The sequence below is a fragment of the Amblyomma americanum genome, chromosome 1 (genome assembly GCF_052857255.1).
Source record: "Amblyomma americanum isolate KBUSLIRL-KWMA chromosome 1, ASM5285725v1, whole genome shotgun sequence".
Lineage (NCBI taxonomy): Eukaryota > Metazoa > Arthropoda > Arachnida > Ixodida > Ixodidae > Amblyomma > Amblyomma americanum.
Window position 1 is genome coordinate 430,716,019 of NC_135497.1, and position 72,089 is coordinate 430,788,107.

Genomic DNA, 72,089 nt, shown 5'->3' on the forward strand with positions numbered 1-72,089 from the left:
TTTTCTTCACAATGCATACACAATTTTCACCGGAGTCGTCACCAGGACGGAACAAGGAAATATCCCTGAGAAAGTTCAGCGTAGCGCCGGCCCTCGAACCCCAGGACTACTCTCAATCACAGAATGACTCAATTATAGAAAAGCAGAGTCTTTGAGGTAAATGCAATCACAGGTAGTCAAGGCAATGTCCTTTGATTGTTGGCAGATTGTAGTTTTGAAAGCATTGTTTTTTAACATCCGATTCTCTTGAGATATTCTGTGGATACGAAGAGACCTCCTCCCTCTACGACTCCACCGTGCTGCGTGTGCTGCTACTTGTATAAATCGATGCCGACCGGGTAGTCGCAAGACGGATGTCCGGAGGGGGGGGGGGGGGGTGTACTCGTATGGTGTGCCTCCCCTCCGCGCATAACGAAGGGCGGGTCAAGACCCCTTGCCCCTTCCTCATTTCCGCCACTGGTGGCGCGTCCAGCAGAGCAAGCAGCGAGGTGCGCTGCCCTAGCTGCATAGCGCAAAGGAACTCACGTTTACCACTGTCCTATAGGTTATGGGTTAGCACGATAGTCCTCCGTAAAGTGAGCAATAAAATCATAATACGGAAGTGTGTCGCGCACGGAGAGACGATCTCGCCATTACCATTCACAGCCTTTTTAAAGGAGGTTTTCCGACGCCTGAAATGGGGACAGTTGGGGATAAGAGTTAATACAGAATACCTTAGTAATCTGCACTTCGCTTATGATATTGCCGGGCTCTGTCACCCATGAGGTTGACTGCAAAGCATAATCGAGTTAGACAGGCAGAGCAGAACCTTCGTTTAAAAATTAACAAACAGAACACCAATGTAACGTTCAGCGGTGTCGGAAGGGAAGAGAACTTCATAATTCGTAGCGAGGCGCTAGAAGTGGTAAGGGAATACGTGTACTGGGGCAGGTAGTGACCATTGATCCGGATCATAAGAGCGAAATAACTAGAAGCATAAGAATGGGGTGGAGCGCATTTTGGCAGGTTCTCTGATATCATAAATGACACTTTAATAATATTCCTCGAGCGAAAAGTATACAACAGCTGAACCTTACCAGTGCTCTGCCACGGGGAAAAATGTGCAGCTGAAGAAAAGGGTGCAACTTAAACTGAAGCGACGCAGCGAGCTAGAGAAAGGAAAGGAAGAGGTATAAAATAAAAAGAGAAATAGCGCAGAGTTGGGCAGGAAACGAACGCGGAATAATGACACCCTAGTTGAAATCAATAGGAAGAAATGGGCTTGGGCAGGGCACGTATATCGAAGGCAGGATAACGGATGGTCCTTAAGGGAAACGGACGGGATTTTAAAAGAATGCAAGCGTGGCAAGGGGCTGCAGAAAGCTAATTGGTCGGACGAAATTAAGAGGTATGCGTTGATAGTGGCCGCAGGTGGCACAGGACAGGGTTAATAGAAGTGATAAGGGAGAGACATTTGTGCTGCAGTGGACGTGTCAGATTTATGACGATTGCCTGTGGCGTCGCCTGTGGCCTGTGGCGATCGCCTGTTTGTCAGCTGAGTCTAGAGGTGTGTGAGATGTGGACTAAGTTAATACAGTACTTCTTCATTGATTACGTAACTGATGACGTCATTTGCACGGTACTACACTGCTGCCGGGGAACTTCGCTACGACTACGACAGGGGACATTGTAAAACAAAAATATTGTGTTAACTGGATGGCGCAGTGCATTATGTGACGTATGGAAGAACACAGGTGGGAAATAATTAGGTCTAGTTGAGGACCTGCTGAAGTTGATGCTTATTGATATATTAAAGCATTACAACGGCAAAAGGCTATTTTACTAAAATTGAGTTTTTATAAGCCAGAAAAGGTTGAAAACAATGTCTCACCACAATCCGTGAGCGTCAAAATATTTTGTTTTTATATTTGAACAGTACGAATTCCTGGGGGTACGTTACAGCGCCATTTACTTTCAAACTATGATCACGGAGCGTTCGTCAATTTTGAGCCCACGAGTCTGAAGGAGGGGTGGGAAAAAATAAGTGTTGCATTATCAAGAAAGATTTTCTTCAGCAATGAATTCGTCTCGTGGGGTGGAACTAACATCAAGTGTGACAAAAAGCCAATGCCAGATATTTCTGGGAAATAAATGGAAGTGAAAAGAAATGAAAATATTCTATTTATAGAAATAATACAGCTTGGATGCACTTGGCCTCGGCGTTCCTTCAACCGGTGCGAATGGCCAACCCTGTTCACACATCGATTCACATCATCGACGCTTAATATTGCTCTGAAATAGTTTTTAAGGCGGAAGCCTTTATTGACTCATCGTTGTCCGCCCTTGCGTCCTTACGTCCATCCGCGAAATATATTACACTATAGCTGTTAATCAAATGCGGTTCGAGTGCCCATCGAGTGGGGCAGGGGTCATTTCTTTTCCTTAAAACAAAATTTCATTTCATTTCTCTTTCTTTACGGCTCGGTACGGGTGCGGACCGAGATATGTGAGACAGGGGTTATTTCCTTTCCGTAAAACAAAATTTCGTTTCAGCATCCCTCGATCACCCGGGTTCGAACCCGACCGCGGCGGCTGCGTTTTTATGGAGGAAAAACGCTAAGGCGCCCGTGTGCTGTGCGATGGCAGTGCACGTTAAAGATCCCCAGGTGGTCGAAATTATTCCGGAGCCCTCCACTACGGCACCTCTTTCTTCCTTTCTGCTTTATTTCCTCCTTTATCCCTTCCCTTACGGCGCGGTTCAGGTGTCCAACGATATATGAGACAGATACTGCGCCATTTCCTTTCCCCAAAAAACCAATTATTATTATTATCACAGACAAGAGTTGTACCACTAGGATCAATTCTCTCACCTGTTCTTTTTAACATTTTTCTAAGCTCAATTCCATGCATTCAAAATGTAAAACCTTATGTGCACGCCGACGATAGTGCATTTTTTGCATCAGCAGGTGACATTCACACTATTTATCGAACGCTGCAAAATTTCCTCAATGTTCTTGACAACTGGCTAGGAAGAATTCATCTTTTCCTCATTGTGAAGAATCGCGCATTGTTAGTATTTCCGGTTTTTGTTCCTGAAAATATCTGCCTGGTCTATAGAAATAACACAATACCTCAAGCTCAGGCGATGAAGTATCTCGGAGTAATATACGACTGTGATGACCCCCATAATGCGCAGGTCCACACGGGACGGAGAGGCAAAGAGACACCGTATGGCTCAGTTTAAACAAACAGGTTTATTCAATAATTACACATGATTAAGATTATACATCAGAGGCTGGGGCGTCCGAGCTTACGTGCCGACGACTTCATGGGGGCGATGGAGTGGCTCCGGAGTTGGGCTCGAGCGGTTGCTGGCAGAAGCTGCACGCCGTCGGGCTTCGGCGCTGAAGGCCCTCTTCGCGAACGATGTCGTCCTGAGCGTCCGTGCAGTAGAATTTCAATAGTCGTCCGTTTCTTCGAGGATGGTTCACAAACCCTTCCTCTAGTGTCGTTCGGCTTGGAAGATGAACAGGAGGCGAGCTTGTAGATGATGACAGCAGAGCATAATTTTACAACATACATATACAGAGAGTTAAACTGGAAAAAGCAGAACTGAATTTACAAAAGAACAAACTTTGCACTACTTTACTCATCGACCGGGCAGGTTAGTGCCTAAGTAGCATCACATTACATGCTAAGCATGGAGCCCCAGCTCAGACTGGACTGCATCCGTTTACATGTGCTTTTAAGCACTTGATTAACAAAGGACTAAGGGCGGTCATTTCCAGTGGCCCGCCCAAAGCATCAATTCTCCAATCCAAAATAACATGCGAGATGGGGACAACCCCTTGGGTTGGGCTTAGCCTCGAACCCAGAGTCTGTTAACAATACAAACTAAATAAACAACAAAAACGCCACCACTCTCTCTCAAGTGAGAGTATACACAGGCTCTCTCTTCGGAGCTAATTCACTAGCGCCTGTCTTTCCACATTCTTGGCGAGTACTGCCTGTCCGCCATGACAGGTGTCCGTCACGGCCCTTCTGGGAATGCGCTTTTGTTCACGAGGCACGGCGGGAAGCTGTGGGTGCCTTCCCGGCGATAGCCCACGTCGAAAGGGGAAGGAGGGAAAGAATGTTGTCTTCGCGGTAGCGCATAGCGTCGGCTGTGGTACGGCGCGCTCTGGCCCGCTGACAGCTCCCTTGTCTTGGAATGTGCCCGGGAGGGCCGCACCTGGAACGGCCACGCAAATTGGGGAGGATAAAGCCTGTTTCCCCGGGGCGGCGGCGGGTCCGGTTGTTCTGGTCGTCACTCAAAGAGCATGGCTGGGTAATTGATGATGCCGCTGTCACGGGTCTCCGTCTACGCCGCGCCGTGGAACGCGGAACCTCGCAGCACACACAAGGAATGCCACACTCGCTAACCCTCCAGAAGAATGTTCTCCGAACATTTGAGTCCCTGCAGCTCCCCTTGTCTTTCTGAATCGCCTCGCACAGTGCGTCCGACAAAACACTATTTTTCGCTGCACTCAACACCACTGCACAACACCAATGCCTCCGCTGTCATAACTGGCGTCTCCAGGGGCAGCACTGATCTTCTTTTACAGATAAACATGAAACTCAGCACCCAAGCCTCTCCTTTCTAGTCCAAACTGGACGAAATAAATTTACCACAGTTACAAAGGAGCTCCCACTTCTAGCACGATCACGGCACAGACAAAAATATAGATAACGAAAGGAAGTAGGGCAGGTTCTGCATGCGCTCCGCATGCTCTCCTGTGAAGGTGTTACTTAATGACAGAAAGGTTTAACTATTAACTCCGATAACTTAACACATACGCATATAGCAATGTTATGAGCTGCGGCATTACACAATTCTAACCAGTTCACAACTCCGCTCTGTTTACGCCATTAGTCCGACTTAGCTTTCCGATTTCGCAGCGGATATCGGCCTTCATGAGTCATACTAAGTAAGTCTGTGCCCCTTTGTCTGCTTTGGGACTCGCGAGGGCTCGTGGCAGGAGCCTCTCCTGGCGTTATCTGCGCGGCAACCTCGCGCGCTTCTTCTTCTAGCAATGCATGAAGTAAATCCGGTGGCATTCCGGCCGTCACCTCGGGCGCCTGCCGAACAAATGCAGGAGAGGGCGTTTCTTGCGAACTATCTGCGCGCTCCGCTTCACTTCTGTCCCCATCAAAATCCGCGCTTTCCCTTTCCTTATTTCGTGAATACTGAACCGGTGCCGACTTGAGGCGATTTGCGTGTATCCTTATCAAACGCCGGTTCACGTCTCGGACTCTGAAGTTTACCGGAGAAAGCTTCTCGACAACCTCGCACGGTCCTCTCCACTTCGTCTGGAACTTACGAGCTAGCCCAATCTGCCTTTGGCAGTTTTCAATGTACACGCTGTCCCCCACATCAAACGGCGCGTCTCTAGCACTGCGATCGTGCACCTCCTTCCTGCGCTTCGCCGCTTTCTTTAAGGACTCCTTTGCGATGTCCCTCGCCACTTGCAAGCGCGATTCTAGCTCAACCTTATAGTCGTCCAGTGAAGCGTATGGGACACGACGGGGGCCCTCTGGCACTTCACTAGGCTGGTCCGAGTCTCGGCCGTAGAGAAGAAAGAATGGCGATTCGCCCGTGCTCTCGTGTGCTGCGGAATTGTAGGCAAACATTGCATACGGGAGCCACAAGTCCCAGTCCCGCTGGTCGCGCGAAACAAAATGCGACAGGAACCCGGCCACGGTTTGGTTCAGTCGCTCCACCGCGCCGTTGCAAGCCGGATGGTACGGTGTTGTCTGCTTCTTAGCGATCTTAAGCAGCTCGCAAACTCTCCTCATTAGCTGCGACACGAAGTTCGTTCCCCGATCTGTCAAGAGTTGCCTCTGGGGTCCATGTCGGAGCACGATTTGTTCGACAAATGCTCTTGCAACCGTGTCTGCCTTCTGATCTGGGAGTGCTACCGCTTCCGCGTATTTTGAAAGGTGGTCGACAAATACTAAAATGTACTTGTTTCCGGAAGTGGTCGTGGGCAATGGGCCCATTATGTCCATACCTGTCCGCTCGAAGGGAGCCGAAACCTCAGGGAACGGCTGAATTGGAGCTGGTCTTCGTCCCTTGGGTGTTTTTCTTTCGAGACAGGAATGACACTTCGCACAGTAGTCTCTAACATCCTGTCGCATGCCACTCCAAAAGTACAAACGCTCCACACGCCTGCGTGTCTTCGCTACGCCAAAATGACCGGCGCATGGCGCATCGTGAAACGCGCGAAGAACCCTTTCTGTCCACGACCGAGGTATGACGACTCTCTCCCAAGCGGTTTTCTCTGGTCTCCCTTTCCTGGTTGGCCTCGTGCGCCGACACAGGGTGCCGTCTTTGTCAATGAAATAACCTAGCTGTTCGGGGTGAGACGGTGCGCCCTCTAAGCTTTCGATTATTCGCTTCAGGTCAGGATCTTTGCACTGCTCTGTGCGTAATTCGGCGGGGTCGACTACGGGGACAAACTCTTCTATAGCTGCCACGGCAGCTGTGCGGCTGAGTGCATCAGCATTCAGATGTGTCTTTCCTGACTTGTGCTCAACTTCAAAGCAGTATTCCTGCAGGTGTAGATTCCATCTAGCGAGTCGCGAGCTAGGGTCCCTGACACTCATCACCCATTTCAGAGGATGGCAGTCTGTGACTAGCTTGAATTTGCGGCCGTAAAGGTAGCATCTGAAGTGCTTTACTGCCCAGACAACGGCGAGGCACTCCCTTTCCGTAGCTCCGTACTTTTGCTCTGTGGGGCTCAGCTGTCGGCTAGCAAAAGCAACGGGATGTTCTTTGCCCTCGATAATCTGAGATAGCACGGCACCAACTGCGAACTTTGACGCATCTGTGGCCATAACGAAGGGCAAATTAAAATCCGGGTGGCGCAACAGCGGTGCACTCATTAGCTTCCCTTTCAGGGCCCCAAAAGCATTCTCCGCGTTTTCGTCCCAGCGAAAGGCGACATTTTTGGCTGTTAAGGCGGTGAGCGGCTTAGCGAGCTTGGCGAACTCCTCTATGTGCCTTCGGTAGTAACCGATCAGGCCGAGAAACTGCCGGACCTGGCGGACGCTAGTCGGGGATGGAAAATCCGAGACACACCTTAGTTTCTCAGGGTCCGGTCGCACGCCGTCAGCTGAAACAACGTGCCCGAGGTATTTCACCTCGTTTTTGAGGAATTGGCACTTAGAGGGCTTCAGCTTGAGACCCGCTGCTCTTAGTCGCTCCAAAACCTGCTCAATATCGCGCAAATCGTTCTCAAAACTGTCACTGTATATGATAATGTCATCCATATACACGAAGCACAGCCTCCCCAGAAGACCTGCCAGGATAACATCAGCGGTTCTCTGCCAGACAGCAGGGCTGTTGGCCAGACCGATCGGCATTCTTTTCTATTCATAGTGCCCTGAGGGCGTGTTGAATGCCGTTTTCTCGGCATCTGCCGGATCCATTGCTATCTGCCAGAATCCCGCCGCCATGTCCACTACCGTGAAGTACCTGGCAGAGCCCAGCTGAGAAAGCGTCTCCTGTATATTGGGGATGGGGTATGGATCGATGCGAGTTACGGCATTTAGTTTGCGGTAGTCCACTACCAATCGATACGAGCCATCTGGCTTTTCTACCAATAGTGCTGGTGCTCCCCAGGGTGACTTTGAGTGTTCGACAATGCCGCGATCAATCAGGTCCTGCACCTGCCGCTCCATCTCCTCACGTTGGCAGTAAGGAATCCTGTACGCACGCTGGTAAACGGGCGATGAAGTGCCGGTTTCTATCCTGTGCTTTATAACGCCACAGCAGCCCAAATCCAGGTTGGACGCGGCGAATACCTCCGAGTAGTCGTTCAGCAAACCAGCCAGAGCCTCCCTCTCCCTGGATTTTACGTGAGAAAGTTCGAACGACACCTTTGGAGCAGCCGAAGGACTAGCATGCTCTACAGTTGCGAGTACCGTATCGGTGGGCTCACGTTGCTCTATCGCAGAGGTGAAGAAAGCCAATGTTTTGTTCTTGGGAAGGCTCAGTGGCTGCTGGCTACAGTTAACCACCCGTAGGGGCACTCTGTGGGCGTCATTAACTGTCACGAGGCACGCGGCTGCCTTCAGGCCATTGCTGAGAGAGTCGACCGGCTCAAGCACTCTCACGGCGCCGCTCTCTACATCTGAAGGCACAAACGCGTACAAAATGTGCTCCGACCAAGGAAGGACGACCGCCTCCTCGACCAGCCGGACGGCAACCCGCGAATATACCTTCTCCAATGATCCCACTGTTTGACGGGTGTCAATATCGGTAATGCGAATCTCAGCCCCTCTCCTGTTTAAAAACGGAACTTTTGAGCCGCCCGCATTAACCTCTTCCTCAGAGAATGAGACTACTACCTTCCCTTTTCTCAAAAAATCCTGCCCTAATATACCTGACACTCCGTTTGGCAGAGACACCGTGTCCGGGCATACGTAGCAGGGGTGCTCCAATGCAATTCCGCCGAGAGAGAAGTGTAACCGGTAGAGTCCACTTATGCCAAGAGGATCCCCCGTTATGCCTACAAATTTGGTTGCCATACCACCAGACGCTTCCAACACCTCGCGGTCCCCCTTCCTTCGAAGCGTGTTAAAACTGCTCTCCTTAAGCAATGTCACCTTTGACCCCGTATCTATCAACAATTCCATACAACAACCATTTAACTTAACGCACAACAGGGCATGCCTCGTCGGCCACACAAACTACCACCACCTCATCATCTACTGCTCCCTCCCCACGCTCCTCAGGCTGGGGAGGACTATCTAGTTTTTTGTCTCGGTATCTGGAGCCCCGCTGTAGGCTTGCTTAGGGCGTGTCTCGCCTGCTTCTCTTTGTGGCTCCCCACGGCGCACGTTTTGGCAGAACCTGGCGATGTGTCCGCGACCCTGGCAAGCGAAGCATACGATTTCTTCAAAATCTCGCATACCGCGCCTGTAGCTTTGTGGCGGTCTCCGGTTTCCAGCGAATGGGCGCTGTTGAGCGCGCGCTTCAACCTGGCGTTCCACCTGCTGAGATAGCAGCTTTTCTAAGCGATCTAACCGCTCTGTCAAGAGAGCAACCTCAGGGTTGAGCACCGCTCTCTCTATGACGCGTACTCTCGCTGCGGCTGTCGTTAATGCCTCATTTCGTTCCTCATCCAATGCGGCCTCCACGGCTTGGTCGAAATTGCTCGGCTTGCGCGAGAGCACGAACCGGCGCACGGGGTCTTGCAGACCAGCCACGAACAAAGCGGTCATTTCCTCTTTAAGTATATCCTCCGCGTATTTCTTCTTTAGCTGGTCTCCTTCCTCCTCCCTGCTTAACGTATCGCGCGCTAAGCGCTGAAGCCGCGACGCAAACGTTCGCACGTCCTCCCCTACCATCTGTCCGGCGTCACGGAACCTCTGTACCCGCACGTGACGTGGTTCAGTGTCGAAATGCTCAAACGCGAGCTTCTTAAATTCCGCAAATGATTTTGTGGATTTTACTTTTTCGTCTCGCCATGCAAAATCATGAGCAGCTCCTGCCATCTTACACCGCGCCATTCCCAGCATTTGAGCATCGGACCATCCCCCCATTTTCCCAATCTCTTCTAGCATGGAAAAGAAATCGCAGATTGGAACCCCTGTCTTATCTCCCGTAAACGTCGGAATGACGCTTCCTAATGCCAGCATGCTTGCTCCGAGCGACGGCTGTGGAGTGGGAGCTCCCTCAGATAAAGACATTTTTTTTTCAAGCCCTCCGGTGCCTCAAGCCTCTCAAATGGGGGTAAAAGTCCCACAATCAGTCCCGTGATTCCCTTTTGATTACAATTTTGAAGTCATGAATGTCGCAGCATTCAGAGGACATTTGCTTTTGAGACCCCACTTCTGACACCAGTGTGATGACCCCCATAATGCGCAGGTCCACACGGGACGGAGAGGCAAAGAGACACCGTATGGCTCAGTTTAAGCAAACAGGTATATTCAATAATTGCACATGATTAAGATTATACATCAGAGGCTGGGGCGTCCGAGCTTACGTGCCGACGACTTCATGGGGGCGATGGAGTGGCTCCGGAGTTGGGCTCGAGCGGTTGCTGGCAGAAGCTGCACGCCGTCGGGCTTCGGCGCTGAAGGCCCTCTTCGCGAACGATGTCGTCCTGAGCGTCCGTGCAGTAGAATTTCAATAGTCGTCCGTTTCTTCGAGGATGGTTCACAAACCCTTCCTCTAGTGTCGTTCGGCTTGGAAGATGAACAGGAGGCGAGCTTGTAGATGATGACAGCAGAGCATAATTTTACAACATACATATACAGAGAGTTAAACTGGAAAAAGCAGAACTGAATTTACAAAAGAACAAACTTTGCACTACTTTACTCATCGACCGGGCAGGTTAGTGCCTAAGTAGCATCACATTACATGCTAAGCATGGAGCCCCAGCTCAGACTGGACTGCATCCGTTTACATGTGCTTTTAAGCACTTGATTAACAAAGGACTAAGGGCGGTCATTTCCAGTGGCCCGCCCAAAGCATCAATTCTCCAATCCAAAATAACATGCGAGATGGGGACAACCCCTTGGGTTGGGCTTAGCCTCGAACCCAGAGTCTGTTAACAATACAAACTAAATAAACAACAAAAACGCCACCACTCTCTCTCAAGTGAGAGTATACACAGGCTCTCTCTTCGGAGCTAATTCACTAGCGCCTCTTTCCACATTCTTGGCGAGTACTGCCTGTCGCCATGACAGGTGTCCGTCACGGCCCTTCTGGGAATGCGCTTTTGTTCACGAGGCACGGCGGGAAGCTGTGGGTGCCTTCCCGGCGATAGCCCACGTCGAAAGGGGAAGGAGGGAAAGAATGTTGTCTTCGCGGTAGCGCATAGCGTCGGCAGTGGTACGGCGCGCTCTGGCCCGCTGACAGCTCCCTTGTCCTGGAATGTGCCCGGGAGGGCCGCACCTGGAACGGCCACGCAAATTGGGGAGGATAAAGCCTGTTTCCCCGGGGCGGCGGCGGGTCCGGTTGTTCTGGTCGTCACTCAACGAGCATGGCTGGGTAATTGATGATGCCGCTGTCACGGGTCTCCGTCTACGCCGCGCCGTGGAACGCGGAACCTCGCAGCACACACAAGGAATGCCACACGACTCTACTCTCTCCTGGCGGCCCCACATTGAGCAAGTTTCAGGCATGAGAAGGCATAGACTTCTGATGACTTATAAATGTATGTCTGCCAAATTTTAGAGTTCGAATGTGTTTTATTCTCAGGGCTCCTGCCTATAAACTTCGCCCTCTTGTGCTGTTGAAGCGTGAGGCGTTGCGCCTTTGTCTGGGGATTCCAAAATATGTCCTAATGCTTTTGTGCACCTTGAGGCATGAATCTCATCGTTATCAGCTAGGTTTCGCCTTTTAACAGTTCAAACATTTTTAAAATTGTGCGACTCACCTCTTCACGCTTCCAGTATAATATTTCTTAGTCAACCTTTTGCCTTTTCTAGTGCCGCCTGGTCTCGTTTTCATACTCCGCAGATATGTTACGTGCAGTCCCTCCTTGATCCCATAAATATTCATTTCACAGATGTACGCCAATTGTATTGCAACTCATCATCTGTCCAGATTGAATTCGATGACCTTTTTCCATCGAATGCAAAGCTGAAGGCCTTCCCGCTTCTTCAGGGTCTGTTGCAGGACCACGTAAGGTGCTTTCCCTCTCATGTTATTATTGCTACCGATGCCTCGCAGGATCGCGAAAAGGCAGCTGTGCGAATTTTTTCGCCTTCACTGGATTGGTCTTTTTCTCTCCGTCTTCCTGACTTCGCTCCCATTTTTCTGGCTGAATTATTAGCATTAATCTTAGCCTTACGAAAATTAGAAACTACCGTTTCCCAGGTCGTAGTTATGACAGACTCTCTGTCCATTTGCTCTTCATTATCCTCACCCACTGAGTCTCGGTCATTACGCCTATTTAAGTTCCTGATTCCGCTCCATCTAAATTCGGTAAGATTGCTTTGGGTACCAGGTCACATGAGCTTTCACTTAAATCAGGTTACAGATTCCTTAGCAAGAGCCTCTCTCTGCGGCCAAGTTGTTGCTGTCCTGCCAACGTGTTCATAGACAGCTGCGGTGAGGTTTCGCAGCTACACAATATTTTAGGAATTTGCTGCCTCGGCTCTTACATCATCTCCCGAATGTCAGCATCTTCTGCATCCTTGGAGTAGCAAAGACTGGCGCTCGCGCAGAGTAGAAGTCTCTTTCACGCGTTTGCGTTCCCGAGTTCCCCTTCTATATTTCTACCTTCACAGACCTGGCCTGGCGGCTTCCCCATTGTGCCCTTTTTGTGCCGAACCTGAGACAATAGATCACTTCCTGCTGTTCTGCCTCCGCTTCTCTCATTTGAGGAAGCGTCTTTTGAAATTCCGTTTGACCAACTGGGCTTGCCTGTGTCCTCCGCGGTTGTTCGCTCCATTGGCGTTTCTTTGCTTGGACAAAGCGACAGGAGTGTGTGCTCTGCTGTGCAAAATTTCTTCAAAACACGTAGCGACTCCCATTCTAATTTCGTTTTCCCGCACTCAGTCAGTACGACCTATTATGTACATTAAGCCATTGTCCCGTCCTCGATCTCCAAGTTAGCAGGACACCTGTCCTTCCGTCTTCCAATCTATCAGACTACATACTATTACCACTCCTTTTCCCGTGAAAACTTTCCTGTATCCAGCCATTAACCGGCTGTTTCTTGGCCATTCCCCCGTAGTGGGTATGTGCCAGCAACGCCTGAGGCCTTCCGTCCTTCCTTCCACAGATTAACCGTGTACATGTGCCGTTTACAGTGACATTTCCAGGCTTCTGTGAGTGCAACCAAACAAATTTTGGTGCGGTTTTACGTTATTTCCTACAATATCTTTCATTCAAACGCATCAACATTTTTAATAAGTGTTCTGCAGTCCCAAAACTATATTATTTATTATAAATTTCAAAAACTATGTATACGCACCATCATTATCAAGATCAGTCTAAGTACGCCCACTGCAGAAGAAAGCCCTCTTTCACGTCTCTTCAATAATTCTTTCCTGTACCAGCTGAAGCCACCTCATCACCTTATTAGTCACCCTTCGCGACCATCGGTTACCTTTCATTCGCATCAGATGCTCTATCCATGCCCATTTCTTTCACATGTGTTCGATTAGGATATCATTAACACTTGCTTGTTCCCTGACTCACTCTCTCATATTTCTGCCTGTCAACGTTACGCATTATTTTCCTTTCCAGAGCTCGATGCGTCGTCCTTGAAATGAACCCATCTCGTTCGCCTTCGCGTTTCTGCCACATCTGGGAGTACCGTTAAGATGCCGTTCTTATACAGTTTACTCATGAGAAATATTGTAAACTGCATTTGTTATCGGAGAGCGGTGCAAATGCGCTTCGCCCCTTTCCCCGTTTTTTAGTTTTTTTCGCTTTCTTGATTAGGGTCTACGGTCCCTAACAAAAATAGTCTTTACACAGTGTATAGACTTTTGATAGACACTGTTACCTTCCTAAAGATATTCATTTTTGTCTACACATAATCTATAGCCTGTCTATAGACAAACGTCTACTAAAAGCTTATTGCCATACATCTATAGACTGTCTATAGGCTTTCTAATTCTTATTGACCGCTGTAAAAGTAGTGAATTCATTGGTTTTAAAGACTAGTCTACACACAGTCTATAGACTGACTAAAACAGTTTTTAAGGGGTGCCTGCCTGCCCTAAGTTGACGTATTTCCTCCCCACCTCCAGCACCTCGCTAGCTATTTTAACCTGCCGCTCCATTAACAGACTGGAAAAGGTTAGTTGGTTTTCTGCATAGTTGTTTTTAGACCCACCGTTTTGCTGTGCCTGTTTAACGCATTGATTACGCTTTGCAGTACATCTCAAGAGGGGCTTAGCGAGGCAATGTCATCGGCGAAGCCCTCATTTTTATAGATGAATACATCTTAAAGCACAGCGGCTTTTCCCCGTTAAAGGACCCACTTGCAGATAATGGCGACAGTCGAGTCTTATCAATCCTGCTAGCGTTACAATGCTGGCAGTCAAAAATGAAAGGGGATAATCCATTCCCTCTATGGTCTAACATAGACCCATCTCTGCATTGCGACGCCACTCCCCGCATTGTTACGATAGCACGGTCATTAGAATCGGCCGACGTCTTGGAGGGAAGGGGGGCCTTTGATGGAAAAAGGCGCCGCTTTCTTAAGTTGCATCCGACTACAAGTCATTTTCTTTTGTCTTTTATTGCCAACTGTCCCAATACTAGGCCTATTTGTTTATATGAATTTTATTACTCACTTTCTGGAGAAACATGGTAGTAACGCACTGGTGACAGATCTCTTCTAGTATATCCTTCCGTGCTAGAATTTTATGGCTGCTTATATTTATGTATTTATTTGTTCCTCTAAGATCCACAACAGATTTTAAATTAGCAGTCGGCTGAGTAGGCAATCAGCTTGAATACAGATTACCTTCGATGGCGGTTTTGAGTTAGCTGAAGTCAATGAAGGTTCTTGTAAACCAGCGCAACGGCTCGAAGCCAAACAGAAAGGGACAAAACACCTCCTTTCTGCTTGGCTTCGAGCCGTTGCGCTGGTTTACAAGAACTATGTCCGACCAACTCGCCCACCAGTTCATGTTGCACAATGAAGGTTGCCACTTCGGATGGAAGGTCATTCCACTCTCAGGCTGTTGTCAGGAAAAAAGATTGGTGATATGTTTCGGTGCAGGCTTTCACATTGTAGACGGCGTTAGGGTATAATTACGGGAAATACGATTAGCGGAGCGATAGGAATAACTTCGTGATTAAATATATGGAAATATTTACGATAAGGAAAGACAGGCGATCTTGCGACGACTGACCAATGTGGGGAGGTTAAGCTGAAACTTTAGTGTGGAAACGCTAATGTGCACGGTATTAAAAAATTAGAACAAGTGAATCTTGCAGCGCTATTCTGGACGAATTCAAGCGTGTCAATGAGGTTAGCAAAGTTAGGAATATAGGATATAGGTGGTGCATACAAACAACAATTTCGACCGCTCAAATGTTAAGTAAGCAAGCAATTCTATGGAAGGCTGTGCTAAGGCAAGGTTAGGGCACAGGTATCCTAAAACTTGATTGGCTGTATTAGTTACATAGCAAACATGTTGCGACCAGGTTAGATTTTTGCTTAAATGCATACGAAGGTATTCATAGGAATCTACTGATTAATGGGACGGTTGATAATTGTATAAATTGCATCCTAGTGGTTGCGCCGGCGCTGGAATGAAAGAAAGGAACTTTTAAACAGACCATTGCGCAGTTTGACAGAGCAAACCAGGGAGACACGACACAGACGAGCGCTGACTTGCAACTGAAGTTTATTGCTTGGAACGAGGCATATATACGATTCCAACAAAAAGAAGAAAACAAAACAACCATTCTTAGATTCACAGTCATACACACATGCCGCACTGAGCAAAGGAGATAACTAAGATCACCATTTCTGCCCCGTTTTAAATGCCAGTTCATTGGAAGAAATTGGGCTGCAGACGAAAGCGTCCTTTGACCAGGGGATGTGCGCAGCTTCAATTATTTCACGTGATAGTTGCTTACTGCGCTTGCTTAAAACTTGTGTGCGAGTGAAGTCAGGGTGGCAAGTTTTGCTGTCACAGTAACTACATTGGATGCCGAGATGCCCTTTTACAGTATTATGCACATTGTTATTGTGCTCCTTCAAGCGTTCATTGAGGCATCGGCCCGTATGAGCCACATAAAGTTTGCCACATGACATGGGAATGGCGTAAACTACACCCTCTTCACAGGAGACGAATTGATTTTCATGTTCGAAGTCGCACTCACTATAAACCAAATCGGTATGAACTATGTTGCACATCTTCCCAAGCTTATCCGGAGCCGAAAAAATGACTTTTACACGTGCTCTATTTGCTACCTTTTTTAGTCTGTGGGAGAAATGATGAATGTGAGGCACAACATTGGTTTTTTCCTTTTCTTTCGCGTCAACGAATATGCCCGTTCCTGTTTTCTGTTTTTTCTCAAACTACTGAGAATAGATTCTGACACTGACACTAGTAGCTGCTTGTGATAACTAGCCTTGACGTGAAAGGAAAAGGAAAAAGACACTGTTCTGCCTTATATTCATCATTTATCCCAAGGACAAAAAAATATTAAACAGAGCACGTGCCAAAGCCAATTTTTCGGCTCCCGATAAGCTTGGAAAGATGTGCAAAATGGTTAATACCGATTTCTTTAAAGAGAGTGCGACATCGAATATATTATTATTATTATTAATATTATTATTATTATTATTATTATTATTATTTCCTCTGAAGAAGGTGTAAATTACGCCATTTCCTTGTCATGTGGCAAACTTTATGTGAGTCAGATGGGCCGATGCCTCATTGAACGCTTGAAGGAGCACGATAACAATGTGCATAATATTGTAAAAGGGCATCTCGGCATCATCCAATGTAGTGACTGTGACAGCAAAACTTGCCACCCTGACTTCACTCGCACGCAAGTCTTACGCAGGCACAGTAACCAACTAACACGTGAAATAATTGAAGCAGCGCGCATCGCCTGGTCAAAAGACGCCTGCGTCTGCAGCCCCTATTTAATGATCTGTTACAAAGAACTGGCATTTTTAGCGGGGGCAAAAGGTGATCATTGTTATCTCCTTTGTTCAGTGCGGCATGTAAGAATGACTGTGAATCTAAGAATGGTTGTTTTGTTGTTTTCTTTTTGTTGTAACTGTATATATACCACGTTCCAAGCAATATACATCAGTTGTAAGTCAGCGCTCGTCTGTGTCGTGTCTCCCTCGTTTGCTCAACGGCCCCCCTCTCTCCTCCCTCCCCTCCTCCCCTCGGTTGCTGCTCGGTTTGAAATGACTTACCAACTCGCCCAAGCATCCGTTTTAAAGGAAGGATGTTTTAGCAGAATTTAGTGATATTAGCCAGGTTTTACACCGCTCTTGGACGCGTAGCAGGTCTTCTTGGCGAATAATATTGTCGGACTGGTTGGCCGATAGAATGCATGGCCGTGTTCACGGTCGTTATAGTTATATTCAAGAGCCTTTATATAGGGCTCTCATATATCCTGACGGCGGTATTATTCCGTAATATGCGCAACTAAAAGAAAACACTATAAAGCGTCTCAGCCAGGATGACCGTAAAGCCACTTTGCGCAACTGAAACTGCAAGGGGAGCGCTCTGTAAAAGTAAAATGTTGTTCGCTCTCATATTCATCACCTTCACGTACAATAATTATTTTGCAATTGCGTGGGCACAATTACGTCTGCTAACAGAATCATTTTTTTTTCAGATTCAAAAGCTGTATTTCAAACTGATCCCCTAACATTCAAGGCACATAAACTTAAAGTCATGATGATGATTATGCCAGACAGCTGCACCGTTCGCAGCAGCTGGTCATCGTTACTCGGATGTAGGCGATAGATTATCAAGACGCAATAAAAAACACAAAACAAAGTCAAACGTGTCACGCACCACCATGCACATATTGCCACACATGCAGCCACTGCTCCACGCTGCCGTTGATCCAAGAAACCGGTTAGCCGAAACGTCAAACAACCCTCTATGTGAATATGCTGAACGGCTTTTTAGTTAAAACCGACAAACACTGCCTAGTCATTGGGATTAGACCCATGAGTCACCCTACCGCCTTGCCGAAGATGCGGCGGATAGTAGGGAAAGGCTCCAACCCCTTTGTGGAGGGCGGGTGCAGTCCTCATCGTGTGTCGTCAGGCCGACGGGATGCTCTCAGGAACCGTTTTAATGCGCGAGAATTGCTCGGTTTCTTGAGCGAAAACCTCGCCTACGCCAGAAAGCCGTAGCAGCCACGCGTGGCAGAAATGCGGCACGCAAATGACGTCATCACCCCTCCAGGCAAAAGAGAGAAATACTTCTCCCGGAACTCCGGAATGCGACTCTCCCTCTACGCGAAATGCAAGACACCTTACTCTACGAATGGAAAAAAAAATTTGGTGGCGCCCCTCCTCATATCTGGAGTGGCTATACAACGCCATCTCACTAGTACAGCAAAGGAGACCAAGCCGAGGGATTTTAGTATCAAGGTAAGAGGAGCTGGCCCACTCCTGATACACCCGCTCCCCTCCGGGTCAGGCACTGGGTGAGATGCCACTGTCCAGCCTTAATTGACATGCCATCACGTGGAAGGGGTAGATCGAGAAAGGCAAAAAGTAGGTTTCGATCAGGACACACGTTCAAAGCCAACGTTTATTGGCCGAACACTTGCTGATCTCAGGTTAGTACTCGCCTATCCAATCAATTCAGTGGCCACCTCGCGAGGCACCTGAATCGACTTGACGTTCAATATAAGGTTCCACTCACAGCGCACGAAGTAAGGTACGCATCGACCTACTGCACCGATCACAAATTCGTGCTACTGCTGATCAACTTGGACCCGCCGACATCGCCGCCGGAGCGCGTGGATGATGCCTGGGAATAGATAAGATCCGACGTGGTTCAGGCACCTGTCGGACAACGACTACGACATCCCCCCAGAGTATGACGTGGAATACCCCTGCGGACAATATGAAGGAATCTCGCATCTATGCCACGGGTTCGCTCGAAAAAGTGCTGCCATCCCTCAGCGAAGTGGCGTCACTGTGCTGAAAAGTGGTGTTATCATCGGAGAATAAGGTGGAATAGGCATACCGCGGTTTACTCTCTTTGTATGAGCATTATAACCGTCAGCGAAAAACCAAGGTAGTAAATCAGCACCGATTGTATGTCAAAGGTAATACCGCTTTTTTGATATTTCGGTGTCCGCTTCAAGCAAAGGCTGGGGATTTAAACCGCCGACCAGGGGAATCGCTTCGTCCCTCTCATCGGCAGGTCCTTTTCTAGTGACAGCTACATTACTGTAGCATTTCGGGCCTTCAGCTTGGCGGCAGCGCCACGCTATCACGTGATGCGGAGCAGCTGCAGGCGGCGCAACGCCGTGGTTGATCCCGTGACCAAGTTCCACTGGGCCAGCTGCAGATGTCGCGTCACACGAGGTTTAATCAGATCTAAACCACAGCCGATTTTTTCTATCTTGCTCAACTTCCCGATAGCACGAATGCAAAGTGTGCCTCTATATGATTTTGTTTCCTACGAACCTTACGCTCATTCAAATTTGGATATAAAAGTAGTTTGAATATCCCTCGGTGAAACTTACGCTCATGACACTGTGCTGCGCTAGTTTCAGTGCCCAAGAAATTGAGAGATCTTCGGATTATTGACGGGCATGGATAAATAAGAGTCTTTGTCTCTCTAACCTGGGTCGCTCGGTGTTCCTTTCCACAGATACAAATAATCACGAGTCTTTTTGCGTCTACCGTCATCATATGACATGCCTGTGCTAATAATTTTTATAGGAATTCTGCTCCTCAAAACACGGACCGCCGATGACCTTAGGGGTACTTATTTGATACTAGCCGTGTGTGTTCTACGTGACACCAAATTTCGATCGCTGATGCGCCTGCAATTTCTTCGTTTCTTATACCGCATGTAAGGATGCCTGCTTTCGGGAATACTTGCTGACAGCTGCAGCAAAGAACCTTAATAACAACATCCAGCGACTGCCTTCATTTTCTTTTACTTTATGTTAGTCTGTAACTATGCTGGAAATATTGATAATAGTTGGCCCGGTGTAAGTAAAAATGGTGCGCCAATATAAAGTATATGCAACTTCTGTTATAATATGTGTGATAGGTTTCATTGCTGAGCGCATTCCATTCATCTGCTTACAGCCTGCAACAGATTAGGGCTGGATGCTTCAATAAAAAAAGTAAATAAAAAATATTCATTATGGCTGCGACACTAAGCTCACCTTTCTTATTTAGAGATATTCTGAGTCTTAGCGTGGTACTGGCTAGATCACAGGCTCGAACACAAAACAATCTTCACTACCGTAAAATACCGACCAAGTGCCCCCCGCTACTCGAGAGATAACTGAACAAAAATAGGAGGGGGGGGGGACTTCCTCGGTTCCGCACCTATATTCAAGATGGCGGCCACTAATATAATGACTCTGGTCTGCGCTCTTTTAGCAAAAGTTATTGACGAATGCAGTTTTTTTTATACCGGTATCTTTTTATTCACTTTCAAACCCATCGAGTGAGTCCTCGGAATCTGACCCGAAAACGAGGTACGCACACTCTTCCCTCAGCTCATCGCGTTCTTTAGAGATGTCTGCAAGCCGACCGTGCAGTTCGCCGCCCTCGCACCCGTCAAGCGCGTTCGTGATGCCACAGACCTAGAACTAGCGTGGTACGTTTTCTTCTGGGACGGCAGCCCACACCTCACATACAAAATCCAGCACGTCATGCCGTGATGGTTTCCGCTGGTTTCCATTTGGCGCTCTCTCCCACTTCCGCATAAAGGCCTTTCAGGCCCTCCGAAGACTGTCCTTGAACGGCTTGTTACACAAAACGTTAGCAGGTTGAAGAAGACTGGTGCAAACGGCTGGCACGTACACAATGTCAGTGTAACAATAATGAATTGCGGCTTGGGTCTTGTGTATAGGCGCCTAATCCAACACTCGGAGCTGCCGTACGACGTCAGTATTTGGGCCCCATATCTTCATCAGCCACTCTTTAAACTTCTCTAACGTCATCCAACCATTATTTTGAAACGGTCCCAAGGCAATTCGCTAAAGATGAAACAAAACACACTGCATTTAGCAAAAGCTGGTAATCGATCACATTATCCGATGGAAAAGTAGCAAGCCAGATCTAGTTCTCACCTGGTACACGAAGGCTCATGAAGGCTGTCGCTGGAATTTTTCCGCTTGGCTCCATCAAGATGACGAACGCTGGAAGCTTGTGCCCACAGCCACAGGCTGCTAAGGAAACTGTATATGTCCACCGGGCGCAGCCAATGCTGGCAATCCGGATAGTGCTTTCCCCCCAGAGGTTGTTCGTAGGATTCGCTGGAGTGTCCATTCGAACCATGGTTTGGTCCATATTCGCAATGTGGTAGAGAGTCAAGTCGTGGCATCGTCGTAGAGAGCCTATAGCAGCACGGAATGCTCTCGTCTCCTCCAAGCAGTCCTCGAGTTTCTTCTGGCTGTCATTCGTTGCTTGCCGCATAGAAACACCAAACCGTGCCTTCCGCCTCTTCAAATACATGCTGGAGGCCACAAAGTTACCAAGCTGCCGGTTATTCGCTAAACTCAAACCTTCTTCAGAAAGCAGTCTGTTGCTGACGGCGCGTCCGGCACTTCTTCCGCGCTCCAGAAATTCAAAAAGCGCGCCGTCTACTGCTTCGCTTAAAAACAGGGGCTCCTTTTGCTAACCTGCGCCGTACCTTAGACTTTCCGATGTTCTGTTGTAGAAGAACTTCGCCGTTCTTGTCCCATTCCCGTACGCTCTTGCGGTGCAGCTTGAACACTCGAGATGTTCGATGCACATTATTTCCATTAAACCTGTGCCACTCGATGACCTCGATTGTCTTTTGCACTGTGCAGAAATGCACAGCACAGGCAGAAACACGACTGACCTCATGCCGACAAACAACAAAATGGCGACGGAGGCAGCTCACGTGGTTCTTGTTTACTATTGGATTGGATTGACTTAGATTAACTTGGATCGATAAACATCTCTCGCTACAAATAAAACCTTTCAGAAAGATGCTCCTTTCGGAACCGAGGGAGGGCGCTTGATTGGTAGTTAAAAGCTGAAATTTGCGGATACAGTGGATGGGGAACTTACTCGACTGGGGGCGCTTGCTCGGTATTGTACGGCAAGTGTTCATGGCTACAAATAATAAGCAGCATTAAAATAAGGCCCGATAACGCAAAGGTATGCGGCATGCATCGCAATAAATTTTCATGACAAAGTATACCTATTAGCAATATTTGCGCTGCCATTTTGATAACACCGTAAGAATCTAACTTCAACAACAGATTTTATATTGATATCAGAGACAAGAAGCAGTACTGAATGTGATTGTGCACGACAACGTCCCTAAACAGCTCAGCACTTTTGCTGACACTTAAGATAGGGAACTAAAGAATTATCAAACACAACACCGGGGATCATTTAGACCAAAAACTGGAGCGTCTGCGATAGCAGCCACTAGAACGCGATCAATTACGCCTGCAGAAATATTCCATTTACGCGCGAATGCAACGACAACAAACATCAGTCCCCTAAAAAGGCAGTAAGACAACATACAATGTCAGAGAGTATTAAAGCGCAAATATACCGCAGAGCACACACTTCCAAACAGAGTAATACTATTACGAAACCAAACATGGGCTAGTGAAGTTACGAAAATCGAAAACGCCATCCAGCAATAAATTGTGAACACCAAAAAGGCAATAATACAGAAACCATAACGGCATGAATTCAAAGCAAACAGAACTGCATCAAAAGTCGGTCTTCTCTGAACTACGGGAGCCTTGCGCGCTCTAGGGTCTAGTGCACAGACGCCATCTACTATTTCCGAGTAACAATGCTACTCAGCGAAGGATACATTATACAATTTGTCGTGCGGAGCTGTTGTCTCCAGTGAAAATCGAGGCCTGTACCTGTCCTGTCCTTGAGCATTGTCTGCAACATTGCACAAAGCGTGAACACTTTACGCCATACTTCCATTTCTTGGATTAGACGCGCAGAACGACAAGGATGCGAGGTGCTGAAGGTTTCCAATTCAGGCATACTACTGCGTTAGCTTGCTCGTGAAAAGCGTTTCTTCGTTGCTCAATTCTGGAAATAGCCGCACGTGGCTGAAATGCGGGCAAGAACTGGCCACGTATTGAGGAGAGTGCACTGTGCGTTTCTCTCTAAAACATGCACGCTCCATCAGAATGTGCTGTCCAGCATTCTGACACCGTTCCCCTGGTCTGCGCACCTTTTCTCACGGCTGAACATGCGTCAGATATAAAGGCGGACAGTCCTCAAACGGCACAGGGCTTCGACATTCTTTCTACTCTGCGAGAATAATATCTATGCCGGCGAAGAAAATTCCACGCAGTTGTTTGTTGTGTTTTTATTTATTTCATTCATGACGGCTTTGATACCAAAGCACTGCTGCACTGCATTTTTTTTCGGGACCTCAGACGGCTCCATCTTCGTTCTTTGTCGTTGCGTTGGGATTCGTATTTTTCAATGGAAGCGCGGAGGAAGCGCGCGTACATGGCGTCACTGATTTTGGACGGTATATAAGCCCTTATGAAAGTGCGTACTGTGCAAGTGCTAGAGGCGGCTTCACGTTCTACTTTCGTATTTCTCCATTTGGCTGTGTTTCGGTAACCTGTTCCGGAGCTCCGTGCAATGTGGTGCGGGGTCTGTCCTACTGCTGCGTCTTTAGTTGTGTGTTGAGGTTTTCCTTTATGGAAAACCTCTTTCTGCAACGACGACACACAAATGACGAAGACCTTCGAAAAGTAGAGAGTTTCTTATTGCAGTGGCGCTTGAGGCAACAATCTCGTAAAATTTCACAAGTCATGGTTAGGTGGCTTGAACCACCACCCGATTTAAAGGGTTCAGCCGTATCCGTCCGTCCGTCCGTCCATCCATCCGTCCATCCATCCATCCATCCATCCATCCATCCATCCATCCATCCATCCATCCATCCATCCATCCATCCATCCATCCATCCATCCATCCATCCATACATACATACATACATACATACATACATACATACATACATACATACATACATACATACATACATACATACATACATACATACATACATACATACATACATACATAGATACATACATAGATACATACATAGATACATACATAGATACATACATAGATACATACATAGATACATACATAGATACATACATAGATACATACATAGATACATACATAGATACATAGATACATACATACATACATACATACATCCATACATACCTAGATACATACATACATACATCCATACATACATACATACGGGCATGTTCAGATAACGGTAATCGAGGTCCCATGACCATTTTTTGTTTTCAAATAAATTTTTATATGTGATGGGTAAATGTGTCCACACAAAGGAATGAACCTTAGTTTTGCAAGGAACTTCATGGTTTTCTCGGAAAAAAATTGTATGTCACAAGAGGTGGAGTATGTCGTTTTTCCCACTTCGCAAAGTTGCAAGTTTGGAGCATAACTGCATGCACAATAAGTTGTTTTTGCGCATAAGTATTTTTTCAGCACTTTATTACAACTTGCACTATACGAATAATATAAAAAACGTTTTCTTGCTGTGTCAGTCTTCTGAGTAAAAAATCGCAAACTTCGCTTCCGGAGCTGTGCGGTGCCAAAAAGGCACTTTTCAGGGCAGCCTTAGGGCAAGATGCGTAAAGATCTCCCGACTGAATCTTTTTCTCTGTATTTTTCAGCTACTTTTAATCACTTCAGGCAAGTTTTGTAGCTCTACACTTGACCTATGTTTTTCAATATGGCCTCAAAATTGGCAGAAGTTCAAAAACTTCAAAAAAGTGACAACTTTGACTTGAATTTAAAAAAAAACATCACCATTGAATTTTATTAAAAAATGCCCTAATAATACTCAATACTCGATAATTTTAAAACACCCAAAAAGTGTTGCATTATTTTGTTTTAAAGTATAAAAATAAATGCAAAACTGAGTTCATGTTTTTGTTACCTAGAATTACTTATTACTGCTTCTTAGAAATAGTAACTGTCAGAAATTTGATTTAGCACTCACTGAACGTGGTTACATTTCAATTACCACAATATGCGAACCATCGTGAATGTTTGTACAGCTTCTACTCGCTTGTTAGCGGCGTTCTTAATGCGTCAAAATGGGAATAAATTCGTTATTTCACCTGATGAACTGACTGCTGGCGGTCAAACGTTTTTTTTTGTATTCTCTAATTTATCATCGTAAGGTACATTGGTATGTAATCGATTTTTTAAAAATATTAGATAATTTGTGGGTTCCTAGAAAAAATTTTATATATAAAAATTTATATTAATGTATTTCTGAAGCCGACGTTTCCGTACCTGCATCTGTTTACCTCTGTGTTCAAAGGTTCTACAGGGCAATGTCAGGAGACAGAACGTCGTCTTCTGAGACGAACAATTTATCTGCGAGATTTTTAATCAGGAGGAGTTTTAATAGGAACGCAATTTACAAATGGGATGCCGCTTTATATGCAGATTGCAATTCAGAAAATCGTAACAAGAAATTAACGGCAGCAGTTGAAGTCGGTATGCGCACAGTATATTGTCCAGCACGAAGCACAAACCAGATCACTGTCTCTTCCATTCCGAAGCAGCGGTGGAGGCCACGTAGGATGCACTGCCTTCATTTGTTTGAACGTACTTCCACATATGGAGCGTCTGAACTCCAGGCACTTTCTTTGCCATTTTCCATTCTTCCTTCTTCGTTTCGCGAAAGTCTGCAAGCTCCCTCTGTGGGAGCTCCAGAATGGTGATGTTCTTTAGCGTTCCTTTAATTGCGTCTACGAAGCCGCTGGCTGTTTGTATGGACTCACTTGCAGGCTTCCGCAAGTTGTGGTGTGATGCTCGACGTTTGACAAGCCCACCAACGCCGTCGCAAGCATTTTTGCCGTGTCCAGTGGCCGAAAACATCCATTTCGTCTCTCGACATTCACTGCGTTGTAGCTCATGAAACTGATATTTATTCTTGAAGTGAGCGGGAGCCCCGTCGCTCACATATGTTATCTTGGTGTAGATTGGCGCGTTGTCTTCGAGGTGTGCTTTGATTTTTGACAGAGCCAAGCATGCATGAGCTGAATCATGAGACATATCGTCGGAAATTACGGCATAGTTCCGAGTCGATTTTCTTGACGTGACAACGCAGGTAAACACGGTCACCTGCTTTTTCTGCCAATTGTAAGCTTGTACTGCGTCTGGAAGCACAACTGTCCAGTTTTCGGCGAAATCAAAATGCAAAACAATTGCACCTCTCTTGCAGCTGTTTTTCTTCATGTATTGCTCTTGCTTGCTCAGATGTAATATAGTTGTGGGGAATCCATTTCATGGTCATTCTTAGACATTCTCTCATAAATGATGAAGCGGTCAGAGTCTTTTTAACGAGCTCACCGTATTCCCATGAAGCAATCAACACCTCGTCCTCGCTGCTCATTTCAAAATTTTCCAAAGTGAAAATGCCATCTTGTGGACAGTGCTCACAATTCCTAAGGAAACACGACGCAGTAGGTTCCTGGCATACGCAGAGGCTCTGCATATCTTCGGGAGAAAGCGACCTTCCGGACGCGTTCTGCAGTCCCACGAGGCACAACTGAAAGTTTGCACAGCACACACAAACACACACTTGCCACTGTGGCGAGCATTTCACCCACTTAGGACGCAAGGATATGAATTTGGTGAGGCCAACCTGGGAGGCAGGGTGAGCTTGCTTGTAGAGGCGGAATGCTTCTCGCAAGGACCGCGTCATGAAGCGTTTAGGTATCCATTCTTTCTCTCCTCCCTTCTCGATTCTCACAACATCCTTTTTGTTCGGAGTCTGTCTAGAGCAATCGAGTTCATCCATGGTGTAATATTCTAAAACGGTGGTAATGTCTTCCTGTTGTAGTTTACATCTTGTATATTTCTCCTGTGTTGACCATACGCCTTCCTCATCCACCATCTTCTTCGATTTTTGGATAACGTACCTCGTTGCCTCTGGAATAACTTCCTGCACATATTTCACGGTTAGGTTGCGTGGTAGCAGTGTCAGCAGCTGGCAACGCTCTTGAAAGGACGTGCACCTATTGTAGGCAGCATGTAGGTTGTCCTCCCATCTGCTGCATTGCGCACACTTTTCTTCTGACGCACGCGAAGTCTCTGGGACATTATATGCTGCCTGTATCCCCGATCGTATTTTCGTCACCATAGCTCTTGCCACCTCTTCCTGCTTTCGCTTTGCATAGGAAAGTCTGAGGCGTTTTTTTAGAGCGCTCGGTGGCTTTAGGGGCGAGATTTCGGAGGTAAGGCTGACACTTGAATTTAAATTTTCTACGATTTCTTCCCGAGGGCGGAATTCTTCTAATGTTTCGGTTGACTCTGCCTGCATATTATCTATGTCTTCCTTGAACCGACGGTAACAATTCTGACAGATGAAGTCACTTCCTCGTACTCGGAGAGCTTCTTCGGGAAGTAGGACTTTTTTGAGAGCAGCGACATTGAGTGTATTTACACTGCGAAAATTACGTCCTTTTTCAATTCTGTTTGTGCCTTTTTGAGTAGTCGGCACAAAACGTTCGCCGCGGAAATCTCTTCATGAATGCAAAAGCTCACCGATTCCGGAGATTATCGCGAGACAGAAGAGCAGGTGACGGATGCAGGGCCCAGAGCTGCTTTTCCAAAAAGAGGAGATGGACAGATGAATGGATTTTTAACACAGGCTGCCCACCGTCGACACTGATGTTCTTTCGGTCTGGCGTACGAGCTGAGACTGATATACCAAGTATGCTTGTCGAGGGAGCGCTCCAGCGCAGAGAAAACACGTGAGTACAGAAAACGACCCCACCGGGTCTACCAGGCCTGGAAAACGACACACAAAATTCGAGATCCGAACAACATCCGCTCACAAGGGTTATCTCGGTCGAAGGTCGAAGGCTGAGGCATAACTGCTAGGCGTTCGGTGCGTTGCGATGAAAAGATGATAGCGGCGGCTAAAGCCTCGGTGCGGCGGCGGCACACATGATGCTGTGAATTTCAGGGTCGCGCTGGGCGTTATATAGCTATAGGAGCGGCTGCAAAGCGCGGTTCATCCCTGGAGCGGCGGTAGCAGTTAAAGTCACCTTGAAAGTGTGACGGGTGCATTAATTGTTTGCATAAACTACTCCTACACACACGTCACTCCAAAATAACGTGTTGGAATATGCTTACAGTAATTTAGGTCCCACCGTTAGAACAGTACGAAAGCGAATAGGAGCTTTAGACCTTTGATTGTAATAGAAAAAAATGCTTACAAATTACACTTATGAACTCAGCAACTGTAGCGTTTAAAATTTACTTACAAAATACCAATACTAAAACCAGCTTCTGACGATTGCGCATTCTAAGAGGGAACACTGAGCAGTCGTAGGGATTGAAATCATAAAGTCCGTTTTGTATTTATTTCCATACTTTAAAACAACATAATGCAATACTTTTTTAAAGCCTTAGAATTATGAAATGTTGAGTATTATTAGGGCAAATTTTAATAAAATTCGATGATGATGTTTTTTTTTAAACTCAAGTCAAAGTTGTCACTTTTTTGACGTTTTTGAACTTCTGCCAATTTTGAGGCCATATTGAAAAACATAGGTCAAGTGTAGAGCTACAAAACTTGCCTGAAGTGATTAAATGTAGCTGAAAAATACAGAGAAAAAGATTCAGCCGGGAGATCTTTACGCATCTTGCCCTAAGGCTGCCCTGAAAAGTGCCTTTTTGGCACCGCACAGCTCCGGAAGCGAAATTTGCGATTTTTTACTCAGAAGATTGACAAAGAAAGAAAACGTTTTTTTATTTCTTCGTATAGTACAAGTTGTTATAAAGTACTGAAAAAATAATTATGCGCGAAAACCACTTATTGTGCATGCAGTGATGCTCCAAACTTGCAACTTTGAGAAGTGGCAAAAACGACATTCTCCACCTCTTGTGACATACGATTTTTTTCCGAGAAAACTACAAAGTTCCTTGCAAAACTAAGGTTCATTCCTTTGTGTGGACACATTTACCCATCACATATAAAAATATAATTGAAAACAAAAAAATGGTCATCGGACCTCGATTACCGTTCTTATCTGAACATGCCCATACATACATACGTACATACGTACGTACGTACGTACATACATACGTACATACATACGTACGTACATACATACGTACGTACATACATACATACATACATATGTACGTACGTACATACATACATACATATGTACGTACGTACATACATACATACGTACGTACATACATACATACATACATACATACATACATACATACATACATACATACATATGTGATGACCCCCATAATGCGCAGGTCCACACGGGACGGAGAGGCAAAGAGACACCGTATGGCTCAGTTTAAACAAACAGGTATATTCAATAATTACACATGATGAAGATTATACATCAGAGGCTGGGGCGTCCGAGCTTACGTGCCGACGACTTCATGGGGGCGATGGAGTGGCTCCGGAGTTGGGCTCGAGCGGTTGCTGGCAGAAGCTGCACGCCGACGGGCTTCGGCGCTGAAGGCCCTCTTCGCGAACGATGTCGTCCTGAGCGTGCTTGCAGTAGAATTTCAATAGTCGTCCGTTTCTTCGAGGATGGTTCACAAACCCTTCCTCCAGTGTCGCCCGGCCCGGAAGATGAACAGGAGGCGAGCTTGTAGATGATGACAGCAGAGCACAATTTTACAACATACATATACAGAGAGCCAAACTGGAAAAAAAGCAGAACTGAATCTACAAAAGAACAAACTTTGCACCACTTCACTCATCGACCGGGCAGCCCAGTGCCTAAGCAGCATCACATCACATGCCAAGCATGGAGCCCCAGCTCAGACTGAACTGCATCCGTTTACATGCGCTTTTAAGCACTTGATTAACAAAGGACTAAGGGCGGTCATTTCCAGTGGCCCGCCCAAAGCATCAATTCTCCAATCCAAAATAACATGCGAGATGGGGACCACCCCTTGGGCTGGGCTTAGCCTCGACCCCAGAGTCTGTGAACAATACAAACTAAATAAACAACAAAAACGCCACCACTCTCTCTCAAGTGAGAGTATACACAGGCTCTCTCTTCGGAGCTAATTCACTAGCGCCTGTCTTTCCACATTCTTGGCGAGTACTGCCTGTCCGCCATGACAGGTGTCCGTCGCGGCCCTTCTGGGAAGCTGTGGGTGCCTTCCCGGCGATATCCCACGACAAAGGGGGGGGGGGGAGGGAAAGAATGTCGTCTTCGCGGTTTCGCATAGCGTCGGCTGTGGTACGGCGCGCTCTGGCCCGCTGACAGCTCCCCTGTCCTGGAATGCAACCGGAAATTGGGGAGGACAAAGCCTGTTTCCCCGGGGCGGCGGCGGGACCGGTTTTTCCGGTCGTCACTCAAAGAGCATGGCTGGGCAATTGATGATGCCGCTGTCACGGTTCCCCGTCTACGCCGCGCCGTCGAACGTGGATCCTCGTATCACACACGGAATGTCACACTCGCTCACCCTCCAGAAGAATGTTCTCTGAACATTTGAGTCCACGCAGCTCCCCTTGTCTTTCTGAATCGCCTCGCACAGTGCGTCCGACAAAACACTTTTCGCTGCACTCAACACCACTGCACAACACCATATGCCTCCGCTGTCAATACTGGCGTCTCCAGGGGCAGCACTGATCTTCTTTTACAGATAAACATGAAACTCAGCACCCAAGCCTCTCCTTTCTAGTCCAAACTGGACGAAATAAATTTACCACAGTTACAAAGGAGCTCCCACTTCTAGCACGATCACGGCACAGACAAAAATATAGATAACGAAAGGAAGTAGGGCAGGTTCTGCATGCGCTCCGCATGCTCTCCTGTGAAGGTGTTACTTAATGACAGAAAGGTTTAACTACCAACTCCGATAACTTAACACATACGCATATAGCAATGTTATGAGCTGCGGCATTACACAATTCTAACCAGTTCACAACTCCGCTCTGTTTACACCATTAGTCCGACTTAGCTTTCCGATTTCGCAGCGGATATCGGCCTTCATGAGTCATACTAAGTAAGTCTGTGCCCCTTTGTCTGCTTTGGGACTCGCGAGGGCTCGTGGCAGGAGCCTCTCCTGGCGTTATCTGCGCGGCAACCTCGCGCGCTTCTTCTTCTAGCAATGCATGAAGTAAATCCGGTGGCATTCCGGCCGTCACCTCGGGCGCCTGCCGAACAAATGCAGGAGAGGGCGTTTCTTGCGAACTCTCTGCGCGCTCCGCTTCACTTCTGTCCCCATCAAAATCCGCGCTTTCCCTTTCCTCATTTCGTGAATACTGAACCGGTGCCGACTTGAGGCGATTTGCGTGTATCCTTATCAAACGCCGGTTCACGTCTCGGACTCTGAAGTTTACCGGAGAAAGCTTCTCGACAACCTCGCACGGTCCTCTCCACTTCGTCTGGAACTTACGAGCTAGCCCAATCTGCCTTTGGCAGTTTTCAATGTACACGCTGTCCCCCACATCAAACGGCGCGTCTCTAGCACTGCGATCGTGCACCTCCTTCCTGCGCTTCGCCGCTTTCTTTAAGGACTCCTTTGCGATGTCCCTCGCCACTTGCAAGCGCGATTCTAGCTCAACCTTATAGTCGTCCAGTGAAGAGTATGGGACACGACGGGGGCCCTCTGGCACTTCACTAGGCTGGTCCGGGTCTCGGCCGTAGAGAAGAAAGAATGGCGATTCGCCCGTGCTCTCGTGTGCTGCGGAATTGTAGGCAAACATTGTATACGGGAGCCACAAGTCCCAGTCCCGCTGGTCGCGCGAAACAAAATGCGACAGGAACCCGGCCACGGTTTGGTTCAGTCGCTCCACCGCGCCGTTGCAAGCCGGATGGTACGGTGTTGTCTGCTTCTTAGCGATCTTAAGCAGCTCGCAAACTCTCCTCATTAGCTGCGACACGAAGTTCGTTCCCCGATCTGTCAAGAGTTGCCTCGGGGGTCCATGTCGGAGCACGATCTGTTCGACAAATGCTCTTGCAACCGTGTCTGCCTTCTGATCTGGGAGTGCTACCGTTTCCGCGTATTTTGAAAGGTGGTCGACAAATACTAAAATGTACTTGTTTCCGGAAGTGGTCGTGGGCAATGGGCCCATTATGTCCATACCTGTCCGCTCGAAGGGAGCCGAAACCTCAGGGAACGGCTGAATTGGAGCTGGTCTTCGTCTCTTGGGTGTTTTTCTTTCGAGACAGGAATGACACTTCGCACAGTAGTCTCTAACATCCTGTCGCATGCCACTCCAAAAGTACAAACGCTCCACACGCCTGCGTGTCTTCGCTACGCCAAAATGACCGGCGCATGGCGCATCGTGAAACGCGCGAAGAACCCTTTCTGTCCACGACCGAGGTATGACGACTCTCTCCCAAGCGGTTTTCTCTGGTCTCCCTTTCCTGGTTGGCCTCGTGCGCCGACACAGGGTGCCGTCTTTGTCAATGAAATAACCTAGCTGTTCGGGATGAGACGGTGCGCCCTCTAAGCTTTCGATTATTCGCTTCAGGTCAGGATCTTTGCACTGCTCTGTGCGTAATTCGGCGGGGTCGACTACGGGGACAAACTCTTCTATAGCTGCCACGGCAGCTGTGCGGCTGAGTGCATCAGCGTTCAGATGTGTCTTTCCTGACTTGTGCTCAACTTCAAAGCAGTATTCCTGCAGGTGTAGATTCCATCTAGCGAGTCGCGAGCTAGGGTCCCTGACACTCATCACCCATTTCAGAGGATGGCAGTCTGTGACTAGCTTGAATTTGCGGCCGTAAAGGTAGCATCTGAAGTGCTTTACTGCCCAGACAACGGCGAGGCACTCCCTTTCCGTAGCTCCGTACTTTTGCTCTGTGGGGCTCAACTGTCGGCTAGCAAAAGCAACGGGATGTTCTTTGCCCTCGATAACCTGAGATAGCACGGCACCAACTGCGAACTTTGACGCATCTGTGGCCATAACGAAGGGCAAACTAAAATCCGGGTGGCGTAACAGCGGTGCACTCATTAGCTTCCTTTTCAGGGCCCCAAAAGCATTCTCCGCGTTTTCGTCCCAACGAAAGGCGACATTTTTGGCTGTTAAGGCGGTGAGCGGCTTAGCGAGCTTGGCGAACTCCTCGATGTGCCTTCGGTAGTAACCGATCAGGCCGAGAAACTGCCGGACCTGGCGGACGCTAGTCGGGGATGGAAAATCCGAGACACACCTTAGTTTCTCAGGGTCCGGTCGCACGCCGTCAGCTGAAACAACGTGCCCGAGGTATTTCACCTCGTTTTTGAGGAATTGGCACTTAGAGGGCTTCAGTTTGAGACCCGCTGCTCTTAGTCGCACCAAAACCTGCTCAATATCGCGCAAATGGTTATCAAAACTGCCACTGTATATGATAATGTCATCCATATACACGAAGCACAGCCTCCCCAGAAGACCTGCCAGGATAACATCAGCGGTTCTCTGCCAGACAGCAGGGCTGTTGGCCAGACCCATCGGCATTCTTTTCCATTCATAGTGCCCTGAGGGCGTGTTGAATGCCGTTTTCTCGGCATCTGCCGGATCCATTGCTATCTGCCAGAATCCCGCCGCCATGTCCACTACCGTGAAGTACCTGGCAGAGCCCAGCTGAGAAAGCGTCTCCTGTATATTGGGGATGGGGTATGGATCGATGCGAGTTACGGCATTTAGTTTGCGGTAGTCCACTACCAATCGATACGAGCCATCTGGCTTTTCCACCAATAGTGCTGGTGCTCCCCAGGGTGACTTTGAGTGTTCGACAATGCCGCGATCAATCAGGTCCTGCACCTGCCGCTCCATCTCCTCACGTTGGGAGTAAGGAATCCTGTACGCACGCTGGTAAACGGGCGATGAAGTGCCGGTTTCTATCCTGTGCTTTATAACGCCACAGCAGCCCAAATCCAGGTTGGACGCGGCGAATACCTCCGAGTAGTCGTTCAGCAAACCAGCCAGAGCCTCCCTCTTCCTGGATTTTACGTGAGAAAGATCGAACGACACCTTTGGAGCAGCCGAAGGACTAGCATGCTCTACAGTTGCGAGTACCGTATCGGTGGGCTCACGTTGCTCTATCGCAGAGGTGAAGAAAGCCAATGTTTTGTTCTTGGGAAGGCTCAGTGGCTGCTGGCTACAGTTAACCACCCGTAGGGGCACTCTGTGGGCGTCATTAACTGTCACGAGGCACGCGGCTGCCTTCAGGCCATTGCTGAGATAGTCGACCGGCTCAAGCACTCCCACGGCGCCGCTCTCTACATCTGAAGGCACAAACGCGTACAAAATGTGCTCCGACCAAGGAAGGACGACCGCCTCCTCGACCAGCCGGACGGCAACCCGCGAATATACCTTCTCCAATGATCCCACTGTTTGACGGGTGTCAATATCGGTAATGCGAATCTCAGCCCCTCTCCTGTTCAAAAACGGAACTTTTGAGCCGCCCGCATTAACCTCTTCCTCAGAGAATGAGACTACTACCTTCCCTTTTCTCAAAAAATCCTGCCCTAATATACCTGACACTCCGTTTGGCAGAGACACCGTGTCCGGGCATACGTAGCAGGGGTGCTCCAATGCAATTCCGCCGAGAGAGAAGTGTAACCGGTAGAGTCCACTTATGCCAAGAGGATCCCCCGTTATGCCTACAAATTTGGTTGCCATACCACCAGACGCTTCCAACACCTCGCGGTCCCCCTTCCTTCGAAGCGTGTTAAAACTGCTCTCCTTAAGCAATGTCACCTTTGACCCCGTATCTATCAACAATTCCATGCAACAACCATTTAACTTGCAACGCACAACAGGGCATGCCTCGTCGGCCACACAAACTACCACCACCTCATCATCTACTGCTTCCTCCCCACGCTCCTCAGGCTGGGGAGGACTAACTAGTTTTTTGACTCGGTATCTGGAGCCCCGCTGTAGGCTTGCTTAGGGCGTGTCTCGCCTGCTTCTCTTTGTGGCTCCCCACGGCGCATGTTTTGGCAGAACCTGGCGATGTGTCCGCGACCCTGGCAAGCGAAGCATACGATTTCTTCAAAATGTCGCATACCGCCCCTGTAGCTTTGTGGCGGTCTCCGGTTTCCAGCGAATGGGCGCTGTTGAGCGCGCGCTTCAACCTGGCGTTCTACCTGCTGAGTTAGCAGCTGTTCCAAGCGATCTAACCGCTCTGTCAAGAGAGCAACCTCAGGCTTGAGCACCGCTCTCTCTATGACGCGTACTCTCGCTGCGGCTGTCGTTAACGCCTCATTTTGTTCCTCATCCAATGCGGCCTCCACGGCTTGGTCGAAATTGCTCGGCTTGCGCGAGAGCACGAACCGGCGCACGGGGTCTTGCAGACCAGCCACGAACAAAGCGGTCATTTCCTCTTTAAGTATATCCTCCGCGTATTTCTTCTTAAGCTGGTCTCCTTCCTCCTCCCTGCTTAACGTATCGCGCGCTAAGCGCTGAAGCCGCGACGCAAACGTTCGCACGTCCTCCCCTACCATCTGTCCGGCGTCACGGAACCTCTGTACTCGCACGTGACGTGGTTCAGTGTCAAAATGCTCAAACGCGAGCTTCTTAAATTCCGCAAATGATTTTGTGGATTTTACTTTTTCGTCTCGCCATGCAAAATCATGAGCAGCTCCTGCCATCTTACACCTCGCCATTCCCAGCATTTGAGCATCGGACCATCCCCCCATTTTCCCAATCTCTTCTAGCATGGAAAAGAAATCGCAGATTGGAACCCCTGTCTTATCTCCCGTAAACGTCGGAATGACGCTTCCTAATGCCAGCATGCTTGCTCCGAGCGACGGCTGTGGAGTGGGAGCTCCCTCAGATACAGTCATTTTTTTTTTTCAAGCCCTCCAGTGCCTCAATACTCTCAAATGGGGGTAAAAGTCCCACAATCAGTCCCGTGATTCCCTTTTGATTACAATTTTGAAGTCATGAATGTCACAGCATTCAGAGGACATTTGCTTTTGAGACCCCACTTCTGACACCAGTGTGATGACCCCCATAATGCGCAGGTCCACACGGGACGGAGAGGCAAAGAGACACCGTATGGCTCAGTTTAAACAAACAGGTATATTCAATAATTACACATGATGAAGATTATACATCAGAGGCTGGGGCGTCCGAGCTTACGTGCCGACGACTTCATGGGGGCGATGGAGTGGCTCCGGAGTTGGGCTCGAGCGGTTGCTGGCAGAAGCTGCACGCCGACGGGCTTCGGCGCTGAAGGCCCTCTTCGCGAACGATGTCGTCCTGAGCGTGCTTGCAGTAGAATTTCAATAGTCGTCCGTTTCTTCGAGGATGGTTCACAAACCCTTCCTCCAGTGTCGCCCGGCCCGGAAGATGAACAGGAGGCGAGCTTGTAGATGATGACAGCAGAGCACAATTTTACAACATACATATACAGAGAGCCAAACTGGAAAAAAAGCAGAACTGAATCTACAAAAGAACAAATTTTGCACCACTTCACTCATCGACCGGGCAGGCCAGTGCCTAAGCAGCATCACATCACATGCCAAGCATGGAGCCCCAGCTCAGACTGAACTGCATCCGTTTACATGCGCTTTTAAGCACTTGATTAACAAAGGACTAAGGGCGGTCATTTCCAGTGGCCCGCCCAAAGCATCAATTCTCCAATCCAAAATAACATGCGAGATGGGGACCACCCCTTGGGCTGGGCTTAGCCTCGACCCCAGAGTCTGTGAACAATACAAACTAAATAAACAACAAAAACGCCACCACTCTCTCTCAAGTGAGAGTATACACAGGCTCTCTCTTCGGAGCTAATTCACTAGCGCCTGTCTTTCCACATTCTTGGCGAGTACTGCCTGTCCGCCATGACAGGTGTCCGTCGCGGCCCTTCTGGGAAGCTGTGGGTGCCTTCCCGGCGATATCCCACGACAAAGGGGGGGGGGGGGAGGGAAAGAATGTCGTCTTCGCGGTTTCGCATAGCGTCGGCTGTGGTACGGCGCGCTCTGGCCCGCTGACAGCTCCCCTGTCCTGGAATGCAACCGGAAATTGGGGAGGACAAAGCCTGTTTCCCCGGGGCGGCGGCGGGACCGGTTTTTCCGGTCGTCACTCAAAGAGCATGGCTGGGCAATTGATGATGCCGCTGTCACGGTTCCCCGTCTACGCCGCGCCGTCGAACGTGGATCCTCGTATCACACACGGAATGTCACACATACATACATCGGGTGAAGCGAAGCTCGCAGCCGCCGCACCCTTAAGGATTCTTCCCTGAGTGCACCCTCTCGCGGTTGATCTGGTGCTGCCGCTGTATGAAGCTTCTCACGCATCCGTTGTACCGTAAGGGCCGCTTGCCCGCGTATGTCAGTACGTGCACGTTGAAGTGGCCTCTGGCAGAGAAAGACAACAGAAGGAAGAGAAGTTACGCACTGAGCAAGACATTATCGCCCGCTCAGAGGAGGAAGACCGAAATAATGATTTAATCGTACAAACATCACACGATACAGTTCAACTGCATATATTAGCGTTAAAATGGCTGCTAAAGAAGGGTATTGCAGCCAGATGGAGCAGAGGTCACTGCCATGATGCAGCATTATGGAGCTTTGATCGGCGCTTAAAAACGCATTCCTCTTATTTGTTGCTTTATGTATGAGATAAAATTACAAAGTAAGGTACACACATGCGTTGATGCTTTGAAACCGATAAAATATGTCGCGCGCTCAATTTCGGTGCCGAGTACTGTACTGCCCAGCGACAGGGAAAGCGAACAAGGAAGCACACTATTCGCCGATTTAATTTCATGTGCCGCGACGCTGGTGGTTCAATCGTTTTTAGGCAGCGGGCTCTACTCCTCCAATCTTTTCTTGTCAGGTCTCCCCAATAGTGCCGGTTAATGCGTTTCCGTAACGACGTGAGCTGTCGCGGAAGTAAAACCGCTGTTTGAATAACAAATTCCACTTGAAAGAAGAGAAAAAGTACGACAGCTTCCTCGTAGAATGCGAAGACATGCAATCAGAATTAACAGCGCAATTGCCTCTTGAACAAACAGGAGAACCATTTCCTCCTCTCCCTGCTTAGAGAAGCGAAATGCTTGAAAACGATTAGAACTGCGGCTGTATTTAAACGAAGCCTGTGCCAAAGAGCGCCATACTTTATGTGATGTTCGTTTCTGTCTCGTAACCATGGTTGCGGACCTATACAAAAAATAAATACGAAACTGCAAAGCGCAGTCTAACTTCGACTTGTAATCGGAGGAGTAAGGGCACAAGTTGCAGCGGTGCTTTCCTAGAAGCCTTAGCCGATGCTGGCTCAGCCGGTGCTCTTTCAAAACTTCTTTTTTAGACAACAGGCTGCCGTGTGTGTCGCGGGTGAGCACCGTAGGTGAAGCGGCCGAACTGTTTAACTGTTTCCATGCTCGAAGAGCAAACGAATTCCAATACGAAGTTCTAACACACTGATAGATATTTGAGTGCTCTTCCATCGCAGTCTGCACTCTTCTTGGCCAATCATCCAAGGCGCGCTTAGCATGGCAGAAGGCGCACAACTGTTGTCGGCACTGTCGCACTGCTGTCTTTATAATTTTACCGTTGTCTCTATCAAGTTACTGCCAAAACTTCACACGTGTAATAGAAAAAAGGACAACAGATGGTCGTGGTACTTTGACATGTCTGCAATTTCCAATCTTTCAGAGTCATTTTTACCCATTTTCAGTTAAAAATTCTTTCGAGGCATGAAAAGTTTATGTCGTTTTGTGTTACGCTGTGTATTGCATTATCACTATCGCGACAGCTACTGTAACGCCTCAGCACTCCTAGTTACAGTGTAAATAAAACTAACATAAAAGCATATTATTTGCTGAAATTTTGAATATTCATCAGCCCATATCAGTTTTGTAATAGGTAAAGTTATCTTTGCAAAGAAGATTTCTGCATGTTTAGACGTGGCAAAATTATTGGGATACCGCTTAAAAATTCTCATTTTAAAATGAACATAATAAGAAATCAGCACTCCCAAACATCGTTTTCATTGCTGGCGGCTAGAAAGCGCCCCTCGGGTGGAGCCTGCTGCCTCCAGCTGCCTGTCTTGTGCTGGTGGGAAATGAGTCCAGTGTGTGTCGGCCGCCGTGACCAATCAAACAATCCACTATTAAGTTGGTTTAGGTGCCACAATAACCACATCCAACGCTGCACTAGAACTCTGCAGTCGCAAGGTTTACGTTCCTAATGCGGAGACTAGCTACCAGCCCCCAGCCCCGTTTCCACCTGTCCCCTGTTGTAGCGCCTTACGTCAAGAAGACCCCGCTATCTTCAGTGGCATCTGGGACCAAGTTATGGAGGAAAGGTTTTCAGCCTTCGAATGCATGAGCCGGCACAACAAATAGGATGAGGCCAGTTTTTTCGGTTTGGTGATTCAGATCGTAATCTTACTTACGGCAGGCAGTCACCGCCCTATTTCCTTACCACTTCCAGTACCTCGCTACATGTCCCGAGACTGATGAACATTCCGTTAGTTTTCTGCATAGTAATTTTAGCCTCACCGCTCTGCTTGTCTAACGCATTATCATGCCTTCCGGTTAATCGAGAAAATGAGTTACCAAGCCAATGTGATCAGCAAAGCTCAGGTTACTAAGTCATTCTGCACTGACTCTTATCGTAAACTGTTTATAATAATAAATATTAATATTAATAATTGGTTTCGGGGAAAGGAAATGACGCAATATCTGCCTCATATCTTTGGACACCTGAACCGCGCCATAAGGAAAGAGATAAAGGATGCACAAAAACTTTACTATGCTCAACTACTTCCGCCCAAAGAAGTCTGCGATGCACTTCTGCACTCTCCTGCCCTCAATTTCACTGACCAGCCCTGACTGAAACGCGTAAAACCGTGCAACAGTTTCTTCGCTCACATTGCCGGCACCGACGGTGCGGCGCAGGACATCAAGAGTGTGAAAGCTTTCTGCCAGTGATGGCTGTGTGTCTGATGCATCGGCATCTTCACTATCACTGTCAGGCTCCTCGAGTTCATCTCTGTCTGCTTCATTGATTACCTCTTCGGTGGTTCTTAACCTGCATGTAGCAGCATCGTCATCCACGGTTAAGAAGTCGTGAGACGAAAACTTGAGTTATGAGACTGTCCCAGCCTTCAATCGTGAAATCCTCACGGGGCTTTTGATTATCTCCTGTCGGAGAGAGATCAGGTTCCATGTTGAATTCACATTTTTCAAAACAATTCGAGATTGTGCCTGCAGTCACATTGTCCCAAGACAGGGCTAAGAAGTGCACTGCATCTAACAGACTTATCCTCAAATGCACAACTTTGTGCTGTATTTTCGACAAAAGACGCCTCACTAAAAGTCCTTTAAAGTGATGCTTAACGCTGCGAATGATTCCAGCGTCTAGTGGCTGCAGACGGCTGTTAGTGTTTGCTAGCAGAAAACTGTGAAGTTGTTGAGTCATTTGCTTTGGGTGGGCAGAACACTGGTCGACAAAAGCAAATTCCTTCGATTTGTTATTCCAATTTACGGTCCCGGTTTGTGAGCAACTCACGAAATGAATCTGCAATCTTTCAGGCCTTTCGGTTCCCTCTGTACAAAACAGGCAAACGTCCAGCCGATTGCAAACACCTCTGCTGCTTGGACCTTGGACTTCGCGATGACAGTAAACTGCAGCTTCTCTAAGCCGTCAGCGTTGCAGCAAAAAAGCACTGCCACTCGTTCCTTGCTTTTCTGGCCGCCCTGGCATGCCTGGCCTTTCACGCACAATGTCCTCTCCGGTTGCAGATTGAAGAAGAGGCCCGCCTCGTCGGCATTAAATTTGTCGCGCGGCGCGTACTCCGAAATCAGAGCTGGCAGCGTGTTCAGCCAGTAGTCGACAGCTGACTCGTTCTTCACCAGAGACGACACAAGTCCGTGCCTCTCTTTAAATCGGTGCAGCCACCCTTCAGAAACTTGGAAACCTCCGATTTCAAGAGAGAGCGCGATTTTGTCAGCTTTTTCTCGCAGTACCTTGCTGTCCACGTCGATGCCAGCCGCTGTGACTTCCCGAGACCATGTCAGCAGGACCTCTTCTAGCTTAACATACATCGCAGTCTTGGCCTGCTTGTTGGTGACACCGATGTTCTGAGCGTTCTTCAAAAAAACATCTCTCTGCCCAATAATGGTGCAGTGTTGACGGTGCCAGCCTTAACTCTTTTGCCAAGTCGACACGTTTCCTCGCTCGGTTTTCATCAACCTTCCTGACCATATCAAGCTTCTCCTTAAAAGAAAGTGCCTCGCGCTTCTGAAACAAGTCAATAGTGAACGCTTGCACCGTTTACGTCTTTGTTACGTTTGGGCAGACCACGTTGAACTCGGCGAAACGCACATGGCAGCGAAGAACGAGGGAAATGGACGGGCGCAGCCAGTGGCAGCGTCCTCCTGGCCAGCCCCCAGCAGCTGCGAGACAACTTTTTCGGTGGGTGACGTAGCCCTGTCAGGCACGTGGCTCACCTTGACTCGTCGGGTTGCTACAGGCAACGCGTTGTAGCTCGTGCCCTTCGACACTTGTGAAAGGGAGGCGGGGGTAGAGAAGGCCAGCGGTGGGAGCGTGCACGGGTGGCTGGTCGCGCGTTCGTATCATCCGGGCCGGATTGCAAATTTTTTCGTGTAACCCCAAATCGTAACGCATTTTGTACAATGTAGACCGTCCGAGACACTTTTGAAATTTGTATTATCCCTAAATTCAGATCAATCATATACGTGTCATCGAGATTCTACTCTATCTTTCTTTTATTTGTATTTTAACGTTTTGCAGAGACGCAGGCAAGCCCAGTTATTGATTCGTTGGCTGTTAGATTTTGGGTTGCCGTTTGCTCCTTATTCATTTCGGGTTCTCTCCAGAAACGCATTTCAAATGTCGCCTTTACGACCTCTATGTCTCGGCGTCACCCTTGTACTTAAAAGCAACCGAAAAAAAAAGAACGCCTGTGGATGAGGCTAAACAAAAAGCGTGTATGCGACAGTGAGAAAGTATTGTATGCCAAAGAATATTTAATAATTATAAATAATTTATTCCTGGACGCGTTCTAACCACCAAAAACGCTAATTTAATCATACACGTTACATTAACACTCTGTACTGCAGCCAGCTGAAGCGCGTCATCTTCAGATGTCGCTTTAGCTGCGTGTTGCTCACAGCTAGAAGATGCTGCAGCGATAATTCAATACGATAAACGCGTGAGCACTTCAACGCAATTTCTATTTTACTTCAATAGCCTGAAACACTTTCTTTTTTCTACACTAAAATATGCTCACAATATGATGCTGAATATATCTAGCGGATGAGATGTATCGAAGTATACGAACGCCTCTTCATACGGGGGGACAGCACCGTCACTTCGTCACGCCTAGCGTACCCAACCTTCATAGCAATAAAACGAAGGCAGCAGATATCAAAGTGTTACTTCGACAGCAATCGAATAGAAGAACCGATAAGATCGCACTTGACAATGCTAGTAAGTGCAGTTTCAGCTGAACAGAGAGTACCGAGCGGGCACCGCAAACGATGCCGGCAGGTCTCCAGTACACGCTTGTCAGCTTCTCCCAAGACCTAAACTGGAAGCCACTGCACTTCGTCGTGCCTGTCCCCGCGAACAGGACTTGCAGCGCATGTGGCCTTGTGCGTAGGAGGACCGCTCTGCTCCCCTGCTTGCACCTGCTATGCGAGCCGTGTACCAAGAATCGCGGGGAAGATGACGAATGCTCCTGTCCTCTGGATCGGCGGGAGTTTCACAAAGAAGGTATCGAATAGGAGTCGGCAACTGACGTTCTACTCCGTACACAGGGAGGCCATCTAACAAGATGCCGCGAGGGTTTCAGGAGGGTAACTTGAAGTGTAGTCTGTGTTCTGTGGCGTAGCAGAAAGTACCACTCTCGCCTGTGGACCAAACAGACCGCTTGCCAGCCGGGCCGAAGTAACAAGAGACATGCTGATCAAAGGCTATCGATGGCAGTTCCCAGGAAGGCAAAAACAAGACTCGTGACCTGTGCTTTTGGTATCCCTTATGAGCCACACACTATAGTCATATCGGACCAACTCGGCCGGACGGTTCAAACCCAGCCGCGGCGGTCGAATTTTGATGAAGGCGAAATTCTAGAATCCTGTGTGCTGTGCGACGTCAGTGCTCGAAAAAGAACCGCAGGTGATCCAAATTTCCAGAGTCCTTCCCTACGGCACCTCCCACAGCCCGAGTGGCTATGAGACGTGAAATTCCCATAAACCCTAAGCAAATCATCTGGCTCACATGTTTATGAATCTGCGGTGGCTCTTGAGAACGGCATGTGTCGTATAGTGCAGGCGTGCCTGGTAGTCAGCCAAAACGACCGTGTGTCTTACTACTATAGCTGTCAGCAGTAAATAGTTTTTTTGTGCCATAAGAGGACGAACATTGTATGCGTCATGGAGATTTCACGACGGTCTGCATCTGGACAGGTTCATGGATGCACAGGAGAAGCAAAGGTGCAGAGCAGGGAATGATTAACCTTAGAGCCCCCCTCAGAATTCGCGTGAACCCGCCATAGAGCATCCTGGCATGGCTCGCATTTTTAAGTGCAGGCTTTCATTTAATTAACTCATTCATCAGACGCTTGATCAAGATTATAGAAAAGTGAGCTAATCGGCAAACTAGCCCAGAAATTGGAAGTATATTTATTGGTCACCTGGCAAATTTTTTTTTTACTGCCATTTTAGCTTATTGTCATATTCTCGTAGATTTCGTAAAACAGCACTATGCGTAGAATGAAGTAAGCAATAAACGTACAGATAAATATCAATTTCCCATCAGCATCGAAGGCACACATGTTACACGGCTAGCTTCATAAAAGCTGTTCTAAGTTTGAACTTTTTTGGCGCCTCTTATTATTTCAAAGCAGGTAAAATATTTTGGCATATAGTGTACCGAGTTGTTAAGAAAACCGATTTCATTCTTTTATAAAGCTAATTAACTCTTTGTCAAGTGGGCTGAAATTTTCGTATTCCCAAATTGCACAATCAGAACAGTGGGACAACGTAACAAAGAAATACCAAGGTGTGAAGGAGAAATACTAAAAACCTATGCCAAAAATCGGTACACATGTTTCCCACTCAACGTGCTTACTTTACGCAAAAGCAAAAAGCAGCGTCGTTGCCGATTACTTTTCTGGGGGGGGGGGGAGGCATTGGCAGAGATGCTCACATACTGGCACCCTTCCTGGTTTGCTCTGAACTCCGTAGTGGTACTCAGCAGCTGTTGAGCTTTTTCGCTCGCGAGACTTCACTCGAGGCAAATTTATAGAACGGTCATTAGCCTGTACGACTCACCTTTTATCTCAGGTGAGGAGCTCGTCTTGCTTCCTGAGCTGAGGTAATCATTGATGTGAGCCATTTAATTTTAGAATCGTCTTTACCGCCCTTTAGTAATGGGGTGCACAGACCGATGAGGAGCCGCTTATACGAATTTGGTGTGTAATATGTGGGTACAATGATAGAAGTATATTTGCGAAATAAAAAAAAAGCAGAAAGCACACATGGAATCTTGTATTTACTTCGAGGAATGAGTGCATATCTACGTTGCTTGTGCATTTTGCGTGTGTTGCTGCAAGCATATACTGTACAGTCGTCAGCACGGCCATGGACGGATGGACGGATAGACTGATGGAAGGACGGACGGACGGACGGATGAATGGATGGATAAGGCTGAATCCTTTGAATCGGGTGGTGGTTCAAGCCACCTAGCCATCACTTACGAAATTTTACTTTTGTTTTTATTTTAGCCACCAATCAGATAGCCTTCGCTTGGTTACTTCTACCCGCTTCAGGTCCCCAAACCCCAATGCCTTCGATAAATCAGACCAGCTGTTTTCCACTGAAGGGTGAAGCCCTTTACAGAAGAGTATCAAGTGTTCAGCGGTTTCCTCCTCCTCTCCTCACGTAACGCGCAACGGGCCTATTTGGTTGTGCCTGACTCTTTACGTCTTGGTCAGCTCTATATGTATTTGGTCAAAACCAAAAAGGAAATTATGAAGGCCTTCTAAACCACGAAAAATGCGGTCAAAAGTGTGAGCATGCTGTCTAATATATTTTCAGATAAAGAACCAGCGTTTTTTTAATGCCAACAATCCGCTTCGTCACTTTTAGTCCTGCCCATCCTCACCGTACCCTTTCCTGTTGTTACTTGTTGCTTCCATCCTTCACGCCCGTTCGCTTTTAGCTGAGTTTTAGATTCGATTGAATGGTTTGCACCCTTAGCCCTTTTCACTACTGTTTCTTGCTGGGCACCATTCCTCGTATCCATATTTAAAGTATTTTTATGTATTTGTCCTTCTTGGAATTTATGACGTGCACTATCGCCCTGTGGTGTAGAATTTATTCTAGATCCTGCTAACATGCACACCGTAGCATCTCGTGGGATTCTTTCAATTCTAACGTTCAGTCGCGCTATTTCTAGCGCAATATCACGCTGTGTAGTTCATTAACGCGACAGCGTTAATGCTCCCGTTTTGCAAAAAAAAATCTGGCGTTGTCGTCGTTGCCATCGCCTTCGTCGACTGCGTTGCGAGGAAAACATCTCCGAATAATAAATCTAGGTGGACCTCCTAGGACACGTCAACTTGTGGAGTCATCACATCCCGCCCACCGGATTGCGAGAAAACTGCCCACCGTGGCAGATGGCATTTAAAGTAATGATTGATCAAGAGAAGTTACTCGGGAATAACAACCTTGGTGGTACAAGGCCCACCGCTGGGAGAATCTGCAGTCGCAAGGCAGTAGCGCATCGCCTAACCGCTGCACGACTGCGCCAGGAGTAGCCCGAAGACTCCCAGGAATCTACGAATATAGCGAATGAGCTGTTTAGTATACATGGGCATTACTTATATATGCGCATCATTTTAAGTTAAGCTAGACAACTAGATGAGGCTGTCGTATCCCCTCAAACAACTTATTTCATGCGCCCACCTTATTTTCTGTCTTTTTTCTTGGAATGCACTCCGTTACCCTTAATCGTGATTGGTTATCTTGCCTTCGCATTACATGCCCTGTCCAAGTCTATTTCTTCCTCTTGATTTCGACTAGGATGTCATTCATCATTATTTAGTAACGTCCTTTATTATATAAAAGCTACCGCAATCACTAACTATTAGTAATTTTTACTTTTTTGAATAATATTTTTGATTGATTGCTTGTATGATCATCCATTACTCTCTTAAGGTGTACTGTTGACGGCTTGTGAAATCATGGTGACGTCATGCCGTTTCTTCGTCTACGCCGCCAGGTATCTTAGCTGCTGAGCCATATAATGTTTTCTTTATTAAAATTCATCCTGGTTCGCTAAACAAGGCAGGGGCCACTGCCACTCCGGGCCAGATGCTCTATCAGTGAAACCAACCGGGACTGTACCCACAGGGCAGAGAATGGCCGAAATAATTATTTCGAACCTCACAACTGGTGTTAATGAAAAATGATTTTCGAGGAAAAAAAATGGCGCAGTAATTATCTCACATTCTCGGTGGGCACCTGAACGTTGCCGTAAGGGAAGGGATAAATTAAGGAGTGAGAGAATAACGGAAGAAGGGTTCAAGGAAGTTTGTCGTCCCAAATGTTCTCGGAATATGAGGTACAAAGCAGTGGAGGGCTCCAGAAATTTCGACCTCCTGGTGTTCTTTAACGTGCACAGATATTGCACTGTACAAGGGCCTCTAGAATTTCTCCTCCATCGAAATTCGACCACCGTGGGGAGGATCGCACCTGCGTCTTTCGGGTCAGCAGCCGAGCGCGATAACCATTGAACCCCACGGCGGCGAAGAGGAGGTGCCGTAGTTGTGGTCTCCGGGATAAGTTCGACCACCTGGGGATCTTTAATTTCCACTGATATCGCACAGCATACGGGCACATTTTGTGTATCGCCTCCATCGAAAGGCGACCAACGCGGCCGGATTCGAACACGGGACCTGCAGTTGAGCAGCCGAACGCCGTAACCATTGATCTATTGCGGAGGGTAACTGGTGTTATTTTAATCAGTCATTTTAAATTAAGGCACTCATAATTCAAAATAAGTGCTTTATCTCTACATGTACAGCGACTTCCTCTAACAGTAGTACTGGATTTCAAATACCTCAACACCTGGGCTCTCAGCAATGTCGTACATTAGATCAGCAATTTATCGAACAACGAAATGCGAATGCGCTATTGATGAGTTGTCATCCCGGTGGAGCTCAGTGCCTGTCGCGGCATTGGCCTTCTCTCAAAATCTTTACCGCAGCTTGCTGAAGAGTTGGGTGCGAAAAAACTTTTGCGGCAGCAGAGGTAGCAATTGTCATACTTCGAGGAAGCACAAAGGAAAAGCTTTTCACACTAGCAGTTTGGCAGTTCTCCCCTTCAAATTCCCAGTTTGGCTCTCGACTATAGCCGTGGGCTTTTCCTATGACAACAAAATTCCCCTCATTTTCATGCTAACTCTCACTTCCCTGAAAATTTGGGAACTTTTCCAATAAGGAGTCAAAGTTGAAGAAAAAGTCAACTAAAAATGAAAAAAATCTCGCTTGCAACATTATTGGTACTTCCCGTGACCAATATTGTCTGAGGCAGCCATTGAGCGTCTTGACAGGGCACGCGCCACGCACACCGTGACACTGTGTCGAGGAACGACTGACGCCTAACGCAACTAAACTCAAAATTTTACGCCTTGTGGATAGCACCGCAATGCTTGTGACGCTTTGTAAAAAAACCCGGAGGACTCTTGGGACACCTTACGTGTGCTGAATGAGAAAACAGTTTTTATAGTTTGTTTCTTTTTTATTTATTAGTTTTTCTCTGCCTTAGCATTAAAATATATACTCATTAGCATACATTCGCAAGGCAGCGCACGATAAGTTCGCAAGCAACGGGCTTTGTGGCCTATGTTCATGTTGATCCTGTTTTTTTTTATGATTGGACTAGGCAGATTATGGAAAACTATATGAACCGTCGCTGTGAATCAACTGTTTCGACGAAATCACATTTATGCCATTTACTGTCGAATTGAGGGAAGTATATGAACAAACTGACTTTCAACCTGAGTGGCACTGTCTCTTGCTGATGCGCTCAGCCTTACCGCTCGTCTAGTGCTCTACTGCTCCGTATTGTTGAGATGCGTTCTGTGGCATCTCCTAAAAACTTTGTAAAAAGTTCATGTAAATATTCAAGTGTAAAGAACGATTTTTTGCCCTAAGGGTCGTGTGCTCGCCTCGCAGTCTGAGAGTCCTGTGTTCCGTCTCACGCGCCTTCAGATTAAATCTCACTTTTTTGTTTTACATGCGCGCTTCGGAAATTGATGCAGCGTTACAGGAGTTCATCGACCAGTACAGGGCACAGAGCGAGGTACTGACCGAGATAAGCCACAGCATCAATATTGTGACGAAGAAGACGACGAACTGCGCAGTGGCGCGGGCAGGATCGCTCGAGCTAGGCCGGCAGCCATTAAATCATCTCATTTCCATCGATCATCGTGTCTCTTTCTTCGGCTGGCCGCCACGTAACATTTGGTGTGAGGTGCTGGGGTCCCTTCATCGCAATCCTGGTCCCGGAGCTTCGGCGTCCTGCGCCTGCCGTGGTCGTCGGCCGTGTGTGCCTGGTCCGCACCGCCCGGCTGTGCCCAGCCCGCCAGACCTGAACCGACCTCGCCGCTTACCCCAGCCCCGTCCACCGCCCCGACCACAAGACACGACGAACTGACCACGTTGCCGCGACCGGAATGACCCGACCGACCCGAGACGCTGCCCACACGTGAGGACACCGCCCCCCCCCCCCCTGCCTCTGCCGTTCGGTGCGTCCAAGGACCTCGGCCGTCGGCTCCTGGCAACCTGCGGCCCGGATGCTTCGTGGACCGGGACTCATTCGCCGATCTTCTCATTCACCGTGGCGGCAAGCCCTTCACCTCCTTCTTCTGTATCCAACCATTTTACAAGCCCATCGTCATCTGCAGCATTTCATCTTCAGTGCCGATCTTCTCGTTCGCGATCGGGACGATCGCTCGGTGGCCCCGAGTAGTGTGACGAAGAAGACGACGAACTGCGCAGTGGCGCGGGCAGGAGCGCTCGCGCTAGGCCGGCAGCCATTAAATCATCTCATTTCCATCGATCATCGTGTCTCTTCGGCTGGCCGCCACGTAACAATATTCTGAGAGAGGCACTGAACTCTTAAGTTTTCTGAAGAGAATTACCAAAGCCGCAGCAGCTTATCGCGAAATGCAGCGTACTTCAGTCACGTTTTCAAAGGGGAAATGAAAGAACGTTTGAACACGCGTAGCTCTAGCTGAATGAAATCGCTGGAAACTTAAATTCTTTAAGCGAAACACTGAAGCATGATGGAGAAGCTGCAACGAGACAAAACGGAGACAAAATTCAACAAAATTCTCTCGGCATCGGAGTGGTGCAAGCAGAAATGAAAGATAACGAAGAGAAAGCTCTGCACTGTTTTGAATCGCTGCTAGCGCACATTTCATTCAGCTCCGGATTCCCCTATTTCAACATTCCAGATGTGAGAGCAGAGAAAGACTGTGAAGAAAGAAGGCAGTGTTGACTTCACTTGTCGCCACGTGTACCTTCGCGGATACTGCATGCATCCCGGTGCGTACATCAAACGATATGGCGACTCCGTGTCACTGCACATCCCTGTTAATTTGCGCAAAGGTGTTATCGATGGTGTTCTTCAGTGGCCCTTCGTGCGTACTGTAAAGCTGAGCATCATACATTCATTGTCCTGGAAGGAGAGTGAGGCAACCTTAAAGTGACCATTGAGGCACGTCAAACACTTTTCAAAAAGAGCTGCATGGCAGAACCTCAGCAGTTAGTACCCAAAGGAAGCGTTCTTGTTGAGTGACCTGGAAAATAAGGGCTACGTTAAAGACAATCGGCTTCTGTTGAAGTATGAGGCCCTTGTGTTAAACGTCTGTACCAAAAATTAAGAGCGGATTTATATCTGCGAGTCAAACGGTGCACTTGTAGTTGAGAAACGTATTTTCCTAGGCACTCAAGATGAACCTTCAAGTGTGAGTGAGAATCTATCAATTTTTTTACTTGTATGCTTGTTTTTTTCACTTTCATTTCCAATTTTACTAGATGCATATCACGCTGGGCACTCATTCCTCTGCACACATGCCGAACACGTACTCCACTCTTATACTGCTGCAACCTTTGCGGTCATTTACATTTGTTACTTCGTTCGTATTTTTTTCGAAGGGCTTCAACATATATTTTTAAATACGTTGCCAGTCTAGATAAGTTTTAAGTACAATTATCAAACAATTTAAATATTTAAGTGCCAGAACTATAAGCGTATCTTTGTGGTTATTAAGATAGTCAAATATATATAAAAAAAGTACACTTAAGCTCTGCTCTAAGCGTAAGACTCGATAGAGTTAACTGTTTAAGACCAGTGTATGCAGAATTTTTATTCATATATCACTGGAAGTCCATGTTTTACTGAATAAACCAAGTTTTAAAAGTGCCTCCAAAGAAGCATATAGTCCACGAGACTTGGGAGACCATTTTTTAGCCGCTTTCGAACTCGTTTGTGTAATAAGTAACATGTGGATTTCTGTTAGCTTATTGTATTGCTAGTGAAATATTTGCTCTGCGTGTTAAACCTTTATGAACAAATTTTATTGATGGTTATACGTGACAGTTGTATATCTGTCTTTGTTACTTGGCTGTATGTAATGTTTTTAATTCCTTATTGCTTGTACTGGCTGCATGCCTTCTGGGGGTGTTCGGGCTCCCTCAAACAATACCGTTCGCATTTTTGAGCGAGCCTGCACACATCATTCCTAGGTAAATAATTTGATTTGACCAACTCGACTACTGGAGCAATGGCGCCCCAATAAATGAATGCACCAATGCCTCGGCAGGTGTCTATTTCAAGCACGGCCATGGTGGGCCTTGTGAGACCCAGGTTGCTCGGCCTGAGCAGCTTCTCACGATCACATTTTGCGGGGCAAGCTTGTAATACATAGCTACTCCAAAAAAATGTTCTTAGTACAAGTAAACAATAATGAAACTGTTATCACAACACAGCGGTGATATGAGCAAGAATAACACCATCACTCAAAAAAATTATGAGATGCACTTATGTCTCCTTACGAGCAGAAATGTGAGGGCTTGTGCTATCTGCGAACCTGCGCTACCTGCGGCGCCAGCACCGCACATTACGAGAAGGGTTTTCTTTGTGTGCCGATTAATCAAGGAGGTTATAAATAGAATTAGAATTTTATATTGTAACGGAAAACAGGGAGACAGGTCGCTAACCAGCAGAATACAGCAAGCAGCCAGCCAGCCAGCGCGAGACACTTCAACGTCTTCGAAGACACTTCAGCGCCACCTGAGAACACCAGGTGGCATTACTCCCCCTCCAAAAAAAAAGAAAAACAAAAGCGGGGTTGCAGTATGGGCAGTGGAAAGAGAAAAAAAAAACAGCACAAGCACACAAAAATGTACAAGGGAGGTGGGCGAAGGTGTCCCACGCGAAAACTAGCAGAACACTGAGCGTACTATCCATTACCGCGTGAAGTAGGGTTTCATGCGGACAACGTGCACAACCTCAGAGCGGGGTGGACGACGCTGAGGCTGCACAGTCCCGTCAGGAAGAACTTCGTAGGTCACTTCGGTGACGCGGCGCAAAACTCGGTACGGTCCAAAGTAACGGCACATCAGTTTTTCAGACAAGCCTGGGCGGCTTACCGGGGTCCACACCCAAACTTGGTCTCCCGGATGGTATTCGACGTGCCGATGACGGAGGTTGTAGCGGCGTGCATCCGTGCCCTGCTGCCGCTGAATGTGAAGACGGGCAAGTTGACGTGCTTCCTCGGCGCGCTGAGCGAACTGCTCGGCGTCTGGCGTGAGTGGGTGGTCATCAGTGCTGCATGGAAGCATTGCATCCAGCATCGTCTGAACGTCACGTCCGTAGACCAGACGAAATGGTGTAAATCGGGTCGTCTCCTGGGTGGCCGTGTTGTAAGCGTATGTGACGTACGGGAGAATCTCGTCCCAGGTTTTGTGCTGCGAGTCTATGTACATTGCGATCATGTCGGCGATCGTTCTGTTGAGTCTCTCTGTGAGCCCGTTCGTCTGTGGGTGATAGGCAGTAGTTTTGCGATGGTTCGTGTGACTGAGCTCGAACACGTCGCGCATGAGCTGTGCCGTAAACGCCGTACCTCGATCAGTGATTACGTGGGACGGTGCGCCATGACGCAGCACGATTTGTTGCATAAAAAACTGGGCGATCTCAGATGACGTACCGCGCTGCACCGCTTTAGTTTCCGCATACCTTGTTAAATAGTCGGTCGCGACTATGATACATTTATGACCGGCCGATGACACAGGGAATGGGCCCAGAAGATCGATGCCGACTTGATCAAAAGGCGTCCGAGGGGGTTCAATAGGTTGGAGCAAGCCCGCTGGCTTGAGAGGAGGCGCCTTACGACGTTGGCAATCGCGGCAGCCTCTGACGTAACGCTGGACGGCGTGAGAAAGTTTGGGCCAATAATACGCCTGGCGCACGCGTGCAAGTGTGCGGGCAAAGCCCAAGTGGCCGGAGGTCGGCTCATCGTGACAAGCAAGAAGGATATCGGCGCGGAGATCTGCCGGAACGACGAGGAGGTGCGCTCGGTCAACAGTGCTGGAGTTTTTCTTAAACAAAATGCCGTTCCGGAGACAGAAGGCCGGCAGGTTTCTAGAAAATTGTCGGGGTACAACAGAAGCTCGGCCATCCAGATAATCAATGATAGGTCGCAGGTCTGGGTCAGCTCGCTGGCGGGTCATTAGGTCTAAGGCGCTGACAACTCCAATAAAACCACTCTCGTCCTCTATGCTATCATCCGCTAACCCGACGGGCGCGCGAGAGAGTGCGTCAGCGTCTTCGTGCGTCTGGCCAGATTTGTGCACAATGGTGTAATCGAATTCTTGGAGGCGGAGGCTCCATCGGGCTAGGCGCCCCGATGGGTCGCGAAGATTTGCAAGCCAGCACAACGAATGGTGGTCGGTAACTACTTTGAACGGGCGGCCGTAGAGGTACGGACGAAATTTCATGGTTGCCCACATAACCGCAAGGCATTCTTTTTCTGTGGTCGAATAGTTTGTTTCAGCGCGAGAAAGCGTGCGGCTTGCATACGCGATGACCCTTTCCACGCCACCTTGGTGTTGGACGAGTACGGCGCCGAGGCCGACGTTGCTCGCGTCGGTGTGGACTTCGGTTTCAGCCTCTTCATCAAAGTGCGCAAGAACAGGGGATGTTAGCAGTCGTCTGCGCAGCTCGGCAAAAGCCTCCTGCTGCTCGGCAGCCCACACGAACTGTGTATCATTGCGCGTGAGGTGGTACAGGGGTGCGGCAATCTTTGAAAAGTCGGCGATGAAGCGGCGGTAATATGCGCACAGACCCAAAAAACGTTGCACACTTTTCTTTGTTGCAGGAACAGGAAAGTTGGCGACGGCAGCAGTTTTCTCGGGGTCGGGCTTAACGCCATCGGCACTCACGAGGTGACCGAGAAACTTCAACTCTTTGTACCCAAAGTGGCACTTCTCGGGCTTTAGCGTTAAGTCGGCCGATCGGAGGGCATCTAATACTGTCCTCAGGCGTTCAAGGTGTTCGGCAAAGGTTTCGGAAAATACGACGACATCATCGAGATAAACCAAACAAGTTTGCCATTTTAGTCCAGCGAGAACGGTATCCATCATCCGCTGGAAAGTAGCCGGCGCTGAACATAGCCCAAAAGGTAGCACTTTAAATTCGTACAGTCCGTCGGGTGTCACGAACGCCGTTTTTTCGCGGTCCCGCTCGTCGACCTCTATCTGCCAGTACCCACTCTTTAAATCAATGGAGGAGAAGTACTGGGCGCGACGAAGTCTGTCGAGCGAGTCGTCGATACGAGGCAGCGGGTAGACGTCTTTTTTGGTGATGTTGTTCAGTTTCCGATAATCCACGCAGAAGCGGAGTGTCCCATCCTTTTTCTTCACCAGCACGACAGGTGAAGACCAGGGGCTGCTGGAAGGTTGAATGATTCCATCTGAAAGCATCTCCTTCACCTGCGTTTGGATCGCCTCACGCTCCTTCGGTGAGATACGGTACGGCTGCTGATGGATGGGGCGGGCATCGTCGGACGTAATGATGCGGTGCTTGAGAAGAGCCGTTTGCCGGACTTTCGACGAAGAAGCGAAACAGGAGGAGTATTCAAGTAGGAGGGCACGTAGTTATCGCTGTTGAGTCACCGAAAGGTCCGGGCTGATGTCAAGGGATGGGCGCACAGGTCTAACAGCTTCGAACGCGAAACATTCAGAAACCTCCGCTAAGGGGTCGGCGAATGCGATGGCAGTAGCACGAAAAAGGTGCCGGGGCTCGTTAGAGAAGTTAGTCACCAGGAGCTCAGAGCAGCCGTCGCGGAGATGGATGAGACCTCGCGCTGAGCAGATGCCGTGGGTGAGCAAAAGGGACAGGTTGCCCTCTGCGACCGCTGTCCCTTCACGTAGTCCGTCGCAGTGAACACTCACAAAAACGCTGGCGCGTGGCGGAATCCAAACGCTCTCGGCGGATATTCTAAGGGCGGCGCGGCGTGGACAGTCCTCGGAGTAAACATCAGCGTTCTCGGTAGAAAATGTGACAGTGCGCTTTCGGAGGTCAATAATAGCTCCATACTCTCGGAGAAAATCAACGCCAAGGATACAGTCACGGGAGCAGTTCGGTAGAACTAGGCAGCTGACAACAAATGTGGAGCTGCGAATTTGGACTCTTGCTGTGCATAGGCCAAGCGGAGTTACGACATGTCCGCCAGCCGTGCGAATCTGCGTGCCGGACCATGGTGTCATTACTTTTTTAAGAAGCGCCGCTAGCTTTCCGCTTAAAATCGAGAAATCAGCGCCAGTGTCCACCAAAGCACTAACCTTATAGCCATCGAGAAGCACGGGTATATCCAACGAGAATCGATCTCCGAGTTCAGGTACTGCAGTCGTTGCCTTTAAATCGCGGTCGGTTGCTGTTCGCGTTGTCGGGGGGTCTTGTTCGTATCGATTGCCAGCGGCCTCGCCCCCTGAGGTCGCTCTCTTTAGTTTTCCCGGCGGGGACTTGGCGACCGTCTCTGCGCCATCCAGGAGGAGCTTTGGGGCTGTGGCGAAGGTCGGCGTGGTGATGGAGACCGAGACTGCCGCTGGGGAATTGTCGCCATGCGCTGCTGGGCTACGTAGTCCTCGATCTCCCGGGGTCGTTGACCTCTTGGTGGACGGGGCATGTCGATAGGGAACCCCTGCAGCCCAAGCTGTCGATACGGGCACTGGCGATACAGATGACCGGGTTCCCCGCAGTAAAAGCAGAGACGCCGCCGATCCGGAGCACGCCACAGGTCCGTCTTCCGCTGGGGTGATCGTCGATTGTCGATGTAGTACGTGTCGGGGTGTGCGGAAAACAGCGAGCCTTGATTGGACGGAGGAAACTGCGCCGAAGAGGGCGCAGGACGTTGCAAGGCTTCAGCGTACGTTGGACGACGGCACTCCGTTGGTAAAGGCGGCGGGTCAACGGACGGGAACGAAGGTCTCAAGGCTTGAACCTCTTCGCGGACCAGGCTAGCGAGAGAGCCGGCCGTCGGCAGGGGAGCACCGAAAAGCGCCTGGAGCTCTTCGCGCACAACGGAGCGGATCAGGTCGCGGAGAAGACCAGGGTTAGCCCCGAAGGCAGGAAGCGGCTCTGTAAGTGAAGCGGCGAGTACCGGCCGGTCGTAGGTGGTAGACCGCCGCAAGAGCATCTTCTCCATCGTGACCGCCTCCGAGAGAAACTCAGCAACAGTCCCAGGTGGACTGCGCACGAGGCCAGCGAAAAGTTGCTCTTTAATGCCGCGCATGAGATGGCGCACCTTTTTATCTTCGTGCATGGCCGGGTCAGCTCGCCGGAAGAGTTGAGTCATATCCTCCACGTACATGCTTACAGTCTCATTCGGCATCTGAATGCGAGACTGCAAAGCCCGTTCAGCCCGTTCTCGACGATCCGTGCTGGTGTAGGTCTCCAGCAGGCGTCGGCGGAACTCGTGCCATGATGTTAGGGCGTCTTCTCGGTTTTCGTACCAGGTACGTGCACCATCCTCGAGACTAAAGAAGACGTTTCGAAGTTTAGCGGCGTCGTCCCACTGGTTGAATGAGGCCACGCGTTCAAACTCGAGAAGCCAGTCCTCTACGTCTTCGAGCTGACTGCCGTGGAATGGTTTGGGCAGTCGCGGATTCTGCAAGGTGTAGTAGGTACTGGGTTCGAGAGGTACTGGGATCGATACCCAGCACCTCCACCAAAATATGTAACGGAAAACAGGGAGACAGGTCGCTAACCAGCAGAATACAGCAAGCAGCCAGCCAGCCAGCGCGAGACACTTCAACGTCTTCGAAGACACTTCAGCGCCACCTGAGAACACCAGGTGGCAATATACAACCTCCTTGCGTTTGATGGCGTTTCGACAGCACGCCAAGCATGGAAGAAATTTAACGGAAACGGAGAAAATTTGTTAATCGCTTCATTGCGAGATCTGTAGTTAACACGCTCATAAATACTAATGTAGGTGTCAGTACATATCTTGAAGATACGTTTTAAAGAACTGGGCATTCAATAGAGGCGCCTTTATTCAGTTTCATAGGACGAAGTGTCGTGGCGGCCGCAAGCGGTGTCTGGGTGGTTATGACGCTCGGCTACTTATTCGAAAGACGCGGGTTCAATCCCGGCGACGCCGGGTGAATTTCGATGGCGGCGAAATTCTAGAGGCCCGTGTACTGTGTGATATCAGTGTACGTTAAGGCACCTTATGTAGTCTAAACTTCCGGTGCCCTTCAGAACGTCGTTCCTCATAGCCTGAGTCGCTTTGGGATGTTAAAACCCAATAAACCATAAAGCAAACTGAAGTGTCGTGGCGGAATGGGAGCGTCATCGTCTCGCAGGCCTGCGGCCCAGGTTCAATTCTCATCTAGACCTCAACTTTCTTTTTATCTACTTTATCAACGCGGTCACTTTTTATCTACAACTTCCATCCACGCCACCTATGAGCCAACGAAATTCTTTCGCCTAATCCCAACAAAAAAACACACAGGTGGCACGGATTCTCTGGTATTTTATATGCTTGATTACAGCATCTCGAAGGAAATGACTGAAAGAGCAGATAGACTGATTCAGTCTCCAGCTGTGCTTGGAATGAAATTCGATTTGTACAAGTTACCTTTTGCGAAGTAAGGAAAGTGCTTGTGAGTAGCGGGCTAAGAACTGCTAAGAACTGGGAAGAATGTAAGACCCTGGATCGACCGCCAGTTTCGCATTAAGTAGGAAAAATAAAACTTACTCGAATGAATTTTAGCCTCGATGGGAGAGTGTGAATACCATTGGCTGCCATTAATTCGGATACGGAATCGGTGCGTTAAGAGACGACGTAACTTGCGGCCCGAGAGCTCAAATTCAAAAATTCCTTTCTCGCCTTAAACAAAAAGTACTCCGATAAAAATGTCAGAAATGAAAGGAAATACACCGCTCTACGTATCCGTCATTGTTTTCTATCTTTACTTGAAATACCTCAAGATGAAATTAACGAGTGTTTTTGGCTGAAAACGCACTTTTTGCAAATTAAGTATTTTTTTACTTCTGTGTACGCAGTTTCATCACCTGTAAAATTTATTATATGTACTAGACACTTAGAGGAACAAAACAGCTATTACTGAATATCCGAGAACAAGTTCACATTTGAAATAAAAACGCCAAATTGACAAAATTTCACAATTTTTTTTGAATATTTAAAAACATTTATGCCGCGAAAAACTGCATGCTCCGAATTATAACGAAAGACAGAATCTGTGGAAAAGTAAATGAAAAAAGTTTGAAGTGTTTTATAAAAATATGAACTCGTTATTAATTATTGAGCAGTGTGTGGTTTCTCGCCTTTTTTGAACATTCAAACTGCCCTCACCTCACAAATAATTTTTTTTTCAGCAAAAATGCTCAGCCTTCCCATGCGCACATTACGATAAGTTTCCATGAATTTTTTGAAGAATTTGGAGATCGTCGAGGGCAACACATCGCACGTTTGGCGTGGAATGACCCAAAACGAAAAACGCTGTTTTAGTTGCTCTTCCTCTCAGTATTCTTGCCGAAACGTTCGCCAACGCCCTCAGGTTTCCCTTCCTTTGTTCATTTTGTGATTTCGCTATTTATGAATTTTTTGAATGCAGTTTACCCACCCTAAGCAGATGTACTCCCATATGGATTTTAATTGCATTCGCCTCTAATGGGAGTGACGGCACATAGTGCCTCGTATGTATCCCTCTTGGTTTATCCCTAAGCACACAAAGCTCGGAGTTGAGCTGAGAGCACGAGAGTCTTGTCTCCCCTGCTAGATCATCCACAGTATCCACTGCCTGTTCTGGAGTTTCCTCTAATTGTGTGTCGTTGCCCCTGGTTACCGATATAGTAATGTCATCCGCAAAAAACGTATGTTTAAGTCCCGATATTCCTTCCAGACTCGGTGGCATCTTGATCAAGGCGAGATTAGGCATGAACGGCAATAAAGCAGACCCTAGCGGTCTTTCCCTGCCCCCAACAGGAAGGTATCCAATTTCACTTCTTCGACTACAATCTCTGAAGTCCTACCCTCCAGAAACGATCAGATTTCCCGGAAGGTTGAGTTGAGTTGAGGTGTTGAATGCTACACGTGGGGTTAGCCTTGTTTTATCTGCCGGCAATTGCTCCACCGTAGCGTCCATTTAATATTAACAATGTCCTAAAGCCTGTCGCATCTACCCCGCTATGCGCGCAGTCTCTTATAATTGCACCAACTCTCTCCCGCAGTCACCATCTATGCACACGATCAATCCACGCAGCCTACATCACAGTCCACTCCAGAAGTCACCATCTATGCACATATTCAGTCACAGTCGAGCAAAGGCCATTGTACTGCCACGATCCATACACACATTCACTCACAGTATAACGTAGTCCACTCCGGAAGACACCATCTACGCACACATTCAATCACCATAGTCCGTTCCTGCTGTCACCATTTAGAAACAAAATCCGTGTCCTGCAGAAATGTTAAAAAAGGCGTGCAGCCTCCCTTCTGCATGTCTGGTTTCCACTCGGGTAGACAATGTCCTGCACTGTACGGTAACGGGTTCCTCTCTTCTTGAAGGAAGCGAACATCACATACCTTTCCGCGTTGTACTCTGGGCAGTACATATTATATTGTTCGATATCCCCGCACGCACCACATAAAGAACAGAGCGGTGGCGATGCTATGCCCGTCTTATGAATCCAGGCAGGAGTGCGAGCAGAGGCCGTACGAATTCGATATAGTAGGGTCGCCTGAGGTCTTCTCTGTCCCTTGGTCAAACATGGCTTGTGGGGCGCACTCCACAGGGTACTGAAATGATCGAGCAGCGTTTTCCTGTAGAGACTTTTTTCATCTTGAGTTACTTTTTTTGATGGAATCCTTGAGAGAGCTTTATGGACGAGATTGTCTGCCACCTCATTACCGTTGACTCCTATGTGAGAGGGCACCCATTGTAAATATAGAGTGAAACCTCTGCTGTGCAGATTCTGCACCAAGCGCAGAGAGCTTATAGACCAGACATCTGTAGCAAATCCGCGCTCTAACCTCTGAAGGGCAGATTTTGAATCAGTTAGGATGGCAACAGGTTGAGCCGGACAAGACCCTAACTTCCGTAAAGCAGCCTCAATAGCAACACTTTCAGATAGATTGTTGCCAGGAAGAAAGAAAAGGAAAGTGCACAGGCCTGCTCACTGGCTCAAGACGAGCCACAATCGCTACCACGTGCAGGTAGTAGGAGAGTTGAAAGATGGGATAGAAAGACAGGATGGTAACGACGCGCTGAAGACAAGGCCAATCCCGGAGCTAGTGCAATACTGGGCCAACCGGTGGCGGGAGTGAAGCATCCTTCAAACTCTCTGCCACATTTTCAAAATTAGTCCAATTGGACCCGTAACAGATACTATACGGGGTCCGGACAACACTGCGTACGAACAAAGCGTACGGACCACTTACAGTCCAAAGAAGGAATGTAAAAAGTCGCTGCGCTAGCTTGTTTGACCGTGTCCACAGAACCATTGGTGAAAATTTCAAGATGGCGGGCATATTCGGTTTCCAAGTGTTCAAGTACAAGCGAGCGCGTTGCTGCCAAAGGAGAGCTGCGCTTTGCGCTCACATGGGGAATTGTGACCTTTGAGTCGAGGGTCGGAAAAGATCCGGGGGGTTTCAACAATTTTCTTTGGTTTCGGACATTAGGGCCTACAGAACTAAGAGTTTTGAGTGTCAAGTAAGCCTTCGACTCATATCTCTTGCAGAGCCGCTGGAGAATGAATCGCTCAGCTACCGTCTCTCCTAGGCGGCCAAGATGCATTAGTAGTCTCTGAGAAGCGATAAGGCTAAGAGGTTTCGATAGAGACTCATGAAGTACTGCCTTATTCACAGCCGCCTGAGGAACTGCAATAGCTCTTCTTAGGCCCTTTCGGCGGACAACTTCGAGACGTTCAAGTTGTGATGCCGAGGGGGAAATTAAAGGTAATTGATACATTATGCCACTGACCACCAGTGCTTCGTTAAGTTTGACCATTGAAGAAGGATGGTTTCCCTATTGCTCACGTGCAATTCTACGCATCACATTGAGACGCGAAGATGTAGATGAAACGAATGCGTCTACAGCTTTTCGCCACAGTAGACGGGAGTCAATATTGACGCCCAGGAAACGCGTGTGCTTGAATTGACGGATGCAAGAGTGACCGAGGTCTATATTCAACCGCGCTTGACGTCTTCCTACACCTGGAAATAGAACAAATCTGGATTCTCCTAGTGGCAGAGACAATCCCACACCTTGAAGGTAAGCTTGTGCTGAAGCTAGAGCATGTCGAGCTATCAGGGACAATCGCTTGAGTTGGTACCCACTAATCCAAATACAGATGTTGTGATTATATATTGACATACGCACTTGCCTGCAACTTTTTTTCAACGAATCGGGAAGGCCAGCCATTACGACGTTAATGAGCGTGGGGAAAAGAACACTTCCTTGAGGCGCACCACGTGATAGAGCCCTTTCGGTGCTTAACGTACTCCCTAATCGTACACGAACCGCGCGATGACTTATAAACTTGTCAATAAACCTTAACATATGGCCCTGTATGCCCATGCCTTGCAAACTGTTTAGAATTGAGCTCTGAAGCACGTTGTCGTAAGCCATCGCAACGTCAAGAAAAATGGGTAAGGTGGAAAGGCCGAAAGCTCTCTGGTGTTCAGTGTGACTCGCCAAGTCTAAGACGCTATCTTGGGCACTAAGACGTCCGCGGAATCCTGTCATACATGTTTGCAGTGCCTTACTTTCCTTAAGCCAACACGATAAACGTTGATTTACCAGCTTCTCCATCAACGTAGCTACACAGGAGGTCAATGACACAGGGCGATACAAGGCAAGGTGTGTCCTGACTTTGCCAGGCTTCAGTACTGGAACTAGATGTGCCACCTTTCATGACGGAGGAACATCGCCAGTCTCCCAAACTCGAGTGATGAAGTTGAGGAGCTCCTTCCTGTGTTGCAAGGGCAGATTATTCAGCATTTGATTGGTGATGCCGTCGGGACCTGGTGCACAACGGCGCCGCAAGCCACTGAGCTCAGTCTGAAGCTCACGAAGCGTGAACGGGACGTCCATGATAGATCTGGAGGAAGCAGTTGGTGTATATATATCTATTCGAGAATTAGCACGTACGAGTGCGTCTGCAAATTCCTCTGCCAAGCACGCAATAGGTTTTTCCTTGCGTATTGCAAGAGCTTCAAAAGGATTCGAAGGGCGAGATTCTCCAGCAAGCCTGCCAATAACTCACCATATTCTCGTTATCGGTGAGAACACAGTCGAACTAGCACAAAATGAGGCCCATTGCGACCTGTACAGCTTGTTCGTGTGCCATCTAATAGCAGAATTTAGCCTATTGAAGGTTTTCTTCAGTTGCCGGTCGTCCTTCTTCCGCACGAGTTGGCGCTCCACCCTCCTCGCTGCGCAAAGGTTCCTGAGTTTTAAAACCGGGGCCAGAAAATGATCAGGTGATTTGACCGCCGTAGTTGCTACTAGCTTACTAGAAATTATTTTGTCAAGTTTTGATCTAAAACCATGTATCCCGTTGTTTTGAGCTGGAATACATGTTCTCGCGCAGTTCTGAGAGAAAAAGGTTACACCTTTCTCTCGTCTACTCTTCGACGACTTGTAAAATCGAAGTGCATGAATCTCGCTAGTTTCGTTCTGAAACGATGTATCCGTTGTTTTGAGCCGGAGTACAAGTTTTCGCGCAGTCTACTCTTCGACGACTTGTAAAATCAAAGTGCGTAAATCTCGCTAGTTTCGATCTAAAATGATGTATACCGTCTTTTGAGCTGGAATACAAGTTTTCGCGCAGTTCTGAGAGAAAAAGTTTACACCTTTCTCTCGTCTACTCATCGACAAATCGTAAAATCGATATTCGTGAATCTCGCTAGTTTCGATCTAAAACGATGTATCCCGTTGTTTAAAGCTGGAATACAAGTTTTCGCGCAGTTCTGAGAGAAAACGTTTACACCTTTCTCTCGTCTACTCATCGACCACTTGTAAAATCGATGTTCGTGAATCTCGCTAGTTTCGATCTAAAACGATGTATCCCGTTGTTTTGAGCTGGAATACAAGTTTTCGCGCATTTCTGAAAGAAAAAGTTTACACCTTTCTCTCGTCTACTCATCGACGACTTGTATAATCGATGTTCGTGAATCTCGCTAGTTTCGATCTAAAACGATGTATACCGTGTTTTTGAGCAGGAATACAAGTTTTCGCGCAGTTCTGAGAGAAAAAGTTTACACCTTTCTCTAGTCTACTCATCGACAACTTGTAAAATAGATGTTCGTGAATCTCGCTAGTTTCGATCTAAAACGATGTATCCCCTTGTTTTGAGCTGGAATACAAGTTTTCGCGCAGTTATGAGCGAAAAAGTTTACACCTTTCTCTCGTCTACTTATCGACGACTTGTAAAATCGATGTTCTTGAATCTCCCTAGTTTTTGATCTAAAACGATGTATCCCGTTGTTTTGAGCTGGAATACAAGTTCTCGCGCAGTTCTGAGAGAAAACGTTTACACCTTTCTCTCGTCTACTCTTCGACGACTTCTAAAATCGAAGTGCATGAATCTCGCTAGTTCCGTTCTAAAACGATGTATCCCGTTGTTTTCAGCCGGAGTACAAGTTTTCGCGCAGTCTACTCTTCGATGACTTGTAAAATAAAGTGCGTAAACCTCGCTAGTTTCAATCTAAAACGATGTATCCCGTCTTTTGAGCTGGAATACAAGTTTTGGCGCTGTTCTGAGAGAAAAAGTTTACACCTTTCTCTCGTCTACTCATCGACAAATTGTAAAATCGATATTCGTGAATCTCGCTAGTTTCGATCTAAAACGATGTATCCCGTTGTTTTGAGCTGGAATACAAGTTTTCGCGCAGTTCTGAGAGAAAAAGTTTACACCTTTCTCTCGTCTACTCATCGACAACTTGTAAAATCGATGTTCGTGAATCTCGCTAGTTTCGATCTAAAACAATGTATCCCCTTGTTTTGAGCTGGAATACAAGTTTTCGCGCAGTTATGAGCGAAAAAGTTTACACCTTTCTCTTGTCTACTCATCGACGACTTGTAAAATCGATGTTCTTGAATCTCCCTAGTTTTGATCTAAAACGATGTATCCCGTTGTTTTGAGCTGGAATACAAGTTCTCGCGCAGTTCTGAGAGAAAAAGTTTACACCTTTCTCTCGTCTACTCTTCGACGACTTGTAAAATCGATGTTCGTAAACCTCGCTAGTTTCGATCTAAAACGATGTATCCCGTTGTTTCGAGCTGGAAAACAAGTTTTCGCGCAGTTCTGAGAGAAAAAGTTTACACCTTTCTCTCGTCTACTCATCGACGACTTGTAAAATCGATGTTCGTGAATCTCCCTAGTTTTGATCTAAAACGATGTATCCCGTTGTTTTGAGCTGGAATACAAGTTCTCGCGCAGCTCTGAGAGAAAAAGTTTACATCTTTATCTCGTCTACTCATCGACAACTTGTAAAATCGATGTTCGTGAATCTCGCTAGTTTCGATCTAAAACGATGTATCCCGTTGTTTTGAGCTGGAATACAAGTTTTCGCGCAGTTCTGAGAGAAAAACTTTACACCTTTCTCTCGTCTACTCTTCGACGATTTGTAAAATCGATGTACGTGAATCTTGCTAGTTTCGATCTATAACAATGTATGCCGTTGTTTTGAGCCGGAATACAAGTTTTCGCGCAGTTCTGAAAGAAAACGTTTACACCTTTCTCTCTTCTACTCATCGACGACTTGTATAATCGATGTTCGTGAATCTCGCTAGTTTCGATCTAAAACGATATATACCGTGTTTTTGAGCTGGAATACAAGTTCTCGCGCAGTTCTGAGAGAAAACGTTTACACCTTTCTCTCGTCTACTCATCGACAACTTGTAAAATCGATGTTCGTGAATCTCGCCAGTTTCGATCTAAAATGATGTATCCCGTTGTTTTGAGCAGGAATACAAGTTTTCGCGCAGTTCTGAGAGAAAACGTTTACACCTTTCTCTCGTCTTCTCGTCGACCACTTGTAAAATTGATGTTCGTAAATCTCGCTAGTTTCGATCTAAAACGATGTATCCCGTTGTTTCGAGCTGGAGTACAAGTTTTCGCGCAGTTCTGAGAGAAAAAGTTTACACCTTTCTCTCGTCTACTCATCGACGACTTGTAAAATCGATGTTCATGAATCTCTCTAGTTTTGATCTAAAACCATGTATCCCGTTGTTTTGAGCTGGAATACAAGTTCTCGCGCAGTTCTGAGAGAAAAAGTTTACACCTTTCTCTCGTCTACTCTTCGACGACTTGTCAAATCGAAGTGCATGAATCTCGCTAGTTTTGTTATGAAACGATGTATCCCGTTGTTTTGAGCCGGAGTACAAGTTTTCGCGCAGTCTACTCTTCGACGACTTGTAAAATCAAAGTGCGTAAATCTCGCTAGTTTCGATCTAAAATGATGTATACCGTATTTTGAGCTGGAATACAAGTTTTCGCGCAGTTCTGAGAGAAAAAGTTTACTCCTTTCTCTCGTCTACTCATCGACAAATTGTAAAATCGATATTCGTGAATCTCGCTAGTTTCGATCTAAAACGATGTATACCGTGTTTTTGAGCAGGAATACAAGTTTTCGCGCAGTTCTGAGAGAAAAAGTTTACACCTTTCTCTCGTCTACTCATCGCCGACTTGTAAAATCGATGTTCTTGAATCTCCCTAGTTTTTGATCTAAAACGATGTATCCCGTTGTTTTGAGCTGGAATACAAGTTCTCGCGCAGTTCTGAGAGAAAACGTTTACACCTTTCTCTCGTCTACTCTTCGACGACTTCTAAAATCGAAGTGCATGAATCTCGCTAGTTTCGTTCTAAAACGAAGTATCCCGTTGTTTTCAGCCGGAGTACAAGTTTTCGCGCAGTCTACTCTTCGATGACTTGTAAAATAAAGTGCGTAAACCTCACTAGTTTCGATCTAAAACGATGTATCCCGTCTTTTGAGCTGGAATACAAGTTTTCGCGCAGTTCTGAGAGAAAAAGTTTACACGTTTCTCTCGTCTACTCATCGACAAATTGTAAAATCGATATTCGTGAATCTCGCTAGTTTCGATCTAAAACGATGTATCTCGTTGTTTTGAGCTGGAATACAAGTTTTCGCGCAGTTCTGAGAGAAAAAGTTTACACCTTTCTCTCGTCTACTCATCGACCACTTGTAAAATCGATGTTCGTGAATCTCGCTAGTTTCGATCTAAAACGATGTATCCCGTTGTTTTGAGCTGGAATACAAGTTTTCGCGCATTTCTGAAACAAAAAGTTTACACCTTTCTCTCGTCTACTCATCGACGACTTGTATAATCGATGTTCGAGAATCTCGCTAGTTTCGATCTAAAACGATGTATACCGTGTTTTTGAGCAGGAATACAAGTTTTCGCGCAGTTCTGAGAGAAAAAGTTTACACCTTTCTCTAGTCTACTCATCGACAACTTGTAAAATCGATGTTCGTGAATCTCGCTAGTTTCTATCTAAAACGATGTATCCCCTTGTTTTGAGCTGGAATACAAGTTTTCGCGCAGTTATGAGCGAAAAAGTTTACACCTTTCGCTCGTCTACTTATCGACGACTTGTAAAATCGATGTTCTTGAATCTCCCTAGTTTTTGATCTAAAACGATGTATCCCGTTGTTTTGAGCTGGAATACAAGTTCTTGCGCAGTTTTGAGAGAAAACGTTTACACCTTTCTCTCGTCTACTCTTCGACGACTTCTAAAATCGAAGTGCATGAATCTCGCTAGTTTCGTTCTAAAACGATGTATCCCGTTGTTTTCAGCCGGAGTACAAGTTTTCGCGCAGTCTACTCTTCGATGACTTGTAAAATAAAGTGCGTAAACCTCGCTAGTTTCAATCTAAAACGATGTATCCCGTCTTTTGATCTGGAATACAAGTTTTCGCGCTGTTCTGAGAGAAAAAGTTTACACCTTTCTCTCGTCTACTCATCGACAAATTGTAAAATCGATATTCGTGAATCTCGCTAGTTTCGATCTAAAACGATGTATCCCGTTGTTTTGAGCTGGAATAAAAGTTCTCGCGCAGCTCTGAGAGAAAAAGTTTACACCTTTATCTCGTCTACTCATCGACAACTTGTAAAATCGATGTTCGTGAATCTCGCTAGTTTCGATCTAAAACGATGTATCCCGTTGTTTTGAGCTGGAATACAAGTTTTCGCAGCAGTTCTGAGAGAAAAAGTTTACACCTTTCTCTCGTCTACTCTTCGACGATTTGTAAAATCGATGTACGTGAATCTTGCTAGTTTCGATCTATAACGATGTATGCCGTTATTTTTAGCCGGAATACAAGTTTTCGCGCAGTTCTGAAAGAAAAAGTTTACACCTTTCTCTCTTCTACTCATCGACGACTTGTATAATCGATGTTCGTGAATCTCGCTAGTTTCGATCTAAAACGATATATACCGTGTTTTTGAGCTGGAATACAAGTTTTCGCGCAGTTCTGAGAGAAAACGTTTACACCTTTCTCTCGTCTACTCATCGACAACTTGTAACATTGATGTTCGTGAATCTCGCTAGTTTCGATCTAAAACGATGTATCCCGTTGTTTTGAGCAGGAATACAAGTTTTCGCGCAGTTATGAGCGAAAAAGTTTACACCTTTCTCTTGTGTACTCATCGACGACTTGTAAAATCGATCTTCTTGAATCTCCCTAGTTTTGATCTAAAACGATATATCCCGTTGTTTTGAGCTGGAATACAAGTTTTCGCGCAGTTGTGAAAGAAAAAGTTTACACCTTTCTCTCGTCTACTCATCGACGACTTGTATAATCGATTTTACAGGCATATTTTTAGCGCAAAGGACGGGACGAGATACAGACAAGACGAGCACTTGTCTGTATCTCGTCCCGTCCTTTGCGCTAAAAATATGCCTGTAAAATCCGAACACCAACTAGCCCAACAACTCACCCTGTTGATGTATAATCGATGTTCGTGAATCTCGCTAGTTTCGATCTAAAACGATGTATACCGTGTTTTTGAGCTGGAAGACAAGTTTTCGCGCAGTTATGAGCGAAAAAGTTTACACCTTTCTCTCGTCTACTCATCGACGACTTATAAAATCGATGTTCATGAATCTCCCTAGTTTTGATCTAAAACCATGTATCCCGTTGTTTTGAGCTGGAATACAAGTTCTCGCGCAGTTCTGAGAGAAAAAGGTTACACCTTTCTCTCGTCTACTCTTCGACGACTTGTAAAATCGAAGTGCATGAATCTCGCTAGTTTCGTTCTGAAACGATGTATCCGTTGTTTTGAGCCGGAGTACAAGTTTTCGCGCAGTCTACTCTTCGACGACTTGTAAAATCAAAGTGCGTAAATCTCGATAGTTTCGATCTAAAATGATGTATACCGTCTTTTGAGCTGGAATACAAGTTTTCGCGCAGTTCTGAGAGAAAAAGTTTACACCTTTCTCTCGTCTACTCATCGACAAATTGTAAAATCGATATTCGTGAATCTCGCTAGTTTCGATCTAAAACGATGTATCCCGTTGTTTATAGCTGGAATACAAGTTTTCGCGCAGTTCTGAGAGAAAACGTTTACACCGTTCTCTCGTCTTCTCATCGACCACTTGTAAAATCGATATTCGTGAATCTCGCTAGTTTCGATCTAAAACGATGTATCCCGTTGTTTTGAGCTGGAATACAAGTTTTCGCGCATTTCTGAAAGAAAAAGTTTACACCTTTCTCTCGTCTACTCATCGACGACTTGTAAAATCGATGTTCGTGAATCTCGCTAGTTTCGATCTAAAACGATGTATCCCGTTGTTTTGAGCTGGAATACAAGTTCTCGCGCAGTTCTGAGAGAAAACGTTTACACCTTTCTCTCGTCTACTCTTCGACGACTTGTAAAATCGATGTTCGTAAATCTCGCTAGTTTCGATCTAAAACGATGTATCCCGTTGTTTCGAGCTGGAGTACAAGTTTTCGCGCAGTTCTGAGAGAAAAATTTTACACCTTTCTCTCGTCTACTCATCGACGACTTGTAAAATCGATGTTCATGAATCTCTCTAGTTTTGATCTCAAACCATGTATCCCGTTGTTTTGATCTGGAATACAAGTTCTCGCGCAGTTCTGAGAGAAAAAGTGTACACCTTTCTCTCGTCTACTCTTCGACGACTTGTAAAAGCGAAGTGCATGAATCTCGCTAGTTTCGTTCTGAAACGATGTATCCCGTTGTTTTGAGCCGGAGTACAAGTTTTCGCGCAGTCTACTCTTCGACGACTTGTAAAATCAAAGTGCGTAAATCTCGCTAGTTTCGATCTAAAATGATGTATACCGTATTTTGAGCTGGAATACAAGTTTTCGCGCAGTTCTGAGGGAAAAAGTTTACTCCTTTCTCTCGTCTACTCATCGACAAATTGTAAAATCAATATTCGTGAATCTCGCTAGTTTCGATCTAAAACGATGTATCCCGTTGTTTTGAGCTGGAATACAAGTTTTCGCGCAGTTCTGAGAGAAAAAGTGTACACCTTTCTCTCGTCTACTCATCGACCACTTGTAAAATCGATGTTCGTGAATCTCGCTAGTTTCGATCTAAAACGATGTATCCCGTTGTTTTGAACTGGAATACAAGTTTTTGCGCATTTCTGAAAGAAAAAGTTTACACCTTTCTCTCGTCTACTCATCGACGACTTGTATAATCGATGTTCGTGAATCTCGCTAGTTTCGATCTAAAACAATGTATCCCCTTATTTTGAGCTGGAATACAAGTTTTCGCGCAGTTATGAGCGAGAACGTTTACACCTTTCTCTTGTCTACTCATCGACGACTTGTAAAATCGATGTTGTTGAATCTCCCTAGTTTTGATCTAAAACGATGTATCCCGTTGTTTTGAGCTGGAATACAAGTTCTCGCGCAGTTCTGAGAGAAAACGTTTACACCTTTCTCTCGTCTACTCTTCGACGACTTCAAAAATCGAAGTGCATGAATCTCGCTAGTTTCGTTCTAAAACGATGTATCCCGTTGTTTTCAGCCGGAGTACAAGTTTTCGCGCAGTCTACTCTTCGATTACATGTAAAATAATGTGCGTAAACCTCGCTAGTTTCGATCTAAAACGATGTATCCCGCTGTTTTGAGCTGGAATACAAGTTTTCGCGCAGTTATGAGAGAAAAAGTTTACACCTTTCTCTCGTCTACTCATCGACGACTTGTAAAATCGATGTTCGTGAATCTCCCTAGCTTTGATCTAAAACGATGTACCCCGTTGTTTTGAGCTGGAATACAAGTTCTCGCGCTGTTCTGAGAGAAAAATTTTGCACCTTTCTCCCGTCTACTCTTCGATGACTTGTAAAATCGATGTTCGTGAATTTTGCTAGTTTCGATCTAAAACGATGTATCCCGATGTTTTGAGCCGGAATACGAGTTTTAGCGCAGTTCTGAGAGAAAAAGTTTACAGCTTTCTCTCGTCTAGCCGTGGACGACTTGTAAAATCGAAGTGCGTAAATCTCGCTAGTTTCGATCTAAAACGATGTATCCCATTGTTTTGAGCTGGAATACAAGTTTTCGCGCCGTTCTGAGAGAAAAAGTTTACACCTTTCTCTCGTCTACTCTTCGGCGATTTGTAAAATCGATGTCCGTGAATCTTACTAGTTTCGATCTATAACGATGTATGCCGTTGTTTTGAGCCGGACTACAAGTTTTCTCGCAGTTCTGAGAGAAAAAGTTTACACCTTTCTCTCGGCTACTCATCCACGACTTGTAAAATCGATGTTCGTAAATCTCGCTAGTTTCGATCTAAAACGATGTATCCCGTTGTTTCGAGCTGAAATACAAGTTTTCGAGCAGTTCTGAGAGAAAAAGTTTACACCTTTCTCTCGTCTACTCATCGACGACTTGTAAAATCGATGTTCGTGAATCTCGCTAGTTTCGATCTAAAACGATGTATCCCGTTGTTTTGAGCTGGAATACAAGTTTTCGCGCAGTTCTGAGAGAAAAAGTTTACACCTTTCTCTCGTCTACTCTTCGACGATTTGTAAAATCGATGTTCGTGAATCTTGCTAGTTTCGATCTATAACGATGTATGCCGTTGTTTCGAGCCGGAATACAAGTTTTCGCGCAGTTCTGAAAGAAAAAGTTTACACCTTTCTCTCGTCTACTCATCGACGACTTGTATAATAGATGTTCGTGAATCTCGCTAGTTTCGATCTGAAACGATATATACCGTGTTTTTGAGCTGGAATACAAGTTTTTGCGCAGTTCTGAGAGAAAAAATTTACACCTTTCTCTTGCCTACTCATCGACGACTTGTAAAATCGATGTTCTTGAATCTCCCTAGTTTTGATCTAAAACGGTGTATCCCGTTGTTTTGAGCTGGAATACAAGTTCTCGCGCAGTTCTGAGAGAAAACGTTTAAACCTTTCTCTCGTCTACTCTTCGACGACTTGTAAATCGAAATGCATGAATCTCGCTAGTTTTGTTCTAAAACGATGTATCCCGTTGTTTTCAGCCAGAGTACAAGTTTTCGCGCAGTCTACTCTTCGATGACTTGTAAAATAAAGTGCGTAAACCTCCCTAGCTTTGATCTAAAACGATGTACCCCGTTGTTTTGAGCTGGAATACAAGTTCTCGCGCAGTTCTGAGAGAAAAAGTTTACAGCTCTCTCTCGTCTACTCTTCGTCGACTTGTAAAATCGAAGTGCGTAAATCTCGCTAGTTTCGATCTAAAACGATGTATCTCGTTGTTAGGAGCCGGAGTACAAGTTTTCGCGCAGTCTACTCTTCGACGACGTGTAAAATCAAAGTGCGTAAATCTCGCTAGTTTCGATCTAAAATGATGTATACCGTGTTTTTGAGCTGGAATACAAGTTTTCGCGCAATTCTGAGAGAAAACGTTTACACCTTTCTCTCGTCTACTCATCGACAAATTGTAAAATCATCGATATTCGTGAATCTCGCTAGTTTCGATCTAAAACGATGTATCCCGTTGTTTTGAGCTGGAATACAAGTTCTCGCGCAGTTCTGAGAGAAAAAGTTTACACCTTTCTCTCGTCTACTCTTCGACGACTTGCAAAATCGAAGTGCATGAATCTCGATAGTTTCGTTCTAAAACGATGTATCCCGTTGTTTTGAGCCGGAGTACAAGTTTTCGCGCAGTCTACTCTTCGACGACTTGTAAGATCAAAATGCGTAAATCTCGCTAGTTTCGATCTAAAACGATGTATACAGTCTTTTGAGCTGGAATACAAGTTTTCGTGCAGTTCTGAGAGAAAAAGTTTACACCTTTCTCTCGTCTACTCATCGACGACTTGTAAAATCGATGTTCGTGAATCTCGCTAGTTTCCATCTAAAACGATGTATCCCGTTGTTTTGAGCTGGAATACAAGTTTTCGCGCAGTTCTGAGTGAAAAAGTTTACACCTTTCTCTCGTCTACTCATCGACCACTTGTAAAATCGATGTTCGTGAATCTCGCTAGTTTTGATCTAAAACGATGTATCCCGTTGTTTTGAGCTGGAATACAAGTTTTCGCGCATTTCTGAAAGAAAAAGTTTACACCTTTCTCTCGTCTACTCATCGACGACTTGTATAATCGATGTTCGTGAATCTCGCTAGTTTCGATCTAAAACGATGTATACCGTGTTTTTGAGCAGGAATACAAGTTTTCGCGCAGTTCTGAGAGAAAAAGTTTACACCTTTCTCTAGTCTACTCATCGACAACTTGTAAAATAGATGTTCGTGAATCTCGCTAGTTTCGATCTAAAACGATGTATCCATTTGTTTTGAGCTGGAATACAAGTTTTCGCGCAGTTATGAGCGAAAAAGTTTACACCTTTCTCTCGTCTACTTATCGACGACTTGTAAAATCGATGT

At 47.0% G+C, this 72,089-nt stretch overlaps 1 pseudogene; it reads right to left on the reverse strand.

The window, feature by feature from the left end:
* Window positions 1-20,107: 20,107 nt before the first annotated feature.
* On the reverse strand, window positions 20,108-40,705 carry LOC144125035 (uncharacterized; annotated as a pseudogene).
* Between the last annotated feature and the right edge of the window lie 31,384 nt (window positions 40,706-72,089).